At 41.1% G+C, this 60,130-nt stretch overlaps 1 protein-coding gene and 1 long non-coding RNA gene across 3 annotated transcripts; one reads left to right on the forward strand and one right to left on the reverse strand.

The window, feature by feature from the left end:
• Positions 1–28,155: 28,155 nt before the first annotated feature.
• LOC104972426 (uncharacterized) lies at positions 28,156–41,575 on the forward strand. Its single transcript, XR_806692.4, has 4 exons — positions 28,156–28,625; positions 28,713–28,801; positions 39,417–39,543; positions 41,497–41,575. It is a non-coding gene; the product is annotated as an uncharacterized lncRNA (long non-coding RNA).
• Positions 39,761–56,951, reverse strand: SLC35E3 (solute carrier family 35 member E3). 2 transcript variants are annotated; one of them, NM_001083654.1, is given in 5 exon segments: positions 39,761–41,939; positions 46,293–46,375; positions 51,366–51,524; positions 55,401–55,511; positions 56,335–56,915. In NM_001083654.1, coding segments are annotated over 5 exon segments (942 nt in total). In that variant the 5' UTR covers positions 56,737–56,915; the 3' UTR covers positions 39,761–41,752.
• Between the last annotated feature and the right edge of the window lie 3,179 nt (positions 56,952–60,130).

Consider the following 60,130-nt stretch of genomic DNA (forward strand, 5'->3'; position numbering starts at 1 on the left):
CATTGTTTTATTGTTTTGGGGCATGTTTCATTGTATGGTTTTATTGCTAAGCAAGCCTGCTTGATTTTGTGGTTAAGCAAACCTGCTTTCTTGAATAATCATTAACTTACAGGGGTCCTCCATATTTTTTTCCTACTTACAATCCCCTAGTGGGATTAACAGTTTAATCACTTACTTTAGGGTCCCTTTACTCTGTCCCTATCAGTTGGCTCTACACTTAAAACCTGATGAGTTCCTCAAAGGAAAGAGACTAAACTGGGATAAGGTAGCAAGGGAACAAACAGCAGAAAATCAGAGAAATAACCAGAAGGCCAACTAATGCCTGGCCATATGGTAGTGTTTCTGGTTAGAGGAGCCAAGTAATGGTACTGAATACTGCAGAAGTCAAAGAAAATGAAGAAAGAAAACACCCTGGATCCGCTCACTCTAAAAGCAGTTCCTGGAGGGGAAAGGGGTAGCTAGGGAGTTTGGGATGGACATGTACACACAGCTGTATTTAAAATGGATAACCAATGAAGTCCAACTGTATAGCACAGATAACTCGGCTCAATGTTATGTGGCAGCCTAGATGGGAGGAAAGTTTGGAGGAGAATGGACACATTTATATATGGCCGAGTCCTTTTGCTGTTCATCTGAAATGATCACAACATTGTTAATCTGCTATATCCTTATACAAAATAAAAAGTTTTTTAAAAAAACAAACCAGTTACTGCTGTTTGTGACTTTACTATCAAGGAAAAAATGCAGACCAGCTGCTACTGTTTCCCTGCATGCATCCATCCCATCCATGGATGTCCTGTATTACTCTGCCCTTGCTGTGCTGCCTGGAGGCTTCTCTGGAGGCACCTTCTGCTTAATATTTAGCAACATTGTTCTTGATACCCTCCTTTGTTCTAAGAGATGGAGATACCTTGAGTATCTTTGCATTCTTTGGCACCTAAGCTCTGCAAACACAGGTACAATAGACTTTTATCCTGGTCCAAGAGCCACTTCTTACTCGCATTTATTCAGTTCAGTTCAGTCACTCAGTCGTGTCCGACTCTTTGCGACCCCATGAATCGCAGTACGCCAGGCCTCCCTGTCCATCACCAACTCCCAGAGTTCACTCAAACTCACGTCCATCGAGTCAGTGATGCCATCCAGCCATCTCATCCTCTGTCGTCCCCTTCTCCTCCTGCCCCCAATCCCTCCCAGCATCAGAGTCTTTTCCAATGAGTCAACTCTTCACATGAGGTGGCCCAAGTACTGGAGTTTCAGCTTTAGCATCATTCCCTCCAAAGAAATCCCAGGGCTGATCTCCTTCAGAATGGACTGGTTGGATCTCCTTGCAGTCCAAGGGACTCTCAAGAGTCTTCTCCAACACCACAGTTCAAAAGCATCAATTCTTCGGCACTCAGCCTTCTTCACAGTCCAACTCTCACATCCATACATGACCACAGGAAAAACCATAGCCTTGACGAGACAGACCTTTGTTGGCAAAGTAATATCTCTGCTTTTGAATAGGCTATCTAGGTTGGTCATAACTTTCCTTCCAAGGAGTAAGCACCTTTTAATTTCATGGCTGCAGTCACCATCTGCAGTGATTTTGGAGCCCAGAAAAATAAAGTCTGACACTGTTTCCACTGTTTCCCCATCTATTTCCCATGAAGTGGTGGGACCGGATGCCATGATCTTTGTTTTCTGAATGTTGAGCTTTAAGCCAACTTTTTCACTCTCCACTTTCACTTTCATCAAGAGGCTTTTGAGTTCCTCTTCACTTTCTGCCATAAGGGTGGTGTCATCTGCATATCTGAGGTTATTGATATTTCTCCCAGAAATCTTGATTCCAGCTTGTGTTTCTTCCAGTCCAGCGTTTCTCATTGATGTACTCTGCATATAAGTTAAATAAGCAGGGTGATAATATACAGCCTTGACATACTCCTTTTCCTATTTGGAACCAGTCTGTTGTTCCATGTCCAGTTCTAACTGTTGCTTCCCGACCTGCATAGAAATTTTTCAAGAGGCAGGTCAGGTGGTCTGGTATTCCCATCTCTTTCAGAATTTTCCACAGTTTATTGTGATCCACACAGTCAAAGGCTTTGGCATAGTCAATAAAGCAGAAATAGATGTTTTTCTGGAACTCTCTTGCTTTTTCCATGATCCAGCGGATGTTGGCAATTTGATCTCTGGTTCCTCTGCCTTTTCTAAAACCAGCTTGAACATCAGGAAGTTCATGGTTCACGTATTGCTGAAGCCTGGCTTGGAGAATTTTGAGCATTACTTTACTAGCATGTGAGATGAGTGCAATTGTGCGGTAGTTAGCGCATTCTTTGGCATTGCCTTTCTTTGGGATTGGAATGAAAACGGACCTTTTCCAGTCCTGTGGCCACTGCTGAGTTTTCCAAATTTGCTGGCATATTGAGTGCAGCACTTTCACAGCATCATTTTTCAGGATTTGAAATAGCTCAACTGGAATTCCATCACCTCCAGTAGCTTTGTTCGTAGTGATGCTTTCTAAGGCCCACTTGACTTCACATTCCAGGATGTCTGGCTCTAGGTCAGTGATCACACCATCGTGATTATCTGGGTCGTGAAGATCTTTTTTGTACAGGTCTTCTGTGTATTCTTGCCATCTCTTCTTAATATCTTCTGCTTCTGTTAGGTCCATACCATTTCTGTCCTTTATCGAGCCCATCTTTGCGTGAAATGTTCCCTTGGTATCTCTAATTTTCTGGAAGAGATCTCTAGTCTTTCCCATTCTGTTGTTTTCCTCTATTTCTTTGCATTGATCACTGAGGAAGGCTTTCTTATCTCTTCTTGCTATTCTTTGGAACTCTGCATTCAGATGCTTATATCCTTCCTTTTCTCCTCTGCTTTTTGCTTCTCTTCTTTTCACAGCTATTTGTAAGGCCTCCCCAGACAGCCATTTTGCCTTTTTGCATTTCTTTTCCATGGGGATGGTCTTGATCCCTGTCTCCTGTACAATGTCACGAACCTCATTCCATAGTTCATCAGGCACTCTATCTATCAGATCTAGACCCTTAAATCTATTTCTCACTTCCACTGTATAATCATAAGGGATTTGATTTAGGTCATACCTGAATGGTCTAGTGGTTTTCCCTACTTTCTTCAATTTAAGTCTGAATTTGGTAATAAGGAGTTCATGATCTGAGCCACAGTCAGCTCCTGCTCTTGTTTTTGTTGACTGTATAGAGCTTCTCCATCTTTGGCTGCAAATATAATCAATCTGATTTTGGTGTTGACTATCTGGTGATGTCCATGTGTAGAGTCTTCTCTTGTGTTGTTGGAAGAGGGTGTTTGCTATGACCAGTGCATTTTCTTGGCAAAACTCTATTAGTCTTTGCCCTGCTTCATTCTGTATTCCAAGGCAAAATTTGCCTGTTACTCCAGGTGTTTCTTGACTTCCTACTTTTGCATTCCAGTCCCCTATAATGAAAAGGACATCTTTTTTCGGTGTTAGTTCTAAAAGGTCTTAGAGGTCTTCATAGAACTGTTCAACTTCAGCTTCTTCAGCATTACTGGTTGGGGCATAGACTTGGATTACTGTGATATTGAATGGTTTGCCTTGTGACGACTAATCTTTAAAGAATGGTAAAAAAATTAAGATTTATCTCAGAATGTTTAGAATGCTGAAAGTTTTACAGTATTTATGAGACCATCTAAAATTACAGAAGTAGGTCAAATTTCTCATATCTTTGCAAACATCTGAAGATAGTGTTATTTAAAAAGCAAATCCCGGCAAACAGTATCTATAAATACAACATTTTTAGTTCTATTTGGAGAAACAATCAACTTTTTGCTTATTTTCAAAAGATTCAAGTGTGCAGAAATATTCACAAAATAATTATTACCCGATGTCACCACTGCTTATAATACACATTTGTCGTTTCTACTTCAGATATATTTTAAAAGCGGAACATTAAAAAATGAAATTCCCCCATTCTCATTCCTAATCCTATTCCCCTCCTTCTCTTGAGGCAATCATAATTATCAACTTGATATTTATCTGCTGATTCCATGGTTTTAGACATTGACTCTATAAACAGTAAGTACAATAGACCATATGCACAAAACAATAAGAGGAATTGCTGAGCTGTAGGGTAATCATCTATATGGTAAGTTTCAACATCTAATAGGGAAAGCTAGCCTTATCTTTTTAACTATTGTTTTGACTCTTCTTTAATGTCATTTTTAGAATCAGGTTGTCTAATTCATAAAAAAGAATCTCATTGGAATTTTGATTCAATTGTATTGGATTAATAGATTAAACTGACATCTTTTCAGTTTGGATTCTTCCCGGATGAGAACTTAACAGATTGTTCCTTTTTTTCAGGTCTCCCTTTAGCATTCTTTAATAATGCTTTATCATTTTCTCCCCAGGGCTCTAATACCTTTGACTATTTTTTCCTAAGGTAATTTATAATTTTTATTGCTATTGTATAATTGCTAAGTTATATCTTTTTCTGTTTTATTTCTAGTTGGTTATTCTTGGCATATAGGACAATTACTGATTTTTGTATTTTGATTTTAGAGCCAGCAACACTGTTGCATTTTCTTTTATAAATTTAACTAATTCTCCAATAGATGCTTTTGAATATTCTATGTAATAATCTCATCTGTAAAAATCATCAAATTGTCTCTTTGTTTCTTGTGCATACATATATTTGTTGTTGTTTAGTTGCTAAATCATGTCCAACTCTTTTGTGATCCCATGGACTGTAGCCTGCCAGGCTCCTCTGTCCATGGGATTTCCCAGGCAAGAATATTGGAATGGGCTTCCATTCACTTCTCTGGAGAATTCCATGGACAGAGAAGCCTGGCGGGCTATAGTCCATGGGGTCACAAAGAGTCAGACATGACTGAGTGACTAACACTTTCACTTTTTCTTTCTCCAGGGGATCTGCCTGAACCAGGGATCAAACCTGAGTCTCCTGCATTGCAGGCAGATTCTTCACCACTAAGCCACCAGGGAAGCACCACGTGGCTTGTGGGATTTTAGTACCTCGACCAGGAACGAAACCCAGGCCCTCAGCAGCGAAAGCACAGAGCATGGCATCCTAACTGCTGGTTTGCCAGGGAATTTATTTATTTCCTTGTCTTAAAACGATTATAAAAATTATTACTTTAGGAAATAGTCGTAATGATAGTGGGTATCCTTGTCATATACTGAACTTTAATAAAAATGCTTTTGAAGTTTGATTTTTGCTGTCAGTTTTAGGTAGATGCCCTTCATTACACTATAAAAGTTTCTTCTATTCACAGGTTTTTACTTTTTTAACTATATAAGTGTTCATTGCTATATTTAAAATGAATAACCAACAAAAACCTATTGTATAGCACATGGAACTCTGCTTAATGGTATGTGGTAGCCTGGATCAGAAGGGGTTTGGGAGAGAATGGATACACATATATGTATGGCTGAATCCCCTCACTGTTCCCCTGAAACTATCACAACATTGTTAATCGACTATACTCTAATACAAAATGTTTTGGTTGTTAAAATAAAAAATATTAGAAAATATAGATAATAAATTGCTAATAAAAATGACCAGAAATCCATAAATATTTATGAAAGAATATATATTACTTTTTAATAATTATTTATACTTCTCAACATGTCATGAACATTTTGACACGTGTCAAATGTAACAATTTTTAAAAATTTTTATTTTTAATTGGAGGATAATCGCTTTGCAATGTTGTGTTGGTTTCTGCCATACAAGAACATGAATCAGCCATGAGTACATGTGTCCCCTCCTTCTTAAACCTCCCTTCCATCCCTCAACCTCATCCCACCACTCTAGGCTATGTGTCAGTATTAAAAACTGGTCAACTAAAAAAAAAACTGGTCAACTAATAAATAAATATATATATATATATATATATACACATACACACACACATATGTGTGTGTGTGTGTTCAGTTTTATCAAATGCCTCTTTATGCATCTGGAGATGAAGTGTTTTGCTCTTTAATATGTTAATATGGTAAGACTATAGTGATAGATTTGCTAATATTGAACTATCCTTGTATTTATTTGGATAAACTCTACTTAGTTATTATTTACTTAGGGCTTTTTTCTTATAAGGACACTAATGAATTAAATTTATAACAAGAATCATGCAACAGGATACTATATGGAGCATGTTGTGTGTGTGCTTGCTAAGTAAGTTGTTTCAGTCATGTCCAATTCTTTGTGACCCTATGGACTGTAGCCCACCAGGCTCCTCTGTCCTTGGGATTCTCCAGGCAAGAATATTGGAATGGGTTGCCATGCCCTTCGCCAGGGGTTCGTTCCAACCCAGGGATTGAACCTGTCTCCTGCGACTCCTGCTTTGCAGGCAGATTCTATACCACTGAGCCACTGGGGAAGCCCCAATATGGAGCATAACTGGTATCCTATCTGGTCCTCAGAGGTTACCGGTGGCTAGAATCCTCAGGATTTTATTGGGGATGCTGCTCTATGAAGAACAGTTGCTCAGTTCTTCAAGACTAAGTTCAAATTAGGCCCAGTTCTTGACTTGAAACTCTGGTTCCCACAGGGGCAATACAGGTTCAACCAGTTTGATAACTTTTACTACTGAGAGTTTAAAGGGAGGACCAGGAACAAAATAGGTACAGAGAGTTTATAACATCCCATACCCCCAACTAAATCTGAAACTGATCATATCTTGTCTGGAAGTTGATGAACCACTCAACTGGCAAAAGAGACATAGTGAGTTCGAGTGGTATCTCCTGCCTTGGTGTGGAAAGCTTGCTGGAGTTTCTCACAGGCCCTTAAGAAGATGGCAAGGGTGTAAGGAGTTTTACTGTAGCCCCTAAGATGAACACTGCCTTTTAATGGAATCCCAGCAGCAAGAGACTGCAGATGTGTATGGTGCAATATGCTGAGTTGTTGCAAAAGAAATTGAATTTCATTCAGATCCCCCCGTCCAACTTCCCACCAGGACCAAGTCAGAGGATCCCTTTGGAGAGCTAGCTTTTGGACACCAGCCACATGGAGGGAACTGATGTTCAACTAGTATTAAATAGAGAATTTGAAACAACCAACAGAAAGGGGGCAGAAATGTCTTCATCATGTAGCTGGGATTGTTCATATAAAGGAACCGTGATTATGCACAACTCATAAAAGGCAAACAAATTCAGAGGGCAATCATGTAAAGAAGTTAATTTTCCTCACCCTCCACCTTCTCAACCCAATATCAAAAGAATAACGTAATGGTTCTCTATTGAGAACAAATTATCACAGAGTGGCTTAAAGTAAAACAAATGTATTAGCTCACAGTTCTATGTATCAGAAGTCCAAGTGAGGGCTTCCCTGGTGGCTCAGTGGTAAAGAATCCACCTACCAACGCAGAAGACATGAGTTTGATCCCTCGTCTGAGAAGAATCCACGTGCTGCAGAGCAACTAAGCCCATGCACCACAACTACTGAACCTACACTCTGGAGACCTGGAATGGCAAACACTATAGAGCCCACCCACTGCGACTAGCGAGCCCGAGTGCCCTGGAGCCCACGCTCTGCAACAAGAGAAGCCACCACGAGAGGCCTGCGCACCGCAACTTAGAGAGGAGCCCCCACCTCCCACAGCTAGAGAAAAGCCCACGCAGCAGTGAAGATTCAGCACAACCAAAAACAGACAGATAAATAATTTTTTTCTTTTTTAGAAAAAGAGCAGTGTAAGTGAACCCAACTGGGTTTCTCTGCTCCAGGCCTCATGAAGTCAAACCCAAGATTGGCAAGCTTGAACTCCTACCTGGGGGTTCTAGAAAAGAACCCACTTTCTAGCTCCTTCAGATTTGGGCCCACATTCAGTTTGTGTTGGTTACAGAACTGTGACCCCCTTTCCCTGTTGACTGTCAGTGGGGGCTGCTCTCAGCTCCTGAAGGCTGCCTGCGTTCAATACATGGCTCCTTTCACTTTAAAGGCAGCAATAGTGTGGTGAGTCACCTTATGGGGCATACTTCATTTTATTATGCTTTGCTTTATTGTACTGTGGATGCTGCTTTTTTTTTTTTTTTTTTAACAAATTAAAAGTGTATGGCAATCCTGTATTGACCAAGTCTATCAGCACCATTTTTTCAATAGCATCTGCTCACTTCACATCTCGGTGTTGTGTTTTGGTAATTTTGGCACTATTTCAAACTGTTTCATTATTACATATATTATGGTGATCTGTGATCAGTGATTCTGATGCTAATATTATCATTGTTTTGGGGTGCCACAAGCTGCACTCGTATAAGAAGGCAAACTTAACCTGTAAATGTTGTGTGTGTTCTGACTGCTCCACCAACCAGCCAGTCTCCTTCCTCTCTCCCTCTTCTTGAGCTTCCTATTTCCTAGGACACAGCAGTATTGTAATTAGACCAACTAATAACCCTACAATGGCCTCTAAGTTTTCAAATGACGGGAAGAATCCTAAGTCTCTCACTTCGTCGTCTCTCACGATTTTGGTTTATTATGTCTCTCACATCATCAAAAGCTAAACGTGATTAAGCTTAGTGAGGAAGGCACGTTGAAAGCCAAGACAGGACAAGAGCTAGACCTCTTGTGCCAGTTAGCCAAGCTGTGAATGCAAAGTAAAAGTTCTTGAAGGAAATTAAAAGTGCTACTCCAGTGAACACACAAACGGTAAGAAAGCAAAATAGCCCTATTGCTGAGATGGAGAAAGCTATAGTGGTCTAGACAGATGATCAAACCAGGCCATGGCACCTCTGTTTACAACATGGTTTACTGAATATTTTCAGCTCACTGCTGAGACCTGCTGCTCAGAAAAAAAGAGTCCTCTCCAAATATTATTGCTCACTGACAATGCACCTGGTCACCCCAGGGCTCTGATAGAGATGTACAACTATTTAATTAATTGATTTTGTTTTCATGACTGCTAACACAACATCCATTCTGCAGTCCATGGATCAAGAAGTAATTCTGACTTTCAAGTCTTAGTATTTAAGAACTAGATTTCCTAGGGCTTCGACTGCTATAGACAGCGATTCCTCATGATGAGTCTGGACAAAAGCCAACTGAAAATCTTTTGGAAAGAATTCACCATTCTAGATGCCATTAAGAACATTCACAATTCATGAGACAAGGTCAGAACATCAACACTAACAGGAGTTTGAAAGAAGTTGATTCCAACTCTCAAGGATGACCTTGAGGAATAAAAGACTTCAGTGAAAAAAGTAACTGTAGGCTTGAGGGAAAGAACAAGAGAACTAGAATTAGAATTGGAGCCCAAAGATGTGACTGAATTGCAACAATCTCATGATAAAACTTGAACAGATGAGGAGTTGCTTCTTATGGACCAACAGAGAGCTTTCTTGAAATGGAATCTACTCTTGGTGAAGATGCTGTGAAGATGGTTAAAATGAAAACAAAGGATTTAGAGTATTACTTAAATTTAGTTGATAAAGCAGTGGCAGGGTTTGAGAGGACTGGTTCCAATTTTGAAAGAAGTTCTGTTGTAGGTAAAATGCCATGAAACAGCACTGCATGCTACAGAGAAATGTGTCATGGAGAGAGTCACTGATGTGGTAAACTGCCCTGTGGTATTATTTAAGAAACTGCCACAGCCACCCCAACCTTCAGCACCACCACCCTGATCCGTCAGCAGCCATCAACACTGAGGCAAGACTCCACCAGCACAGAGACTCCAACTCTTTGGAGACTCAGATGACAGTTAGCGTTTGTAGAAACAAAGTATTTTTAAATTAAAGTTCATACATTATTTTTTAGGCATAATGCTATTATTACACACTTAATATGCTACAGTGTAAAGGAAATAATTTTTATATGCAGTGGGAAACTAAAACATTTGTACAACTCTCAGGGAAGGAAATGGCAATCTACTCCAGTATTCTTGCCTGGAAAAGTCCACGGACAGAGGAGCCTGGCGGGCTGCAGTCCATGGGGTTACATGACTGAGCATGCGTGCCTGAGGGTGGAGGGAGATGGGTTGGTAGCAATAAACTGGTAGAACTAAAAAAAAAAAAAGTGCAACTCTCTTTATTGCAATATTCACTTTTCTGCAAAGCTAGGGAACTGAACCCACACTGTCTCCAAGGTATGCCTGTATTTTGAATCTCAGATTCCCCCCTATGCCACTAGCCAGAGAAAGCTCTGAGTTTAAAGGCTCCTGTGATTAGAATTAGCCAACCCACACAATCTCCCTTTTGCCATCTGATGTAACACAAGCATGGCTCTACTGACACCTTGATTTCAGACTTCTGATCTCCAGAATCATGAGACAATAAATTTCTATTGTGCTGAGACAATGTCATTTGTCGTACTTTGCCAAGACAGCCATAGCAAACTAATACAGTTAGTTTCTGATACTTACCACTGAGAATCATGACTAATGTTAATTTTGTATTGAGTGAATTATGGTACAACCCAGAACTGGAAAATCTGGCTTAGGAAGGGATAGGTGCCTCTGAATGGCAGGTCCACAAGAACTTCAAATTAAAGTCTCACAAAAGCAGTACTGCCTTGCAGGACTGTGGAGCAGTCTTTGGTGGCTTTAAAATCTTCCTCCCAAGACAAGTTGGAGTGGTTGTTGCCATGCTCAGTGGATGCCTTGAGGGAATCAGAGCACTCCTGCCCTGAAGATCAGCAGTCTCTGCCTGAGCACTCAGTTTAAACTGCTGCTGGTGGCTGAGGTGTTTGGAATTGTCTAGTATCTACCACAGGTTCCAGAGGTTTCCACTGTTGATCTTCAAAGTGTTTACAAAGACACTGTGCCTTCCCCATGAGGAGGAGCTGCCTCATACGCAAACAGATCAAGCTTTTTCTCATGTTGCCAAGTCTAGAAGGGGAAGCCAACTTCTAATTATCTATCTCCTATTTCAGGTCACCCTAACACGTGTGTGGGTTTCTTTTTTTTTAGATGTCATGGTATTTTTTGTTTCTGTATTGTGAGCCAACACTACCACTTACATAGATTATGTCAGCCATTTTAGGTCAAACTGTTCCCTAAAACCCAGAAAACAGCAGAAAATTAAAACCAAAACAACACAAATGAGGCACCTGCATTACACTAAACGGAGGGGAATTCAAGATACTTTCACTGGCTAAGAGTCTTGGCAGCATGGTACACTTCGTCTCATTGGCTGGAGCAAACAAAACAACTGCCTTACCAGCTCTAATTAGTTCTGACCATAGACAATGCTGAAAAGATAAGGGAAATAGATCTGTAAACAAAATTGTAATGGGTTATTATACAAATAATGAGGTTGCACATTTAACACACCACAGCTTAGACAAGAGAATCAAAAATAACACTTTAATTTTGCTATAATTATTCCTAAGGATGTACCTGAAGTTTAATAGGAAAAGTAATTAAATGCCCAATATTATTTATATCTGGTTATTTAAGTCATTTAAACAGTGCCCAATGTCTTTTACTTTATTATTGGTAAATATGTCATAATTTTTTTTTAAATTATTGACATATAGTTGACTTACAATGTTGTGTTCGTTTCCAGTGTACAAAAAAGTGATTCAGTTATACAAACATTTTTATCTTTTTTCATTCTTTTCCATTACAGGTTATTACAAAATACTGAATATGGTTCTCTGTGCTAAACAATGCTAACACATTGATTGTTATCTATTAGTGTGTACATGTTAATCCCGAACTCATTTATCCTCTCTCCTTTCCACTTTGGTAACCTCAAGTGTGTCTTCTATGTCTCTAGGTCTATTTGTTTTGTATATAAGTTCATCTGTGTGTGTGTGCATGTGTATATATATATATTCCACATATAAGTGATTTCATGGTATTTGTCTAACTCACTTCACTTAGTACAATAATCTCTAGATCCACCCATGTTGCTGCAGTGTCCAGTCTCTTTTAAACAGAAATGTTCATAGGTGCTAATGGTATTTAACAGTTTATTCTAAGAATTTCAATGCAATAGTCTGGTTTTTAAAAATAAATAGGTAGGTAGATAGATAAATAGAAATGCTCATCTTTCATTTAGATTTCCTTCACCCCCTGCTTTTCTAAGTTGAAATTCTAGTATTGGGGTGGGAGTGGAGGTGGTCCTGGCATGTGCTGTTCTGTATCAATTCTGCTCACATCTTTTGCTTTCCAGTTAGGTGATTCCCTTTGACCACCTGGTTACTCCACAATCTGTTAGCCTCTGATGCTAAAATCTAGAGGTTATAGCCCCAACCCTACTAATAAAGTCTAACTGATTCTCTTGCTCTGTGAGCCCCTTGGTTTTAGCACTTACTGCTTAGATTTGGGGACTCCCTTTTTATTATTTCTGGGGCTTCCCTGGTGGCTCAGAGGGTAAAGCGTCTGGCTGCAATGCGGGAGACCCAGGTTCGATCCCTGGGTCAGGAAGATCCCATGGAGAAGGAAATGGCAACCCACTCCAGTATTCTTGCCTGGAGAATCCCATGGACAGAGGAGCCTGGTAGGCTACAGTCCATGGGGTCTCAAAGAGTCAGACACAACTGAGCAACTTCACTTTTTATTTCTGGTATAAAAGAAAACATCTTTTTCTTGATTTCAAGTTATGCTATATATGTATATATGTGTATTTAAGTTTATACGTATTTAAATTTTATTTGATGTATTACACATCTCTAAATGTTTAAAGGGAGTGCACATATTTCATCTGCATCAGTTAATAATCAGAAAATGAACTTTTTAAAAATAAAATAAGTAATAAACACATTACTTCTACTGCTAAGTCACTTCAGTCGTGTCCGACTCTGTGTGACCCCATAGACGGCAGCCCACCAGGGTCCCCTGTCCCTGGGATTCTCCAGGCAAGAACACTGGAGTGGGTTGCCATTTCCTTCTCCAATGCAGGAAAGTGAAAAGTGAAAGTGAAGTCGCTCAGTCGTGTCCAACTCCTAGTGACCCCATGGACTGCAGCCTACCAGGCTCCTCCACCCATGGGATTCTCCAGGCAAGAGTACTGGAGTGGGGTGCCATTGCCCTCTCCAAATACCTTTGTTTAAAAAAGGGGCAACATTTGAGATCGTTTTAAGTTCTACCTGCACTCCTGTCCCTCATAGAAATATATCTGTAACTTGCTTTTTTTTTAAGATTTTGTTTCTATTTTTTAAGTCTTTATTGAATTTTTTACAACATTGCTTCTGTTTTATGTTTTGGTTGTTTTGGCCACAAGGCATGTGGGATCCTAGTTCCCTGACCAGAGCCTGAGCCAGTACCCCTGCACTGAAAGGCAAAGTCTTACCCACTGGACCACCAGGGAAGTTCCTGCAACTTGTTTTTTACCCAACCGCACGCGGCTGGGTAGGTTGGCAGAGACCTACCACACCCTTTAAACTGCCTCAAACCACCACATACACAGTTTGAATATACACTTTATTAGCCATTCTTTTATTCAGGGTTCTGCATTTCCTGTTCCAGGGGATCTTTGTGACCAACTCCGCAATGGACATGCTTGTACATGTTTTCTTGTGTACAAGTACCGGTGTTTTTGAAAAGGAGATGCTACATCTATAGTGGCTGGCTCATAGCATATGTGTATTTTTATTTTATTCAATATTGCCAAATTGCCCTGTTCAATGTGGCTGTATCAATTTTATATTCCCATTAGCTGCTGCTGCTGCTAAGTCACTTCAGTCATGTCCGACTCTGTGGGACCCCATAGACAGCAGCCAATGAGGCTCCCCTGTCCCTGGGATTCTCCAGGCAAGAATACTGGAGTGGGTTGCCATTTCCTTCCCATTAGCAGTGTGTATGTATACTCTACCACATTTTACATTTTATTAATGAGTTTAATTTTTATAATGGTTGAAAATTATCTCAGTATTCTATCAAATTTTCTTGATAATTGGTGACATTCAGCTTCTATTTATATGTTCACTGGCCAATTACATTTATTTTTCTACAATTAATTTATCCTATGATTTTTTTCCAGGTTCTCATTGCTTTATTTGAGTTTTCCATTTTTGTAGGAATATCTTATGGATCTAAATACTAATCTTTTCTGTGTTCTATGTTTGGCAAATATTATCTCCTACCTTGTCACTTGTCTCTGAACTTTGCTTCCATATGCTAGACATGTTATTGAAGGCTTATGATGCCTTTTGTAATAGAGAACTTATACACACTGTTCAAATTTATCAATCTTGATGCAGTAAAACATATCAACTCATTCCCTAAAACTGACTTCTAATTTTCCAGTCATAAACATTTTCCTACATTTTCTCCTGATACATTTAGGATTTTGCCTCTTAACATTTGAGTCTTTAATCCCTCTAAAATTTATTTTCATGAATGGTGTTAGGTAGAGAATCTAATTTTATCAAAACAAATGATCCACTTTCCCAAAGCCTTATGGAATTGTTAGGGCCTCCTCACTGAAACTGATTCCATCTCTATCGTACATAACACTCTAACTTCGATGAACTAGCCATTTGCAGGTATAACCCACAATAAGAAAAGCCTTAAACATCATCTGCTGGAACTAGGCAACTATCCCCTGACTTATCTAAGTGAGCAGGATGTGTCCTTAAAATGAGATTGCTACATATTTTAGAGCCTGTCTGGAATAATATGCTTGTCCCATCATATCCATGGGGGATTGGTGTATTTGCGTAATAATCTATATGTATCCTCCATATCTCTTGACTTCCTATTTTTGCATTCTGGTCCCCTATAATGAAAAGGACAGATTATAGGGGACTGGAATGCAAAAGTAGGAAGTCAAGAGATACCTGGGTTTGATGCCCAGGTCACAAAGATCCCCTGGAAAAGGAAATGGCAACCAACTCCAGTACTCTTGCCTGGAAAATGCTATGGATGGAGAGCCTGGTAGGCCACAGTTCATGGGATCACAGAGTCGTACACGACTGAGCAACTTCACTTAAGAGACACCTGGAGCAAAAGGCAAATTTGGCCTTGGAGTACAAAATGAAGCAGAGCAACGACTAATAGAGTTTTGCCAAGAGAACGCACTGGTCACAGCAAACACCCTCTTCCAACAACACAAGAGAAGACTACACATGGACATCACCAGATGGTCAACAACAAAATCAGACTGATTATATTCTTTGCAGCCAAAGATGGAGAAGCTCTATACAGTCAACAAAAACAAGACTGGGAGCTGACTATGGCTCAGATCATGAACTCCTTATTACCAAATTCAGACTTAAATTGAAGAAAGTAGGGAAAACCACTGGACTATTCATGTATGACCTAAATCAAATCCCTTATGATTATACAGTGGAAGTGACAAACAGATTCAAGGGATTAGATCTGATAGAGTATCTGAAGAACTATGGACAGAGGTTCATGACATTGTACAGGAGGCAATGTTCAAGACTATCCCCAAGAAAAAGAAATGCAAAAAGGCAAAATGGTTGTCTGAGGAGGCCTTACAAATAGCTGAGAAAAGAAGAGAAGCGAAAGGCAAAGGAGAAAAGGAAAGATATATCCATTTGAATGCAGAGTTCCAAAGAATAGCAATAAGAGGTAAGAAAGCCTTCCTCAGTGAGCAATGCAAAGAAACAGAGGAAAACAATTGAATGGGAAAGACTAGAGATCTCCTCAAGAAAATTAGAGATACCAAGGGAACATTCCATATAAAGATGGGCACAATAAAGGACAGAAATGGTATGGACATAAAAGAAGCAGAAGATCTTAAGAAGACGTAGCAAGAATACACAGAAGAACTGTACAAAAAAGATCTGCATGACCCAGATAAGCACAATGGTGTGATCACTCACCTAGAGCCAGACATCCTGGAATGCGAAGTCAAGAGGACCTTAGGAAGCCTCACTACAAACAAAGCTAGTGGAGGTGATGGAATTCCAGTTGAGCTATTTCAAATCCTAAAAGATGATGCTGTGAAAGTGCTGCACTCAATATGCCAGCAAATTTGAAAAATTCAGCAGTGGCCACAGGACTGGAAAAGGTCAGTTTTCATTCCAATCCCAAGGAAAGGCAATGCCAAAGAATGCTCAAACTACTGCACAATTGCACTCATCTCACACACTAGTAAAGTAATGCTCAAAATTCTCCAAGCCAGGCTTCAACAATATGTGAATCGTGAACTTCCAGATGTTCAAGCTGGTTTTAGAAAAGGCAGAGGAACCAGAGATCAAGTTGCCAACATCTGCTGGATCGTCGAAAAAGCAAGAGAGTTCCAGAAAAACATCTATTTCTGCTTTCTTGACTATGCCAAAACCTTTGACTGGTGAATCACAGCAAACTGTGAAAAATTCTTAAAGAGATGGAACTACCAGACCTTATCTGCCTCCAGAAAAATCTGTATGGAGGTCAAGAAGCAACAATTAGAACTGGACACGGAACAACAGACTGTTTCCAAACTGGGAAAGGAGTACGGCAAGGTTGTATATTGTCACCCTGCTTATTTAACTGACATGCAGAGTATATCATGTGAAATGCCAGGCTGGATGAAGTACAAGCTGGAATCAAGATTGCCAGGAGAAATATCAATAACCTCAGATATGCAGATAACACCACCTTTATGGTGGAAAGTGAATAAGAACTGAAGAGCCTCTTGATGAAAGTGAAAGAGGAGAGTGAAAAAAGTTGGTTTAAAAGTCAACATTCAAACTAAGATCATGGCATCTGGTCCCATCACTTCATAGCAAATAGATGGGGAAACAATGGAAACAGTGACAACTTTTATTTTCTTGGGCTCTAAAATCACTGCAGATGGTGACTGCAGCCAAGAAACTGAAAGACATTTGCTCCTTGGAAGAAAAGCTATGACAAAGCTAGACAGCATATTAAAAAAGCAGAGACATTACTTTGCCAACAAAGGTCCATCTAGTCAAGGCTATGGTTTTTCCAGTAGTCATGTATGGATGTGAGAGTTGGACTATAAAGAAAACTGAGAGCCAAAGAACAGATGCTTTTGAACTGTGGTGTTGGAGAAGACTCTTGAGAGTTTTTTGGACTGCAAGGGGATCCAACCACTCAATCCTCAAGGAAATCAGTCCTGAATATTCACTGGAAGGACTGATGCTGAAGCTGAAACTCCAATCCTTTGGCCATCTGATGCAAAGAACTGACTCACTGGAAAAGATCCTGATGCTGGGAAAGATTGAAGGTGGGAGAAGGGGACCACAGAGGATGAGATGGTTGGATGGCATCACCAACTCGATGGACATGAGTTTGAGCAAGCTCTGGGAGTTGGTGATGGACAGGGAAGCCTGGTGTGCTGCAGTTCATGGGGTAGCAAAGAGTCAGACCCAACTGAGCAACTGAACTGAACTGCACTGTATCCTCCCGTATAACTTTAAGTCATCTCTATTTTACTTATAATTCTTAATATAAGATAGACTATGTGTAAATAGTTGCAAATAAAATCCGAATGCTATATGAAAAGTTGCCAGTGCATGGCAAATTCAAGTTTTGCCTTTTGGAACTTTCTGAAATTTTTTTCCTCAATTTCTTCCATCTGATATTGGTTGAATCCCCAGATGCAGAACCTGTGAATACAGAGGGACAACTGTATATAATAACGGAATGTTACATTTATATACAGGAAGTATATAAAAAGGAGAAATAAATAGTAAGAATTTGATCTTAGAGAAATAGAAAAATAAATAAAAATTTCCAGACCTTCCATGTTTTAAAAGAAATAGCCTTCTACTTAGTCTACTCCCTTCTCTCTGATTATATGCCCATTACAAAACTTTTGACTTTATTCAGTTTCATAGGTACTATGATGCCAAAGGAGCAGATGTCCATAGGGAAGAAATGAGTAAATCAATCTTTCTGAATTGAAAAACATCCTCTGTCATAGAAATAAGTCCTTTAAGAGACTTTAATTCTGTAGTTTAAACAGTTCAAGCCATACAGTTTTCTGGAATTCAATTCTACAGTCTTAGCTCTAGTGCTTGCACCAGTCAGTTCAGTTCAGTCGCTCAGTCGTGTCCGACTCTTCGCGACCCCATGAATTGCAGCACGCCAGGCCTCCCTGTCCATCACCAACTCCCAGAGTTTACTCAAACTCATGTCCGTTGAGTCGGTGATGCCATCCAGCCATCTCATCCTCTGTCAGCCCCTTCTCCTGCCCCCAATCCCTCCCAGCATCAGGGTCTTTTCCACTGAGTCAAATCTTTACATGCGGTGGCCAAAGTATTGGAATTTCAGCTTTAGCATCAGTCCTTCCAATGAACACCCAGGACTGATCTCCTTTAGGATGGACTGGTTGGATCTCCTTGCAGTCCAAGGGACTCTCAAGAGTCTTCTCCAACCACAGTTGGAACCACAGTTCAAAAGCATCAATTCTTCGGCACTCAGCTTTCTTCACAGTCCAACTGTCACATCCATACATGACTACTGGAAAAACCATAGCCTTGACTGACAGACCTTTGTTGGCAAAATAATGTCTCTGCTTTTGAATATGCTGTGTAGGTTGGTCATAACTTTCCTTCCAAGGAGTAAGTGTCATTTAATTTCATGGCTGCAGTCACCATCCATGGTGATTTTGGAGCCCCAAAAAATAAAGTCTGACACTGTTTCCACTGTTTCCCCATCTATTTGCCATGAAGTGATGGGACCAGATGCCATGATCTTCGTTTTCTGAATGTTGAGCTTTAAGCCAACTTTTTCACTCTCCTCTTTCACTTTCATCAAGAGGCTTTTTGGATCCTCTTCACTTTCTGGTGTCATCTGCATATCTGAGGTTATTGATATTTCTCCCAGAAATCTTGATTCCAGCTTTTGCGTCCTCCAGCCCAGCGTTCCTCATGAGGTACTCTGCATATAAGTTAAATAAGCAGGGTGACAATATACAGCCTTGACGTACTCCTTTTCCTATTTGGAACCAGTCTGTTGTTCCATGTCCAGTTCTAACTGTTGCTTCCTGACCTGCATACAGGTTTCTCAAGAGGCAGGTCAGGTGCTCTGGTATGCCCATCTCTTTCAGAATTTTCCACAGTTTATTGTGATCCACACAGTCAAAGGCTTTGGCATAGTCAATAAAGCAGAAATAGATGTTTTTCTGGAACTCTCTTGCTTTTTCCATGATCCAGCGGATGTTGGCAATTTGATCTCTGGTTCCTCTGCCTTTTCTAAAACCAGCTTGAACATCTGGAAGTTCACGGTTCACGTATTGCTGAAGCCTGGCTTCGAGAATTTTGAGCAGTACTTTACTAGTGTGTGAGATGAGTACAATTGTGCGGTAGTTTGAGCATTCTTTGGCATTGCCTTTCTTTGGGATTGGAATGAAATCTGACCTTTTCCAGTCCTGTGGCCACTGCTGAGTTTTCCAAATTTGCTGGCATATTGAGTGCAGCACTTTCACAGCATCATTTTTCAGGATTTGAAATAGCTCAACTGGAATTCCATCACCTCCACTAGCTTTGTTCGTAGTGATGCTTTCTAAGACCCACTTGACTTCACATTCCAGGATGTGCTTGCACAGTGCCTGGTATATAGAAAGTACTCAGTACATTTCTTGAATTAATGGATGGCTAAAACCACCACTGTTGTTTGGTTAGGTGAACATTTGAAATGCTATGAATCACAGTAATTTTCCCCCTGAAGTATTACCATGTAAATGATATATTTCCGCAAAACAGTACAGGGCCTACATCTTGAAGTAGAGCTACTTCTTGAAGTAGAACTCATCACATTCAAGGCAGATCACAAATACCACATTCATTTACTCACTCATTCAGTAAAAATTAACTAAGTACCTAAGCTAAGCTCTGGGGAATACAATTATTAAAAAAAAAAAAAAAAAACATGACCAGGGTTCTAACTAGAATGGAAGGCAGAGGGAGTTGCAGTTGCAAATACTTGGAAGTTTTAAGCAGCAGACTGAAAACACTGGGGAAACCAAAGTATCTGTACTCAGAAATGGGAGAAGACTAGTAGTCATTAACTGGAGAGGCCCCTGGACCTCTAGGGTCCCACTCATCCAAATGAGGGTCATGTATATCAAGTACAAAGTTAAAAACTCCAGGTCTTTCCAGAGGACTGGGGAATCACATAGATCAGCGGACCAAGAACTGTTGGACATTTAGGTGCTTTCCAATTTTTTGCTATTATCAATAGTGCTATGATAAACTTCCCTGGACAAAATCCTTTTGCACATCTGAACTTCCCACAAGTGGGTTCTTTGGGTCAAAGATTATGTCAATTTACTGTTTTATGAGCAATATAAGAGGGTACTTGTTTTCCCATAGCCTTGACTATACTAGATTTGGAAAGATATGGAGTTCTAGGTCTCTACAAAAATGAAAACAAAATTTTTTCCAACTTTAAAGGTTAAAAGTTTCTGTTTAACTATTCATTTCAGAACTATTTTCATCAGTTAGGAAAACTTCTGTTATATTTATAGAGAAAGGAATTCACTTTACATTATATTGCAATGATTGCTAGAGTCTTGTTTATTTGTATTAATATTCCCGAGTTGATGGGACTTCCCTGGCGGTCAAGTGGTTAGGACTCCCCTCTTCCATTGGAGGGGATGTGGGTTCAATCCCTGATTGGGGAACTAAAATCCCACGTGCCTCATGGCCCAGCCAAGGGAAAACAAAAATTTCTTGAGTCAAAGAAGACTGAGTCAAAACAGTTAAAGAGCACTGGTGGGCTTAAGGAAGAGGTCTCTTAGAAGGAAAAAAGGTGGGAAAGGTTAAGAAGAAAATGGAAGAAGATAGGAAACTGAGACAAAACGAGCAAAAGCAAGAAAGAAAATGATGTAGCCGTGAGACGGTCTGACTCCTGCCACCACACGCCCTGCCTGCGCTTGCCTGCTTTCTTGTGTAGTTTCCCTGTCTGATGTTTTCAGTTGAAACATTGAGCAACAGCAGCTTCCTTTACTATCAGAGGAGGAAATGAAACAGCAAGCATAATAACACTCTGAGAAGTAACTACTGGGGCCAAAATGAGAAATCAGGACATAATGTTTTGTCAAAGGGAAAATCGCATGTTGCGCCTCGGTAAGTCACAAGGATTTTAGGGTTCTAACCCTCCAACATTAGTCATTCCTTCCTTTTCAGCAGTTCCCTCTCTAGTCTTCTAACTGGTCACTGTGCTGTTAATGAACACAGCAGGGCCCTTCAAATCTCTCTGAAAAGTCTGGAAATGAATGCAAATTTTAATAAGCAGCATTTCTGAATGCTGAAATATAAGTCAATTGACTACAACTTTCTTTCTGCTTCTTAGCATTTTCCCCATTTAAGGGAATTCACTGAACTAAAATTGAAAACTTTTAAGAGGGTTTCATTTTAAGATAACAGAAGAGAAAGTTTACAATGAAAGCCAAGGGTAGCAACGGCTCCCTCTAAGGCCCAGAAAAATGTTACAAACTAACTTTCAAGCCTAGAGGCCAGCTGTCATTTCTTTTAAAAATGTTGGTCAGGCTGTTTTCTATCTCTCATCACCTTATTTAAAGTGTCCTCATCATTTTAAGTTGTTTGGAGACATAAAGCTAAATATATCACATGAAAAACAGAAACAAAAAATAAAGTAATTTTAAAGTAAATTACTATTTTTAAAAGTAGACCTGGGGTAGTGGGGCTGAGGGAGATGTTGGTCAAAGGATTAAAAACTTGGAAGATGGGAATATTCTACACCTGCCAAATAGGGTCCTGATTGCAGGAGAAGGGCTCGGGCTTTTATGGGAAGAAGAGAGGAAGATGAGGCAAGTAGTTTTTTAAGAGGGGTCTGTTGGTAAAAGATGAGGTGATCAATCGGGAGAAGTGTTCATTGGTAAAAGATGAGGTGATCAATCGGGAGAAGTGTTCACCGGTAAAAGATGAGGTAATCAATCGGGAGAAGTCTTCACCGGTAAAAGATGAGGTGATCAATCGGGAGAAGTGTTCACCGGTAAAAGATGAGGTGATCAATCGGGAGAAGTGTTCACCGGTAAAAGATGAGGAAAGCTAGAGGCCACTAGGGTTAAGTTCACTGATCGGTCCTCGTCCTTCAACAGAATAGGTCCTTTCTCATTTCTCTTCTGACTTCTCAGACAATTGGCAGTTTGGTCCAGTTCAGAAGTCAAAAACAGGATATGCATGGCAGTTCCTCCAGAAGCCTGTTCCAGCTCTTTTTAAAGAGCTCCAGTTAGATCATCTTCCACAGTATCAATTCACTCAATTTGTCATATGTTTCTGCATCAGTGGATGTTTAAAAACATTTCTTTCTAAAATGTCAGTAAAGCTGATATCACTTATACTGTGAAAGTATATCCCTTAAAATTTAAATACAAATTTTAAGAAAAGTAGAGTCCTTATCACAATTAAAAATAAATAAAGTCTTTAAAAAAGGAAACCAGATCAGAACTTTGCCCAGCACAGCCATTTAGCAATAACATGGATAAAGATGAAGCCAATGTGACCAGCTGTGTCAGAAGTTTCTGGTATTACCACTACAACCCTCTGAGCCAGGTTTCAAAACATTTTAAGGAGGAATTTGGCTGTGGTCTTTATTTTTTTTAAACAAATATTTATTGGCACAGTGCACAACATTTGAAAGACAGCCTGATCAAAACATACAAAGTCCCTGCCTTTCTGGAGCTTGCAGTGCAGTGAAGGAGAAAGGCTAGAAACAAAGAAAAGTATAATTGCAAATTGGGATGAAGCATTAGGAGGAAAAGAACTGGGTTCTTAAAAGAGAGACTAACAGGGGCATCTGGACATAGATGTAGACATAGCCTCCTGAGATTTATATTAGGGAGAGTCAACCAAGCAGAGGGTGGGGACAGCTTTGTGGGACGGAAACACTGACAAAGGCACCGTGAGTAATGATCACTCAATTACTCAGAGAGCTGCAGTGTTTTGGGACATGTTAATATTTTCTTGTTCACATATGTGTCACTGCACAACAGTTTAGTATTTTGCATAGGGCTGGGTTCTCTGGCCTTTAGATTGAGAGTTCTCAATCTAAAGGATGAAAGGAAATGTTTTCCTTTTCTTTCTACTTTCCTTGATTTAGCAGTGTGGTGCACGCACAGGTCTCTTGATTCATGCTACTCACTGAATAAAGGACCATTTCTTGGAGTCCACCTAATTGGGAAAGTCCCCTTGGTTAGACTGCTTCGCCCATGGATTTTGTATTCCTAGCATCAGAGTGTCTCCCATAATCAGTGCTCAATAAATATTTTTGGAATAGTGAATAAAAGACCGAGTGGATGACTAACTCTTCCACTCTATTCATATACTGTTTCCATGTGTCCAGGGAAACCACTCAGCTAGTCTTTAAATGAATGAATAGGATGTGTCAGGCATTGTGCCAGGGATGGGGGTATAAAAGTGAGCAGAAACAGACAAGACCCTGCCCTCGTGGAACTTCTAGTCTACATGTTACAAAAGTCAGAAAACAAGCACATACTGTATTTTCTTTGTTGTCAAGAGAGACCAGGTACAGAATCACACCTTGACTGAACCATATAAGTTTTAAAAGCCCAGAGCAGGGCTCCCCAGTGAGCAGATGCCAGAGTCTACTATTTGGGCTAAGGTACAGATGGCGAAGCCATGGAAAGGGGTTGGCCTCATAAGAAACACAGTTCTGTTGCAAACCAGAGGACAGAGGGCTCACAACCAGAGAGTAAGTCTGACTTCAAGTGACAGTGACTCTTGGAGCTAGGTTCCATCCCTCACCCAGTGCTGCAGATGGGATGCGGCTGAGAAGCAAAGCAGAGAAGTTTCCACATAGACAGGATTAAAGACATGCTGCAGATCTGCACAAACATCTCAAGAACATGACATGGGTGATCTCAATATCCTTATTTCCAAAAGGTTGCCCTTTCCTGGTCAAAGCTGACAGGTCCCCTCACTGAGAGTTGGGGTGGTGATGAGGGAGTGGATGGGTGTCTCAGGCCAGGTTTGCTCGTAGACAGGGAATTACAACCTTCCTGAATCTCTGCACAGATTTGGCAATAGGACAATACACTTTTGTAACATTACTATCAGACCACCATGGAAGTTAGACTAGTCACTCAACCAGCAATCTGCACAGAGGAACTTGTCAGAGGAGACTGCTCAGCTTCACAGCTCACTGCTCTCCGTCTACATAGCATTTAGAATAAAACAAAAGCTTCATAAAGAATCAATGCCTCTTGGATTACTGACATTGAGAGAAACTTTTCAGAATTATTCAGAGAAACTTCATTCACCAAGCTGAATGAAGCTACTGAATGAAAGCTACTGTTCCTTTCTCAAGAGATAGATACCTGTCTGTGACTTTAGCTTCTAGTTCTCTAGAAGAGATTAAGAAGAGGTGATAAGAACACTCAGAAGAACTATACAAAAAAGATCTTTACAACTCGGATAATCGTGACGGGTGTGTTCACTCAATTAGAGCCGGACATCCTAAAGTGTGAAGTCAAGGTGGGCCTTAGGAAGCATTACTAAGAACAAAGCTAGCGGAGGTGATGGAATTCCAGCTGAGCTATTTCAAATCCTAAAAGATGATGCTGTGTAAGTGCTACACTCAATATGCCAGCAAATTTGGAAAACTCAGCAGTGGCCACAGGACTGGAAAAGGTCAGTGTTCATTCCAATCCCAAAGAAAGGCAATGCCAAAGAATGTTCAAACAGCTAAACAATTGTGCTCATTTCACATGCTAGCAAGGTAATGCTTAAAATCCTTCAAGCTAGGCTTCAGCAACATATGAATTGAGAAATTCTAGATGTATACACTGGGTTTAGAAAAGGCAGAGGAACCAGAGATCAAATTGCCAACATTTGTTGGATCATAGAAAAAGCAAGGGAATTTCAAAAAAAAAATCTACATCTGCTTCACTGACTATGCTAGAGCCTTTGACTGTATGGATCACAACAAATAGAAATTCGTAAAGAGGTGGGAATACCAGACCACTTTACTTGTCTCCTGAGAAACCTGTATGCAGGACAAGAAGCAACAGTTAGAATTGGACATAAATAATGACCTGGTTCAAAATCAGGGAAGGAATACAACCAGACTCTATACTGATGTGGAATAAGTGTCAGACTTTATTTTTTGGGGCTCCAAAATCACTGCAGATGGTGATTGCAGCCATGAAATTAAAATACGCTTACTCCTTCGAAGGAAAGTTAAGACCAACCTAGAGAGCCTATTCAAAAGCAGAGATATTACTTTGCCAACAAAGGTCCGTCTAGTCAAGGCTCCGGTTTTTCCAGTAGTCATGTATGGATGTGACAGTTGGACTGTGAAGAAAGCTGAGCACCAAAGAATTGATGCTTTTGAACTGTGGTGTTGGAGAAGACTCTTGAGGGTCTTCTTGGACTCTTGAGAAGACTCTTGGACTGCAAGGAGATCCAACCAGTCCATCCTAAAGGAGATCAGTCCTGGGTGTTCATTGGAGGGACTGATGCTGAAGCTGAAACTCTTATATTTTGGCCACCTCATGTGAAGAGTTGACTCACTGGAAAAGACCCTGATGCTGGGAGGGATTGGGGGCAGGAGGAGAAGGAGACAACAGAGGATGAGATGGCTGGATGGCATCACTGACTCGATGGACATGAGTTTGAGTGAACTCCAGGAGTTGGTGATGGACAGGGAGGCCTGGTGTGCTGTGATCCATGGGGTCGCAAAGAGTCGGACACAACTGAGCAGCTGGACTGAACTGAACATCATGCTAAATGCCAGGCTGGATGAATCACAAACTGGAATCAAGACTGCTAGGAAAAATATCAATAACTTCAGATATGCAGATGATACCACTCTAACGGCAGAAAGTGAAGAAGAAGTAAAGAGCCTCTTGATGAGAGTAATAGAGAGTGAAAAAAGCTGGCTTGAAACTCAACATCCAAAAAACTAAAATCATGGCCTCCGGTCCCATCACTTCATAGCAAATAGAAGTGGAAAAACTGGAAGCAGTGACAGATTTTATTTTCTTGGGCTCCTGCAGACAGTAACTGCAGCCATGAAATTAAAAGACGCTTGCTCCTGGGAAGAAAAACTATGACAAACCTAGACAGTGTGTTAAAAAGCAGGGACAGCACTTTGCTGACAAAAGTCCCTATAGTTAAAGCAATGTTTTTTCCAGTAGTCGTGTACAGATGTGAAAATTTGAGCATAAGGACTGAGCGCCAGAGAATTAATGCTTTTGAACTGTGGTGCTGGAGAAGACTCTTGAGAGTCCCTTGGACAGCAAGGAAATCAAACCAGTCAATCCTAAAGGAAATCAACTCTGAATATTCACTGACAGGGCTGAAGCTGAAGCTCCAAAACTTTGGTCATCTGATGCGAAGAGATGACTCATTGGAAAAAATCCTGACGCTGGGAAAGACTGAGGGCAAAAGGAGAATGGGGTGGCAAAGGATGAGATGGCTAGACAGCATTATAGACTCAGTGGACATGAATCTGAGCAAACTCCAGGGGATAGTGAAGGACAGAGGAGCTTGGTATGCTGTGATCCATGGGGTTGCAGAGTTGGACCTAACTTTGTGACTGAACACCACCAAAAGTTCTCCAGACTCCAAGAAAAGAGGGATACATCTGCCAACTTAAAAATATGCACAATGTGAGAGTTGGGAGTTAATTTTTATTTGGGACAAAATGAGGACTGTGGCCTGGGAGACAGCAACTCAGATAGCTCTGAGAAACTGTCCCAGAGAGGCAGGAGGAGAGGGGGAAGGTGAGTATAAATGTGGTTTTGGTGAAGGGGGAATACATGCAATCAAGCACATATTTTTTCAAAAGGTTTCTACCAGTCTCGTGAAGAGGAACAGTCATCACCATTAAGGATTTTAGTGCTTTTCTAGATATGAGGAGATACAAGAATTGGGCTCATGAAATAGGCTCCTGAAAATACCTAACTATCTGAAGACCTGTCCTGCCTGTTGTTCCCTGAGCACAGAGTGCCTCATTTTCTGCCCTTCACCCCAAACTCTTTTCAGGGGGTGTTGAAGGTCAGTAGTTGTAGCAGTAAATGCACTTAATCCTTGCAGAGGTAGATAGGTAGATGGCAAGTGCCCATGGCAAGTGCCAATTTGTAGTTGACACGTTAGATATATTATACACACACACACCCTCAAGGGTTTATGTGCACTAACAAAAAAAGTTTTACCTATTAAGTAATTGTTTTCTCAAAACAGGCTCTAAATTATGAGTATAGGTTCCATGGCCATACAGCCTGGTGTACTAGCTCTGACACAAACTTTCCTATTCTCTGCAGGCCTCAGTTTCTTCATCTGTAGAATGGAGATAACAAGATTATTGCAAAGATTCAATAGATTAATACATAAACTATTATTGTTAATGATAATAACATGGAAATTTCCTACAGGAATTTTAAGGGCCATAAATAATCCTGCTGTTACCGCATCCTCACTACCTTCTTTCTTGTCTCTTTCAAATGTCAGGCTCTTTCCTGTCTCAGGATGTTGGCCTTTGCTATATATAATCTTCCTAGGATCCTCTTCCCCAGTTTTGCACATGGCAGATCTCCTTTCATCCTTGAGCTCTAGGCTGATGTCACCTCCTCAGAGGGGCCTTCTCAAAAACAGCCCCTCCCCCATCCCTCATGACTGTCTATCACATTCTTTTTTTTCCCTTTTTTGGCTGCACCGCTCAACATGTGGGATCTTAGTTCTCCGACCAGGGATCAAACCTGTGTCCTCTGCAATGGAAGGGCAGAGTCCTAACCACTGGACCACCAGGGAAGTCCTCTACATTCTTGTTTACGCTCTTCACAGAGTCGATCACCCTATGAAGTCACCCTGTTTACCTCACCACTTGTCGACTGTCTTCCATCATTAGAATGTAAGCTCCACAGGGGCAGCGACATTGTCGTCTTGTTTACCATGACATCCTGAAGGCACAGGGCAGTGGTTTACCATGACATCCTGACATCCTGAAGGCAGTGGTTTACCATGATATCCTGAAGGCACAAAGTATGGTCCATGCAACCCCTGGAAAGGTCTTATAAGGTCAAAACTCTTTTCATAATAACACTAAGACTTCTTTTGCTTTTTTCACCATGTTGACTTTTGCCCTGATGGTGCAAAGGCAACAGTGGGTGAAACTGTCGGCACCTTGGCACGAAGTCATGGAACCAGCTATACTAGCAGTCATTATACTATTCTTCAGCTCCATGCACTCACAGGAAAAGAAAAAGCCAGTTTCACTTAAAAGTCAGTTAAGAATATCCTTGAAGAAGCAATGAAAATTATTTTCCTTTACTTTACCCTTGAGTACATGGCTTTTCAGTATTCTGTATGATGAAATGGGAAGTACACAAAACGCTCCAGCTCTGCAGAGTATATATGCTGGTTATTTTTAGGAAGAGCTCTCTCCTGAGTAAACTGCTTTTTTTTTTAATGAACATAATTTTCAGTGGAAAGCACAACAATGAACCACGGATAAGAGCATGGAACTAAAGATGTGGTTTTGAGAATTACCAACTTAGAGCTGACAGTGAAAGATAATGTCTAGTAAGTACCTGACACTGTTTCTGCCCAATGGCTGACAGACAAGTTTTCTGCTCTCAAGGATCTTCTAAGAAAGTAAAAGAGTAAAGGTCAGGATGGAGGTTTGCTGTATATTTGAAGCTAGAGAACAGGAAGGAAAAAGAGGCCAACAGGAAACCACTTAGGAAATGCATCAGTTAAAGAAACATCTCTGCAAAGCAATTTGCTTATTATTAGCAAAACAGAGTGGTTATGGGCTACACGCCAAGATGTCGAGACAATCCTCTTGTAACGGTAACTGTTACGGTTTTATTCAGCAAGATGAGATTCTACTTATATGAATACTACTTTAATGGATGTTGCTTTTTTTCCCTTTAACAGAGAATCCTTGCTCATCCAGAGAACTTTCAACATGAATTAATGGGCATGCGGCAACATCACAGGCATCAAGTCCAGAAGTTTGTCAAAGGGTAAGTCCTTATCCTTTGCCTGTCACCTCTGGGTTCTGGCCCATCCAGAATAACAGAATAAAAGACAGGAGGAATGAAAGACAGGGAGATGGGAAGGGTGATGCAGAGCACAAGAATTCCTGCAGTTCTTAGTGGATAATTTAACCTGTGCATCTTCACAGCAGGACAGAGGAGACCAAGACTGGGTTAGAAAGGAGATAAACAGGATAGCGTTTGCACCCATGGGCACTCGTCAAGTCTCCATGATCAGAGGCCATGCTTCTCTGGAGCCACACGGTGCTCCGTCAGGGGAGGAGTACACGGAAGTTTCAGCTTGTTTCCGTGGCAAAATCCCTGAGTTTCAGAAAAGCATTGAGTTTGAGGGATAAGAGGTTCACAGGCTTGACATCCCTATGAGAAATGTGGTTTGAGTACAAGCACTGGATGTTCTCAAGATGTTCCTTGATTTCAGAAGAACAGTCCCCTGTTTGGCTGAATTCTCCATGGCAATCATTTCATTATAACAAGGCATTTCCTCTCAGCACACAGGTTCTGGCCAATGTCCATACAACTGTGTGTGTGGGCACTGGGAAGCCCTCTAGTGATGCTCCATCTTCCTATGGTTTTACAGAGGTCCCGGACCATTATAAGAGTGAGTTTTTCCTATGTCCTTTATAGAGTATCTGTAGAACCTTCATACAGATGCCCAGCTCCAAGACCCAGGCATGACCTTGCAGTCACTGGTGATACTGTTTCCTTCATCTATCACCTCAAACTGAAGAATTGCAAAAAGTAGTGGAGATGAGGTAGTGACTGAATAGGTGGAAGGCTGCTGGGACAAGGGAAGCTTGGGGTAATTAGGGATGACCAAAGTTAAGACAGAAATGGTATGGACCTAACAGAAGCAGAAGATATTAAGGAGAGATGGCAAGAATACACAGAAGAACTGTACAAAAAAGATCTTCATGACCCAGATAATCACGATGGTGTGATCACTAACCTAGAGCCAGACATCCTGGAATGTGAAGTCAAGTGGGCCTTAGAAAGCATCACTACGAACAAAGCTAGTGGAGATGACGGAATTCCAGTTGAGCTATTTCAAATCCTGAAAAATGATGCTGTGAAAGTGCTGCACTCCATATGCCAGCAAATTTGGAAAACTCAGCAGTGGCCACAGGACTGGAAAAGGTCAGTTTTCATTCCAATCCTAAAGAAAGGCAATGCCAAAGAATGCGCTAACTACCGCACAATTGTCCTCATCTCACACGCTAGTAAAGTAATGCTCAAAATTCTCCAAGCCAGGCTTCAGCAATATGTGAACCGTGAACTTCCTGATGTTCAAGCTGGTTTTAGAAAAGGCAGAGGAACCAGAGATCAAATTGCCAACATCCGCTGGATCATGGAAAAAGCAAGAGAGTTCCAGAAAAACATCTATTTTGCTTTCTTGACTATGCCAAAGCCTTTGACTGTGTGGATCACAATCAACTGTGGAAAATTCTGAAAGAGATGGGAATACCAGACCACCTGACCTGCCTCTTGAAAAATTTGTATGCAGGTCAGGAAGCAACAGTTAGAACTGGACATGGAACAACAGACTGGTTCCAAATAGGAAAAGGAGTACGTCAAGGCTGTATATTATCACCCTGTTTATTTAACTTATATGCAGAGTACATCATGAGAAACGCTGGGCTGGAAGAAACACAAGCTGGAATCAAGATTGCTGGGAGAAATATCAATAACCTCAGATATGCAGATGACACCACCCTTATGGTAGAAAGCGAAGAGGAACTGAAAAGCCTCTTGATGAAAGTGAAAGTGGAGAGTGAAAAAGTTGGCTTAAAGCTCAACATTCAGAAAACGAAGATCATGGCATCCGGTCCCATCACTTCATGGGAAATAGATGGGGAAACAGTGGAAACAGTGTCAGACTTTATTTTTTTGGGCTCCAAAATCACTGCAGATGGTGACTGCAGCCATGAAATTAAAAGACGCTTACTCCTTGGAAGGAAAGCTATGACCAACCTAGATAGCATATTCAAAAGCAGAGACATTACTTTGCCAACAAAGGTCCGTCTCATCAAGGCTATGGTTTTTCCTGTGGTCATCTATGGATGTGAGAATTGGACTGTGAAGAAGGCTGAGCGCCGAAGAACTGATGCTTTTGAACTGTGGTGTTGGAGAAGACTCTTCAGAGTCCCTTGGACTGCAAGGACATCCAACCAGTCCATTCTGAAGGAGATCAGCCCTGGGTGTTCTTTGGAAGGACTGATGCTAAAGCTGAAACTCTAGTACTTTGGCCACCTCATGTGAAGAGTTGACTCATTGGAAAAGACTCTGAGGCTGGGAGGGATTGAAGGCAGGAGAAGGGGACGACAGAGGATGAGATGGCTGGATGGCATCACTGACTCAATGGATATGAGTTTGGGTAAACTCCAGGAGTTGGTGATGGACAGGGAGGCCTGGTGTGCTGCAATTCATGGGGTTGCAAAGAGTCGGACACGACTGAGCAACTGAACTGAACTGAACTGAAGGACAAAATGAAAACAGGAAAAAAAAAATGAATACATATGGTTGATTCAGATCATTTCATTTTAAAAGGAAAAATAATCTCATATGAGTAGTGAAAAAAATCAAAATTTAGAGTGAATATGAATCTAAAATGGCTCTAAAGACTAAAGTCCTCTTTAAAAAAGACATAGTACTGTCTGGTTAAATAAATATGCAGGCTTGCTCATGTGGCATGCCTAGTGTTCATGAGATTTTAGTTAAATAGAAAAATGTGAATTACTATGGTTTGGGTGATGAGCTGTTTTCCAAATTAAAAACAGTATAGCAAAAATAACCTCCAGATATCTATAAATAATTAAATTGGCAATAATTCACCTCCCAATGTGAATTGGGATTTCATGTTAAGTGTAAAGCAGCTTTGATAAATCAAATTAAATCATGTCTTCTAGTATTTTATAAAAATAAATCCATTTAACATTTTGCATACTTTCTAAAAACAGAATATATGAGTAACAAAGTGCACATGAACAAGAAACCAGCTCTCACAAGGACCAAAAAAATCTTTCTCATTAATTTCATCTAATATACTCTCAATATAAGCAAATGAGAAATTATAATTTTAATCTGAAAAAGCACACTCAGGGGATTTCAGAGATGGAGGGTTCCTTGGAAATCATTTGGATCCAAGCCCTCATTTTACAAGTGAAGAAACTGAGAACAAGAGGCAAGGGGCTTCCCCACAGCCAAAGGCCACCCTGGTCAAAGGCAGAGTTTGGACTGGGAGCCATGATTCTGAGGTCCAAGCCAGCCCTGCTCCACAGGGACTCACCTGCCCCAAGACTGGTCCTTTTCGTGGTAGGTTTATTTCCCCTTTTTTAACTTTAGTGGTAACAGAGATAAGAAAATGCATAACTGATCACCCTTTAGTGGGCTTGAAAGATTGTTTGCAAGTAAGCCAGCAGTTGGCAAAACTAACTGTTGATTTTATTAACAGTAACCCACATCTCAAGAATATATTCAATAACCAAAAATAAAACTCCTTTTCAGAGTAAAAGATCATCTCTGTTACAGAAGTATCTTCCAGAGGTACACAGGAATGTTTTGTGCTTTGCAATTTTAATCCTGTAATAAAAAAAAGCAAAACCCATTCATGTCAAACAGCATTCAATATTGCCTGCAATAGCAATAGAACTGTCTGTACTCTTGGATCCATATCCTTCTCTCATGCACCGACCATTCAGCCTACTCCAACCTGCTTTTTGCCTCTATCACACCACAGAAACAGCCTCATTAAGGTCCACAATAAACTGTCAATAAACACAATGCTTGTTTTTCTGTGCAGGTCTACCTTGACCTCCCAGCAATACCAAAGGTTGGTCACCTTTGGCCACCCTCTCTCCCATTATAACATCCCTGTTTTCCTCCTACTTCTTTGAACTCTTCCTTTTCATCTTCCTCTGTAGAAATACCTACCACTACCAGTATATGGTGGAGTTCCTCAAGGCTCAGCTGTAGACTTCTTGCATCATACTGTCTTCCAAGGTAAACTCATTCTGGTCTGTGTTTTCATCCTCATCAGGTGTATCCCAGAAACTCCCTGTTTATCTCCACTCCACCACAAAATCTCCTGTCCCAAAGACATACAGATAGCTAACAGGCACATGGAAAGATGCTCAATATTGCTAATTATTCAGTTCAGTTGGTCAGTCGTGTCTGACTCTTTGCGACCCCATGAATCGCAGCGCGCCAGGCCTCCCTGTCCATCACCATCTCCCGGAGTTCACTCAAACTCACGTCCATAGAGAAACGCAAATCAAAATGATGAGATATCATCTCACACCTATCAGAATGACTATCATCAAAAAGTCTACAAACAACAAGTATTGATGAGGATATGAAGAAAAGGGAACTCTCCTGCACTGCTGATAGGAATGAAAACTGGTGTAGCCACTAAGGAAAACAGGATGGAGGCTCCTCAAAAAACTAAAGAGAACTCCCATCAGTTCAGTTCAGTTCAGTCGCTCAGTTGTGTCTGACTCTTTGTGACCCCATGAACCACAGCACGCCAGGCCTCCCTGTCCATCACCAACTCCCAGAGTCCACCCAAACCCATGTCCATCAAGTCAATGATGCCATCCAACCATCTCATCCTGTCGTCCCCTTCTCCTCCTGCCCCCAATCTTTCCCAGATTCAGGGTCTTTTCCAATGAGTCAGCTCTTCGCATCAGGTGGCCAAAGTACTGGAGTTTCAGCTTCAACATCAGTCCTGGATATTCATTGGAAGGACTGATCTCCCAGGACTGATCTCCTTTAGGATGGACTGGTTGGATTTCCTTGCAGTCCAAGGGACTCTCAAGAGTCTTATCCAACACCACAGTTCAAAAGCATCAATTCTTCGGTGCTCAGCTGTCTTCACAGTCCAACTCTCACATCCATACATGACTACTGGAAAAACCATAGATTTGACTAGATGGACCTTTGCTGGCAAAGTAATGTCTCTGCTTTTTTAATATGCTATCTAGGTTGGTCATAACTTTCCTTCCAAGGAGTAAGTGTCTTTTAATTTCATTGCTGCAATTGCCATCTGCAGTGATTCTGAAGCCCAGAAAAATAGGTCAGGGGCAGCAGCCGAGAGAGCCTATCCCATGCCCGAGGTTAGGGGCAGTGGCCGAGAGGAGCTACCCTGCATCTGAGGTAAGGAGCAGCAGCTATGCTTTGCTGGAGCACCCATGAAGAGAGACCCTATGTCCAAGGTAAGAGAAACCCAGGTAAGACGGTAGGAACTGCGAGAGGGGATCAGGGGGCAGACAGACTGAAACTACAGTCACGGACAACTAGCCAATCTGATCACACGGACCACAGCCTTGTCTAACTCAGTGAAACTAAGCCATGTCGTATGGGGCCACCCAAAACAGATGGGTCATGGTGGAGATGTCTGACAGAATGTGGTCCACTGGAAAAGGGAATGGCAAACCACTTCAGTATTCTTGCCTTGAGAATCGCATGAACAGTATGAAAAGATAGGACACTGAAAGAGGAACTCCCCAGGTCGGTAGGTGCCCAATATGATACCAGACATCAGTGGAAAAATAACTCCAGAAAGAATGAAGAGACACAACCCAAACAAAAACAATACCCAGTCGTGGATGTGACTGGTGATGGAAGTACAGTCTGATGCTATAAAGAGCAATACTGCATAGGAACCTGGAACGTCAGGTCTATGAATCAAGGGAAATTGGAAGTGGTCAAACAGGAGACGGCAAAAGTGAACATTGACATTTTAGGAATCAGAGAACTAAAATGGACTGGAATGGGTGAATTTAACTCAGATGACCATTATATCTACTACTGTGGGCAAAAATCACCTAGAAGAAATGAAGCAGCCATTATAGTCAACAAAAGAGTCCAAAATGCAGTACTTGGATGCAATCTCAAAAACGACAGAATGATCTCTGTTCGTTTCCAAGGCAAACCATTCAATATCATGGTAATCCAAGTCTATGCCCTGACCAATAATGCTGAAGAAGCTGAAGTTGAACGGTTCTATGAAGACCTCCAAGACCTTTTAGAACTAACACCCAAAAAGATACCTTTTCGTTACTGGGGACTGGAATGCCAAAGTAGGAAGTCAAGAAACACCTGGAGTAACAGGCAAATTTGGCCTTAGAGTATAGCATGAAACAGGGCAAAGTCTCTAATAGAGTTTTGCCAAGAGAATGCACTGGTCATAGCAAACACCCTCTTCCAACAACACAAGAGAAGACTCTACACATGGACATCACCAGATGGTCAACAATGAAATCAGATTGATTCTATTCTTTGCAGCCAAAGATGGAAAAGCTCTATACAGTCAGCACAAACAAGACCTGGAGCTGACTGTAGTTCAGATCATGAACTCCTTATTGCAAAATTCAGACTTAAATTGTAGAAAGTAGGAAAACCACTAGACCATTCAGGTATGACCTAAATCAAATCCTTTATGATTATAAACTGGAAGTGACAAATAGATAAAGGGATTAGATCTGATAGAGTGCCTGAAGAACTATGGACAGAGGTTCATGACATCCTACAGGAGGCAATGATCAAGACCATCCCCAAGAAAAAAAGAAATGAAAAAAGGCAAAATGGTTATCTGAGGAGGCCTTACAAATAGCTGTGAAGAGAAGAGAAGTGAAAGGCAAAGGAGAAAAAGAAAGATATATCCATTTGAATGCAGAGTTCCAAAAAATAGCAAGGAGAGATAAGAAAGTCTTCCTCAGTGATCAGTGTAGAATGGGAAAGACTAGAGATCTCTTCAAGAATACTAGATATACCAAGGGAACATTTCATGCAAAAATGGGCTCAATAAAGGACAGAAATGGTATGGACCTAACAGAAGCAGAAGATAGTAAGAGGAGGTAGCGAGAATACACAGAACTATGCAAAAGAGATCTTCATGACCCAGATAATCACGATGGTATGATCACTCACATAGAGCCACACATCCTGGAATGCAAAGTCAAGTGGGCCTTAGGAAAAACAAAGTTAGTGGAGGTATTGGAATTCCAGTTGAGCTATTTCAAATCCTAAAAGATGATGCTGTGAAAGTGCTGCACTCAATATGCCAGCAAATTTGGAAAACTCAGCAGTGGCCACAGGACTGGAAAAGGTCAGTTTTCATTCCAATCCTAAAGAAAGGCAATGCCAAAGAATGCTCAAACTACCGCACAACTGCACTCATCTCACACGCTAGCAAAGTAATGCTCAAAATTCTCCTAGCCAGGCTTCAACAGTACATGAACCATGAACTTCCAGATGTTCAAGCTGGTTTTAGAAAAGGCAGAGGAACCAGAGATCAAATTGCCAACATCCGCTGGATCATGGAAAAAGCAAGAGAGTTTCAGAAAAGCATCTACTTCTGCTTTATTGACTAAGCCAAAGCCTTTGACTGTGTGGATCACAGCAAACTGTGAAAAATTCTTAAAGACACGGGAATACCAGACCACCTGTCCTGCTTCCTGAGAAATCTGTATGCAGGTCAGGAAGCAACAGGGAGAACTGGACATAGAACAACAGGCTGGTTCCAAATTGGGAAAGGAGTACGTCAAGGCTGTATATATATTGTCACTCTGCTTATTTAACTTATATGCAGAGTACATGATGCGAAACGCTGGGCTGATGAACCACAAGCTGGAATCAAGATTGCCAGGAGAAATATCAAAAACCTCAGATATGCAGATGACACCACACTTATGGCAGAAAGTGAAAAAGAACTAAGGAGTCTCGTGATGAAAATGAAAGAGGAGACTGAAAAAGTTGGCTTAAAGCTCAACATTCAAAAAACTAAGATCATGGCATCTGGTCCCATCACTTCATAGCAAATAGATGGGAAACAGTGGAAACAGTGACAGACTTTATTTTGGGGGGCTTTTGAACTGTGGTGTTGAAGAAGACTCTTGAGAGTCCCTTGGACTGCAAGGAGATCCAACCAGTCCATCTTAAAGGAAATCAGTCCTGAATATTCATTGGAAGGATTGATGTGGAAGCTGAAATTCCAATATTTTGGCTACCTGATGCAAAGAACTGACTCATTTGAAAAGACCCTGATGCTGGGAAAGATTGAAGGTGAGAGGAGAAGGGGACGACAGAGGATGACATGGTTGGATGGCATCACCGACTCAACGGACATGAGTTTGAGTAAACTTCGGGAGTTGGTGATGGACAGGGAGGCCTGGCGTGCCGCAGTCCATGGGGTCGCAAAGAGCTGGACACTACTGATAGACTGAAGTGAACACCTGAAATTAATATTGTAAATCAATTACACATCAATTAAAAAAAAAAAGACTCCTGATTTCTAGACCTATATATGTGGTTACTTAATAACTTTAACTGGATTTCTCAAAGACACTTCAAAGTCGAGATAGCTATGTGTGAATTCAGTCTCCACACTCCCCAACCCAACCTCTTCTCGTGTTTCCTATCTCGAGTGGTACCTTTCTCTTTTAAGCTGCCCAAATCATACACATGTGATTCCTGACTTCATCCCTTCTCATGCTCTCCATTTCCAATCTATCTCAAGCCCACTTGATCCCATCTATAAAATCCTCTTGCTCTACCCATTTCTGTCATCTCACCACCACCTCGCCAAGCGATCACATCTCACTACAGCTGTCTCCTCTCTCCTAACCTCTCTGGTTCGCTTTCATGTATTTCAAAACAAAGGTGCTGACTGGGACGATGCTCAGAACACTCCGTCTTGCTCTTACTAGATTCCTAACACCGCCTATAAGCTGTTCTGTGGTCCAAGGGCTGGCCTTCCTTTCCAATGTCTGGCCTTCCTTTCCAATTTTGTGTCATACCATATCTCCCCTAAATGTAGTTCCTACACTCCATGCTTTTTGCAGTTTAAAACTCATCACAAATTCCTCCAAAGGGCCTTTGTATGCACTATTCCCTTTTACCAGAATGCAATCCCCCCTCTCTTTACTCAGCTCCTTCTTTGCTCAGCTAACTTCTACACGGCCATCAAATTTCAGCTCAGTTGTCCTCTCCTCATGGACACCTTTGCTAACAGCCAATCCTGGGACAGTGGAAACAGTGTCAGACTTTGTTTTTTGGGGCTCCAAAATCACTGCAGATGGTGATTGCAGCCATGAAATTAAAAGACGCTTACTCCTTGGAAGGAAAGCTATGACCAACCTAGATAGCATATTCAAAAGCAGAGATATTACTTTGCCAACAAAGGTCCATCTAGTCAAGGCTCCGGTTTTTCCAGTAGTCATGTATGGATGTGAGAGTTGGACTGTGAAGAAAGCTGAGTGCGAAGAATTGATGCTTTTGAACTGTGGTGTTGGAGAAGACTCTTGAGAGTCCCTTGGACTGCAAGGACATCCAACCAGTCCATTCTGAAGGAGATCAGTCCTGGGTGTTGTTTGTAAGGACTGATGCTAAAGCTGAAACTCCAGTACTTTGGCCACCTCATGCGAAGAGCTGACTCATTGGAAAAGACTCTGATGCTGGGAGGGATTGGGGGCAGGAGGAGAAGGGGACAACAGACGATGAGATGGCTGGATGGCATCACTGACTTGATGGACGTGGGTCTGAGTCAACTCCGGGAGTTGGTGATGGACAGGGAGGCCTGGTGTGCTGCGGTTCATGAGGTCACAGAGTCGACACAACTGAGCGACTGAACTGAACTGAACTGAATCCTGGACCAGACTGTTTTGTTACATGCTCCAGAGAACCATGTGCCTTCTACTATTTGAGTCTGAAATAATACACTTTAATTAATTTCTACCTTTTCTGCTGGAGTAATGTTTAATATCACAGGGAACACAGGACTGTCTTTGCACAGTGTGTGGCACAGTACCTGGTCTTTGTTCAATGAATGAAATGATCATCCTAGTCCTGATGTTAGCAGCTATAATCTAGTTCAAGTTTGCAAACAGAAAGGCAAAACAGAATATATCTAATAAATATGGTCTTCATTCTTTTCTTCAGACTTTCTCCTTTGACCATTCTGCATATTCATTCACCGAACAACTCATCACCAATGGGGTCAACGTGGAGTGCTCCATTAGTTGCTTATAAATAGATTTTTTAGAAAAGATGACTAGTGATTTGAAACTAGAAAGGTTTAAAAAGTATTTTTAAGAATGAACAGGAGAACATTGGCTTCATTTCACAGAGAAGAGGATTTCTTCTTTTATGTGATTTTATTTATAAAAATATTTATTTTTTGACTTATTTGGTTATGTCGGATCTCCCTTGTGGCACACAGACTCTAGTTGCGGTATGCGGGATTAGTAGTGTGTCACAGGCTTAGAGGCCTCAAGTCATGTGGGATCTTAGGTGCCTGGCCAGGGATCGAACCCACACTACTTGCACTGAAAGGTAGGTGATTAACCACTGGACCACCAGGGATGTCCCTCCTTTATGGTTATTTTAAAAAAGAAATAAGGACTTTCTTTGTTGTTGCTGTTTAGTCCCTAAATCATGTCCGACTCTTTGCAACCCCATGAACTGCAGCGAGCCAGACCTCCCTGTCCTTCACCAACTCCCTGAGTTTGCTCAGACTCATGTCCATTGAGTCAGTGATGCCAGCCAAGCATCTCATCCTCTGTCATCTCCTCCTCTTCTGTTTCCTTAGGTGATGCAAATTCGGGAGCTGGACAGGCCAGCATCACTCCTGCATACACATAGATGCCATCCTTCCTCTACTGGTTCTAACATGCAACTTGAAAATAAAAACATCAAGTTCTCTTTATTTATAACAGGTAAAAACTGCAGTACAGTCATCTAATATACAACAAAAAAACCAAGTGTAATTATATCCTTAACAAAAGGACAGCCAGCATGTTTTCTTCCATAGCACAGAATTACTACTGGTTTGTCTCCACGGTTGGTCCTCATCATCTGGTACATTTTCCCCCCAGGAATTTCCTTTTCAAAGGAAGACGGTCTTCAGGGCAAAAAATGTTTATCAGACTCTAGTTCCAATAGTATATACTTTATTCACTTATAGATCCATAACCACCCCACCCCACGCTATCCTGCTCCAGCCTTCCTTGAATTCCTATCGACATCAGTCATTTATTACAACTCTCCCCCAACATTTATTATAACCCGCCAAGTTGTATTTACAGTTAAGAAGAATCTGTAAATGGCACAAATCGACTCAGCTGTTAGTGCACAGAAGTCAAATGATCCTCTGAAATACTGAAGTACTTTTCTCCAGCTTTTGGTAAACAATTATATGTTCGTTTAAAACACAGAGAATATTCCTTAGACAGACATAACTCCTGAAGCTCATCCAGCAAGACAAATCACTTTGTATTTCTTAGCACAATAAAATGTATCTTTGGAAACTGAGAAGAACCAAAATTATTTAAAACAATAACAGAACACCACACATAAAAATCACACAACAGATTGACTGATCCATTGAAATTGTCAAAATCGATTTTCAGTGGGGCTTCGCATTTCAAATAGGCCAGGGAAAAAAAATGGTCCTAAAAGGTGTATTTTATACATGTGACATTTCATCCTCCAAAGAGCTCTTTTTCTCACTTGAAGTTTCTAAATAACATTTAGAAAAAGAAATATTATAAGAGGGATTATCTGGCTCAGTCAATTTATTGTGAGAGGTTATCAACAACTGCTTTGAATTCTCAAATGTCAAGAGTGGGAAGCCAGTAATAGATTTGGCAGTTTAATATGTGACACTATTATATTCTTAAGTAAAATCATGTATTTCCCCTAGAATTTATTTAATTATCCCTTTTAAAAAATTCATGGAACTTGTTAAATATTGACTATTTCTCTACTTCTCTTTCAAATCTTTCCTCATATCTTCACCAAGTTTCTGCTTAATCTCTGATAACATCTACCTTGACTTGCTGCTCAAGAATTTTCCTTAGCCCACTTAGAAAGGCTGACACAATTCACTCCAAACCCTTCAGTGTCAAAGAGCGCTCCACAGATACCTCACATGTGGGCGTAGGGGAGTGATGGCTGGGAGGTAGTCTTAAGCAATTATCAACATGAATTGCTCAAAGAAGCCAGGAGAACAGTCACCAGGATAAGAAGAAACCTGCTCAGCTTCTCCTGTAGTCTTTTCTTTATTTAAACATGGAGCTCTTTTATTTTTGAACTTAATGTATAGTTTTGAGAGCTCACCAAGAGAACACCCATAGAAACTGTAGTTTTTTTGATAACATTAACTTCTTACATCCACTTTCTACTAGAGGAGTAATACTTTTAGAACTGGTTTTTGCTTTATGATCTCCTTTACTGCACTTTGCTTTCTAACAATCATATGTCATTTCTGTAAATGAAAAAAGCAAGAAGTTATACTAAAACAACTAAAATAGAAACGCTAGCCTTAAATTCTGACTTGAATACTTTGGCTTCAATTATAACAGAACTCACATTGGGGACCACCTATGAGCAAGTCGAGGAATCCTATGTGTCTTTCCTTAAAAGCCATTACACATTTGTGGTACAGTGATCTGAATTTCTTTGTCACCATTATAAAACTTTAATTTCATGTACTTCATTTGATATAACCAAACCATTCTATATACTTCATAGAATAACCTTTGAAAGGAAGCATGAGCCATGCTTTAGAGGATAAAGTTTTTCTTAAAAGGTACTCTAAAAGAGAAAGTTATATTTATTTTACTTTTTAATTAATTTTATTATTATTGTTTTTTGGTCATGCCACACAGCTTGCGGGATCTTAGCTCCCTGACCAGGGATTGAGCCTGCACCCTTGGCAGCAGAAGTATGGCATCTCAACCACCGGACCACCAGAAAATTCCCAAGTAAGTCATATTTATGAATAAAATTTCCTTTGCATGACTTTTTGTAAACGATCATTTAATGAATTTTGCAACATAATTTTCATTTCTTCTTTGAAAGTAACTTGTCCACCTAATACTTTTTCTGTTGTCTTCAGGTGACTTTTTCTCTACAAAAACCTAATTAAGGCCGTTGCACCAATTTACTCTTACTTCCTTCTTGTTCACTGAGTTTAAAATGGGTATAGGCAAGAATGCCAAATAATGTACATAACATGCCAAGACCCTGATTAATTGACAATGGATCCTTGAATAAAACATATCCTCCAAATAAAGTAATGCAGAACTTGAAGTGTCCAAACATGTTATAGCTGAGGTTTATAGATAAGGATAAAAAAGAATAACAAGCTAGATGTTTTGTATTCTCTCTCCTCACACACACACACACACACACACACACACACTAAGCAAAGGCTTCCAATGGCTGGAGAGAAGTACATGAAACACAGACTGAAGAGCAGCTCCCAAGTCTAAAGAACAGGAACTTCAGTGAAGTCCTGGGTGAATCCTAGTTTCTTCGGGTAGCTTTTAGTAATTAATCAGTGACAGGAGACTCCTTCAACTCTCCCTGCTGACCTCCCCAAAGAAGAGAGAAGGGGCTGCAATACAAAGTTGGGAAAGGGATTCAGAACAAGGTACAGAGAAGCTCTTTTGTAGAGCAATTTGTGATGCTGTTTTATGGAGCCATTTCTAAACTTCCCTTGGCAAGTGAGATGAAACGTGTAAGGCGCCAGAGGGCTGACTCAAGGGCAACGCAGCCAGTGTGCTTAAGCTTAGGAGGGAATCGGGGACAGGGGAGGGACTAGCATGAGCACCAGTGACATGCCAGGCACTGTGCCAGGCGCATATCTAACACCGTTTTATAATATTTAAGCATCGTATTTCCCTTCACTGCAATCACTCTTCTCGTTTACAACAGTGGAGGCTCGAGGATTTTAAGTAACTTAGATCACAGAATTAGTAAGTGGCAGGGCCAGAGGTCAAACATAGATGGGTCTATTTAACTCTAAAGTCCATGTTTGAGTTGAATTTAGTGCCTGTAACTTGCTGCTGGATTAAGGCAGTTCCAAATCACTGTTTATTTAAAAGGCTAACTAAAGACACAACTGGTACCTTTACAAATTATTCTTACTGAATTTTAAATCGTTTTTTCTATATGAATTAGTACTTTATTATATTTCAGATGTCTGATACGTACCCATGTACTCTTCCTAATAATACTAGAAAGAGCTACCACTCTGTCCCGGTGTCATTGTGAGGATTAACTAAGCTAATATACGCAAGGCTTCGAGCACCCAGTAAGGTCCCTGTATGTGAGCTATTTAGAGCAGTGTTGTGCTGCGCTTAGTCGCTCAGTCGTGTCTGATTCTTTGTCACCCTATGGACTATAGCCTGCCAGGCTCCTCCATCCATGGGGATTCTCCAGGCAAAAATGGGTTGCCATGCCCTCCTCCAAGGGATCTTCCAAACCCAGGGACTGAACTCTGGTCTCCCACATTGTGGGCAGATTCTTTACTGTCTGAGTCACCAGGGATGCCCAAGAATACTGGAGTGGGTAGCCTATCCCTTCTCCAGGGGAACTTCCCAATCCAGGAATTGAACCGGGGTCTCCTGCATTGCAGGTGGATTCTACACCAGCTGAGCTACCAGAGAAGCCCATTAACAGTGGTACTTACACCTAATAAACACTGGCCAGGTGCTGGACACATATTCTCTCAGACACTTACAGCAACCTAATCATGTAGGTACCATGACCCCCATTTCATAAATGATGAGAGTGTGACCAGAGATCTCCCACAACTCGCTGAGGCAGCAGCAGAGCTGCAGCTACATGCCTGGACCTGTCCAACCTCAAAGTCCTGGTTCCCTCCTCTGTTCGGAGCCCAACTAGGCAACCAGGAAGTTCTGCCTGGGCAGGAGAGCACAGGTCAGGTCACCAGGGTACCTGTGCTTGCCTGCCTCAACAGCAGTACTTTTCCTGTGGGACAGAGGACCTTCTCAAGAATGTTAATTATAACCATAATAAAATAGGCTTCATTTTCAATTATGAGCCATCTTCAAGTGCACTGGCTCCCACATGTCAGCATTTCCTTACTCCTCAGCCTTTAAGTGGTCAAGGTCTGTTAAAGATAATTATATGAGAGGAAAGGCAAATTTAAAGAAATTCTTCAGTGAATCCTTTTGTAAATTAGGGGAAAAAACAAACAAACAAACAGGAGCAAGCTATATTCAACATCTCCAACTCCTCTAATTCTGCACTTTCTTCCAGTCGGCTTCTACATGGACACTCTGAAGTTCTTGTCAAAATCATCAGTGCCTCCACCTCACCAAGCCCCTTCCTCAATTACCTGAACCTGACCTGGCAGCAGCCTTGGACACAGCTGACTCCCCTCCTCCTCACTTGGTTTCTACACCCTCTCCTCCTTCCTCCCACCTCGACTGCTCCTTCACTGCCCCTTCCGCCTGGCTCCTGTCATCTCTGCAAACTCTAAACACTGAAGTGACCCAGGACTTGGTCTTTAGACACCATTTTTTCCTCTTCCTGTGTGCTTAGTAATGTCAGCCAGACTCACTGCTTCAAACCACGTCTATACACCACCAACTCTCTCCAGAATACCTCCAGCCAAGACCTCGATCTGGAACTCTCAGACTTGTTTCACCCCAAACTGAGCACCTGGTCTTCCTCCCCACTTCCACACCTCCTTCGGGCTGTCCTATTTCAGTCCACAGCAACTGTACTCCACCAGGGGCTCAGGCTCAAAGCTGGGTGAGTCAACCTTCTTTCCTCTCTCATTCTCCACATCCAATCTGCCTGCAAAACCCGCTGGCTCTATTTGGAAATATATCCAGAGTCCAATCACTTCTCACTGCGTCCACTGTGACTCTCCTGGTACCAAACCAGTGTAGTTTCTAAATTAGCATACTGCAGCAGCAGCAGATGGCTTCCCTTCGTCTCTTGCCCCTTTCAATGCAGTAGTTCTCAACTGGGAGTGATTCTGTCACCTGGGCAAGGATGTTTTTGGTTTTCATAATTGGGGAAAAGGGTCCTACTGGTATCTGGTGAGTGGAGGCCAGAAATGCTGCTAAACATCCTCCAATGGACAGGACAGGCCTCTGCAACAAAGAACTGTCTGGATCAAAAGGTCAGTAGCACTGAGGTTGAAAATCCTTGCCTTGCCTGTTCTCAACACAATAGCCCAGAGGGATCCTACTAAAACAGACATAAAATCGTGTCCTGTCCCTGCTCAACGGCTTCACATCTCATGTAAAAGCTCTGCTCAGTTTGACCCCCTATTACTCTGGGTTCTCCTAAAGCTACCCTGTGTTCCCCCTGCTCCAGCCACACAGGTTTCTTGTTCCTTCCAGTCTCTCACCTGCTGTTCCCTCTGCCTGGCAATGCTATCCATCCCACTCTGCGTGGAGCAACCTCACTTCCTTCAGGTCTTTACTCAAAAGTATCTGTTTTGCTGAGGCCTTCCTGTCTACCTTCCATAAAACTTCACCCTGTCCCCAATATTTCACAACCCCTTCCCTGCTTCATCTTTTTCTCCTTATCACTTTACACTATCTAACACTGCATATGCACATTTCGTTTCTTATTTATAGCCTTTCTCCCCAGAACTTAAGCCTGTGAGAGCAGAGATTTTTGTCTCTTCGGTTCACCACTGTATCTTCAGTGCCTGACATACAGTAGATACTCAGTATGTGAATATTTACTAAGTCAAGAAATGGTTTACAGTGGGCGTTTAGTTAATATTTGTTGAATGAATGAATGGATGTTCTTAGGGCACATACTTGGATGCCTTGATCTGGCAGCACAAGTCCTGGCTAGACCACCCAAGTTCAAACCTGGACACCACACTTCTCGGCGGGTGACTCCAAGTGAGTTATTCAACCCCTCTGCACCTCCACTTCCTCTTCTGCAGAACAAAGACATAATTTACTTCATTGAGCTGCTATAAAAACTAAATGTTAATACACAGAAGGTGTTTCAAACAGTGCCTGGCACAGAAGAAACATTTAGTTAAGTGTTGCTTTTGTTTTTTTTCTTTAATTATTACTATTAGCACTGTTGTTATTTATTGATAGCCGTCAAATATGCTGCTTTTATACTTTGTGGACAGCTCAGTGTTCACTCATTACAGATGAAATGCTAAAAATGGGCAGCTGAGTTTGATTAAGATCTTCAAGTCATGACTTTACTTCTTGATATGAAGTAATATTGAGAAAAGCAGGCACACCCAGCCAGACAAGTACAAAAATAAACTCACAAGTCAGAGTGACTAGTCTGAAATTACTGTTACTTAGATTAACCACTCCTTTGTATTATTATCAAACTATCAATAACTGAAAAGTGATGGGAAACCTAAGTATTACCTCAGTATTCACTCAACAAATGTTTATGTACAAGGAGTGGTGCTCTGCATTAATTCTGATATGGGAAAAGCTCACTTAAGAAAATTCAAAAGCGTTTATGATACAGAAAGCTAACCCATCTCCCCAGTTCACAGTTTGTTAAATCTCCATAAAGACTAAAAATAACCCAATCTACTCAATTTAGGCCATGCAATAGTAAGTGTGAGACTCAAATAAAGAAATCAATGTGACAGAGTTTTGGAGAATATAAAAGACTATACATTTGTGAATTGTTAGGAAAAGGATACGTGACTGGTGAAGTGTTCCCAATGATCCAATAAATCGACAAGTTCACCATGAAAGCTATTACTCCAGAGAGCAGGACCATCAGCTACAAATAAACCAAAAGAATCATTAATGAAAAGCAGCTGCAATCATTACAATCATCAAGTGAAAATATACTTCATCAGGAACTTCTATCAATCATTAAAAACAAGACTTTTTTTCGGCCGCACCGCAGTGCCTTGTGGGATCCTAGTTCCCCGATCAGGGTACCAAAACTGGAACCCCCTGCAGTGGAAGCGTGGAGTCCAAACCACTGGACTGCCAGGGAGTTTCCCAAAATAAGATTTTTTAAAAGAGATAATCAAGTTTGGAGAAAGCAAGAACTGAGGGTAAAAAAGCAGAATGAGTAGTATTTGAAACTGTAATTTTGTCTACAGAATCCAATGGAAAATTCTTCAACAATATGCTGACTCTGAATATAAATTTCCAGGTTAGTTTTTCTTATCTATCCAGTGAAAAATTATTTTGTAATAATTTCTTATTATAAAAGTAATATTATTCATTATGGAAAAATTAGAAAATAAAGATGAACAAAAAGAACATAAGGAATTTTTTTCCTTTTACTTTTACCAAGATGCAATTGACACACAACACTGTGTAAGTTTCAGGTGTACAGCATCATGATTTGACCTACACACATTACAAAATAGGATTCCCTTGTAGCTCAGTCAGTAAAGAATCTGCCTGCCATGCAAGAGACCCATGTTCGATTCCTGGGTGGGAAAGATACCCTGGAGAAGAAAATGGCAACCCACTCCAGTATTCTTGCCTGGAGAATCCATGGACAGAGAAGCCTGGCTGGTTACAGTCCATGGGGTTGCAACTGTTGGACATGACTGAGCAACTAAACCATAAACCAACCAACCATTATGGAATGGTTACCACAGCAAGAATAGAGAACATCTACCATCCACACATACACAAAATTAAACATATAGGAAAAAGTACTTTTCCCTGTGAAGAGAACTCATAAGGAATTCTTATAATCCCAACCACTCAGCGCAGTTAATACATTGGCATATATCCTTTCACACCTTTTTTCCTTTGAATTGCTCATTTTACTCTTATTTAAATTGAATCAGTAGGCATTCATTCGATATCCACAAAACTAGGCCAGGCCTCATAAGGAACACAATGGGTTCTTGCCCTCAAAGATTTCAGAAACCACTCAAGGACATCATAAAAATCTTTATAACATAATCACAGCTTATATTTACATAGTGCTGACTAAGCAACAAGAATTGTTCTAAATATATTACATGTACTAATTCATTTAATTGTTGCAAACAGCCATGAGAGAATAAAATATTTTCCCTTTTTACAGACAAGAAAACAGCACAAAGAGGTCAAGTAACTTGCCTAAGACACACAGTTAGTAAGTGGAAGGGCCAAGATCTAAACTCAGGGCAGTCTGCTTCTGGAGTCTCTGCTCCTAACTGGCTCTGCTCTGCTACCTCTTAACCAAATGAAGCTTCCCCAGTGGCTCAGCAGTAAAGAATCTGCCTGCAATGCAGGAGGCTTGCACGAGATGTGGGTTCGATCCCTGGATCAGGAAGAGTCCCGGAGAAGGAAATGACAACACGCTCCAGTATTCTTGCCTGAAAATTCCCACGGACAGTCCATGGTGTCAGAAAGAGTCAGACACAACTGAGCAACTAAACAACAGTGCGATACAAGACGCACAGCTCAGGCAAGAAGAGAAAATTAGTCTTGAGCTCTAACCTCATTAATAGGCAAACAGGCAATAGGTTATATAGGCTTCTCTAGACAGGAAATGTCCTTTTGGGCTGGAATAGCAAGAAAAATCTTTGGATTTCAATGCATGTTTAGATTAGAAAAAGAAATAACAGGGGCAGGAAACAGTATGGGTCAAAGCAGAGGAATGAAAGCCGAGGTGTGTGCATGGGACATGAGTAAACCTGCTTGGCTGAGGATGGGAGACAGTGGGCTGTCCCACTGTAGACACGCAGGACATGCTGTCCACACATATCCCGCAATTTCATTTTAAAAGTCAGAAAACAAGTCAGAGAAAGAGAAATATCATATGATATCGCTGATATGTGGAATCTTAAAAAAAAAAAAAAGATACAAATGAACTTTTGTATAAAACAGAAACAGACTCACAGACTTAGAGAACAAACTCATGGTTACTGGGGTGAAGGGTGGGGAGGAGGGACAGCGAGGGAGTTTGGGATGGACATGTACCCACTGCTTTACTGAAGATGGACAGCCAACAGGGATTTACTGTAGAGCGCAGAGAATTCTGCTTAATATTCTATAACAACTAATTGGGAAAAGAATTTGAAAAACAACAGATACATGTATATTGAATCACTCTGTTATATACCTGAAAACAACATAACACTGTTAATCAACTATACGCCAATATAAAATAAAAAATTTAAAAAAGGTTATAAAGCCATTATCTACTGCTGAAATAGAATTCAGAGAAAATATTAGTTACAATTTGAATTATTACGGAGTTTAAATTCCAAAGAAAACATGTCATATTTGAAGACTCTTTCTGTCCCATATGGGTTTTCTCAGTTTTTAAATCAGTACAGTTGTAACTAGACCAGGGGAGTTGGATTTGCAATCTTTTAATTAGAAACAGTAATACCTTACTTTCGTATTTTAAACAACAGTGAGGATCACTAAATTTTTAACTAAAAGAAATTTGCCCCTTAAAGATTTTAAAAATTGTTTCTAGGAATGTATCACTGTTAATTTTACAGAGTTTACAGTATGTCACAAGCCTATTTCTTGATGACCTTCACATCATTAAAAACACAATTACACTTTGAGACAATGATGCCCTCTAGAGACAAGAAGAAATGAAGGTGATTCTCCCTTATTCAGTGGTCTCAGACTGCTGTGCTCTTGTTTCTTTGACCTTTATTTATGGTCTTTCTGCTGAGGTCCTCATTTTTAAATGTCAGAGGACCAGTCACATAAAGCCTCTCCCCTCCTAGTATAAGGTGCCCAAACTACAGTGGTTTGATAAATTACCACCACCAACAAAACAGACATGCCCATGCCCTGCATTAAATGTATGGGAAGCAGAAGTTCCTTTCCTAAGTAGGGGGACTATACTTTCTAACTTTATTAAAACAATGTCCCCAAAGTACAGACCCCTTTGATCTGGCAATTCCATTCTAAGACTCTATTTCACAGAATAAAAAGTCCCAGTTCATAAAGCCACATGTACAAGGCTGTTTATGCAATATTGTTTATGGTAGTTAAGAACTGCAACTATTATACAGCCATCAAGAGAATGATGTGAAGATATTTTTATGAGACATTGTTAAGTGCGAAAAGCAAGATATAGAAAATCATAAGTCCCTGCTAACACAGCAGGATCCCAAAAAATCCTTGCTTGAATTTCTAAAAAAAAGAAAATCTGTGTAATATGATCCCACTTTTGTAAAAGAAACAAGTGTATAATTTACGTATACATATGTGTATGTATGCTTGGGCATGTTTATGTGTTTATATGAGGGTATATACAGCACAGAGAAAAATATGCAAGAACAAACACTAGAGTGTTAACATGACTTACTTCAAGGAGAAGGAGTGGGGTAATGGGATGATGAAGTGTGTCTGGGTAGCGGGGCTGGGGAAAAGGAACCCAGAATAAAAACAGCATAAGTAATATGGTTATATATATATGAAATTAAATATACACACACATGCATGTATCTGTGGATTCAAAAAGATCCATGAAATGATCATTACCAAAGCGGTAAAGGTGATTATCCTAGTGTGGCAGGATTCACGGGGACTTTCACTTTATAATTTTATGTATGTTCAACAATATATACAATATAAACTACTTTTTATTGTGATATTATCACAATAAAATCAACAAAGCTATATTTTAATTATAAAACAATAAATGCCCAAAATATTTGTGGGCTATATAGCCTGGCATCACTGTGGAAGGTGACTGCAGCCATAGTGGAAAAGCCAATATGGTTTTTCCAACAGTCATGAACGGATATGAGAGCTGGACCATAAAGAAGGCTGAGCACTGAAGAACTGGTGCTTTCAAACTGTGGTGCTGGAGAAGACTCTTGAGAGTCCCTTGGCCAAAAAGGAAATCAAACCAGTCAATCCTAAAGGTCATCGACCCTGAATATTCATTGGAAGGATTGATGCTGAAGCTAAAGCTTCAATACTTTGGCCACCAGATGATGTGAAGGGCCGACATGATGCTGGGAAAGATTGAAGGCAGGAGGAGAAAGGGGCGACAGGATGAAATGGTTGGATGGCATCACTGACAAGGATATGAGTTTGAGCAAGCTCCAGGAGATAGTGAAGGACAGGGAAGCCTGGTGTGCTGCAGTCCATGGGGTCGCAAAGAGTCAGACACAACTAAGCGACTGGACGACAAATAGGCATGCTCAGCATAGTGACCAGGCATCAGAAGACCTGAATTCTAGTCCTGGTTTTTACCACTGACTAGCTGTTGCACCCTAAGCAAGTCCCTTAACCTTTCTCTGCCTCAGTGTCTTCATCTAAAGAATCATCTTTGGGCTTCCCTGGTGGCTCAGTAGTAAAGAATCCGCCTGCCAATGTGCAAGAACAGGTTCAATCCTTGGTCTGGGAAGATCCCACATGACTCGGAGCAACCAAGCCCATGCACAGCTACTGAGCCTGTGTTCTAGAGACCAGGAGCCCCAGCTACTGAGCCCACAGGCCGCAACTACTGAAGCCGCCCGCCCCAGAGCCCACCTCCACAAGAAGAGAAGCCACCGCAATGAGAAGCCCGCGCACCGCAGCTAGAGATTAGCCCCTGCCTATCACAGCTAGAGAAAAGCCTGCGCATCAACAAAGACCCTGAACAGCCCCAGAATCACTACTAAATACATAATAAAATTAAATTAAAAAAAAAATAATCTTACCTTGCCTCCCTTAAAGTGTGATTATAAAGATTAAATGTGAGAATGGATCTGAGCTAGCACTCTGAAAACTAAAAATTGCATTAATAATTATTACTGTCTTGTTTCTTAGACACCCACCCAATTAGAACTTACCAAAGCAGAGACTGACCAGGGACCAAATATTCCTCCTTCTGCGAACACTGGCTCAAAGAAGGGCACAGCGACCAGCAACATGGCAGATGACATTGGGGCCTGGTAGTACAGCAGCTGCATCGAGTTTACTTGCAATTCATGCTGTTTGGCTCCTACCCACTGAAATTCAGGAGAGAGAACAAGTTAGGCAAAAAAAAAAAATGGTACTCAACAAAGAAAAGATGCAACTTTGGCCACAAACACAGGAATGAGGAGCAGGGCTCAGGGAAGAGGAAATGCCTAAGATATCAAAGATCAATAATATATATGTATATCTTGTAAGTTCCTTGCATAAAAGGAGTTTTCTATATTCCATGTCTGATCATTGATTTTCTTACTATTAAAGGAGGAAAAGAAATTCTCTCTTCCCTCCAGATCCTAGTAAATATGGAAAATCAACGCATAGGTATCAGAGATCTTGGGAAAATTAGGCATGAATGGATATTTATAAGCAGGAATAAGCAGGCTAATCTTCATAAGCAGGATAAGCAGGAATACAGATGCACTGTCAGACTTCATTTCTTTCTAAAAATGGCCCCCAAAATGAAGACTGGGAGGCAGGGCGGACTCTTAACTGGAGACGAACAGAAACCTCATTTATCCCAGGAGCCACCAACGTGTGTGGTCAGAAAGGTATGTGAGGGCTTTTCGTTAACTTCAGAAAACTCAATCAGTGGCAGAGTAGAAGGAACCTCCCTCTCTATGGCTGACTTTTCTGTGAAAAATCCCCCCTAATAAACTATAGATAATCACAACCCCTAAAAAGGCTATCCTTAGAACAGACACTCCACAGCCTCAAACCCTTTCAGTTCTCAAAATGCTTCAGAAATATAACTGAAAAAGAGGTTTAAAGAAAGTTTGATAGGACTGTCTGAATATAAGACCTGGCAAGAACAGCCAGGCTTTTTTGAATAACTGCTCCTACATAATTCTTTTTCCTGTAGGTCCGGGTATCCTGTTACATAAATGCTAAGTCTATAGACATTCACCAAGACAAAAATAGAAGAGCCGGAAATGTGAAGCATTATCCTGCCAGCCTTAATAAGAGTCTGCTGTGAACATGAAGGACAAAGAGTTGATTCTTTTGCTTGGGACACCACAGTGAGCGAAAATGAATGCAGAGGGTGTACGCACAGCCCTGCGTGGCCTAGCAGCCTCTATGGGCAGTTGCGTGTCTGACACGAGGTAGCAGGCCCAGCTGGAATGGCGGTGACTCTCAGGCCTCTGCTTGCCCTCACTGCAGCGCAGCCTGGCTTCTGCTTGTCACCCTTCTCATGAAACTGCCCCCCAACAGGGCACCTTCACCTCCAGCGGCCACACTGATGGACTGCCCTCATCCCCCTTCCAGCTGGAGCCCTCTGCAGAACCTGCAACTGCTCTTGGAAGAACTTGACCTCTGGTTTGTGCTGCTTTCTCACTTACCTCTTCCTTCCCTACTATCTGTAAGGGAGAGGTCTGGCTTTCCTCTTACCTCCCCAACTTACCTTTTCCTATCCACTGACACCTAGAGCTCTGACCTTCTTCCTTGAGCATCCTTTAAGTCACTCCTTTAACAGCTTACTGATCATTTCACTTAGATCATCTGCAGGAGCTTATTTAAGATTAAGCTGATTACTTTTTTCCCCAAATGAGCTCCTCCTGTGTTGCTCCAATAATTAATGATACAATCTCCTCCAAGGATCAGACTCATTTTCAGTAGGGTCTGCACTCTCACATTCAGTTGGATCTTACTACTTCTTTCTCCAAAAGGTGTCTGGAGTTTGTTTTTCCTTTTCATGTCCAGTACCACTGTCCTTGTTCATGTCCTTCCTGTCTTCCCCTTAAACCACGGAGCACTTTCTGACTGCTCTGCCTGTCAACCTGTCTTCCCTTTTATTCATCCTTCACTGCCCCCAGAAGTTTCTAGAACACAGGAAATGATCAAGTTACTGCCCTCTCTGAACTCCAGTCCTGGTGTCTGCAAGATAAAGGGTATACTTTCTCCACATGATACTCAAGACTGTGCCATCTGGTCTCACCCACCCCTCAGCCTTGTCTTTCCACCATGCAACTACAGTCCAGTCTCACCAAAAAGAACCAACTTCTCCAAAAATGCTCTGTATTTTCACACATCATTGCAAAGAAAGACCTCTGCTATATTACTCTGCTAAGCAAATTCCTATGCGCTCTTCAATTTGAACTTTCCCATAAAGCCTTACCTCACCACCACCTCCTTGCAGAACTGTCTCTCTTTCCGTGGTGTTCCTCAGAACTTTCCTCATACCCTGAGCTACACTACCTGTGATCAGCCTTCTCCATGCATTTCTTCGATACTGGATTATAGCTGCTTTTCATCTCTGTATCAAGGCTGAGTATAAAGCAGAAGAAATGTCTGCTGAATGGAGGAAAGACTCAATCATCTTTCTACAACTAAATCTAACAGCTCTTAATTCATCTTAACTCTTTCAGCTCTTAACTCATCTCTTAATTCCTTTCAATGCCCTAGTTGTATGAGAAGAAATAACTTGGAAATTATACAAGGATACAATAGGAAAATACAACTTTGCTTAAAATGAATTTTTTGGGGAATATATCTATTCTGTAACCATAACTTTACCATTTACCAATAATCAAAAACTTTGCCCATAACTTAGTCTAGTCTACAATCATTCCTTAGTCAATCTCATTTCAAATATCTACCTGAGAGATACAGAATTCTTTGATTCCAATCTATAGCAATTTTGAAACCTGTCTGAACAAAAATGGTCATACTGGCATGGCCAGTGAGTACTATGAGTACTCTGAATTGAAGTTATATGTAAAGGATACAAGAAACTCTAACGTTCAACAAATAAAATTTCTTGCTCTAACAAATAATTCATACTGAATCCAAAAAGTCCATTTAACAAAAAAGATAAATAGTATCTAATTAAAAATTTAAACTCATTGAAGTATGCCCAAATGCAGTTTTCTTAAAGCACAAACCTGAGCTTCCTCTGATTTCTCTCTGGAGTAAAAGAATATCTTGGGGCCAAGTGACAAGACTGAGTGGGTGCTCCATCCTCTCATGTCACTGCTCTCTTTTATTTAAACTGCTTCTCTGCCACTAAGAAACTTATTCAACCCCAGAATTTTCATATAACAATGTTTCTGAACTAACCAGTACTAGAAAATGCTAAGGCTGCATTATTAAATTCCTAACATTCATAATAAAAATGCCTTAGTTTACAACTAGTGGATGCTTGTGAACAAAGTAAAATTGATCACACATTTGGCTCCGATTCCCCATGCAGGCATACCCAGAATTTTCAGTCCAAGGTTTTCAGTATAGAGAAAATACTGTTTCACTGTACCCTTCGTCATTCATTATTCTTTTCCCCACTATATAAGAAACAAACAAAAAAAACTTGTTGAGATTTTATGGTAATGAAGGAAATAAATCCATGAACAACTTTTCAGTAAATGCCTCCCACAGGCAAGGCATCAGGCTAGTGCAACAAGTGAGATACTCATTGCTATAAAATACTGACAGAGACAAATCATTAGAATATATAAGCTGTAACAGCAGCATATCTTTTGAGGCAAAGATTTACAAAATCTGAAATTTTCCTTTCCTGTTCAATTTTTTGGATCTGTACTTACTCCTTCATAGTAACATCATAATTAAAGAGTAAATGATAAATACCATAAAACCCATGAACACAATCCTCAAGTAAAAAAGTCTTATTACTCATTTTGTAAGGATTTCCCAAAAACATTATACCATCACCCAAAACTCAGACTGTGAAGTGTGGGTATTATACACTTACAGACAGGTAGGGAGACACTTGGTGAACACCATACACCCACATTTCTGTCTCCTTTCTTCTCTTCAACTTGAGTCAGACAATTTATGCAATTATGCTTTCTTCCCAACAGTCTATTGTCTCTATACTGTATTGCCTAAACCTTGGGGCACAGCTTCAAAATTTATGAAACCTGCTAAAAGGCACATAAAGAAAAAAAAAAATTACCAACCACTTGATAAAGGGATGTAACTAAAACACCAAGAGCAGCAAACACCGTTCCAAGGAAATTAAACTTCACATCGTAATAAGAATTTAGGATTACACCTAAAGTTATAGGAATCTGTAAAGAAAAAGAAGTAGATGCTGTTCAGATTAAATTTATGAGACATAAAATTTGTATTCCTTTCACAGTGTCTTACAAGGTTAACCATAAAAATGCCACTAGGAAACAATGAACCTCTACAAATATTCTTCCATGTGAAAAAAAAAAAGAACTGTTAATCCTACTTCCTCAAAGTTGAATAAAATAATTCTATATTTTTGTTCACATTTAATTTTATTTAAAATTCTGGGTAAAATAATGAGTCGATGCATTGCACTTTGCATGAAAATACCACATGCGAGCACATCGGAGTAAGTGGACTACAAAACTAGTGTCTAAACAACATATAAACACAAGGGTATAACAAAAAAAGCATTAAGATTTTAAGTTCTGTAAGTTATGAAGTACTAAAATTATTTTAGCCCATCTTTTTTTATGTAAAGACTATGAAACCTCTGCAGCATGTCAACACAAACATATCCTGAGAGACACTTAACGTTTATCATAAAGTCAGTTTGAGATTTTCCACTTAATCCGATACGAATTTGCATCACTCAATACAGCTTTCTTTCTTACTCAGAAATCACAGCATAAGGATTTCCATCAAACAGTAGTTACTAAAACTCACACAAGTACAGTCTACTGTGCTGAAAGCCCAACAGAGCGCCAAGATGGCTTTTTTTCACCTTTCCCAAATAAGCGTGAAGTTCACAAATGACTCAAGTGTGGATTTTACGATCATGGGAAAGAGGATGGCGCAAGGTTACGCAAACTTCCCGGGGGAGAAAGATGGTCCAGGTGAGTTGTTAGAGGCGCACCTCACCCGCCTGAAGCTACTTACCAGCGTGAGCCGTATTTTGGTGGAGAAGGTTTTCTTGTAGCAGAGGGTCTGGATGACTATGATTACTGGCGTGGTCATGGCCTTGGCCAGCTGATAGGTGCCTATGGTGTTATTCTGCAAAGATAAGTTGGTGAAGACCACAAAGCCACAGAAGCTGAGGGCCAGGAGGAGGAGCTTGGAAGGCGGCAGACTTTTAGGGGCAAAGATATCCAGCTTCTGGCAGACGTACAAGCCCAGCCAAGTGACCACGAAGTGAACCAGGGTCAGGCTCATGTTGGGGAAGCCGTAGTGGACATAGATCCATTTGTTAAGGAACACAATGCAGATGGACACCAGTAGGTTGAGTAGGAGCCCGGCCGCGATGCGCCCGTTGCCCCGTACTCGATCTGCCAGCGATGCCATGACTCTTGCGTAGCCGGAGGCCGTCAGCCTCGGAAAGGGGCGCCCGGCCTGTCTCCGGCTGCCCTCTCCCTCCTCCGCCGCCGCCGCGTTCTCGCAGCCGCCGGCTTCACGATCCGGCTACGCAGAGACATTCAACCTTCGGGTCCCAGCAGACTAGCAACCTCAGTGAAGCACACATGCTCTGCCGCCGCCCATTCAGTCTGCGACTACGCGGCAGCGCGTCCCGCGCGCCCCGCCCCCTTTCACCCGTGGTCACGTGGCTCAGGGCACCCGCGCTTCCGCCCTCGAACAGTTAGCTGAGCAGCCTCACCTGCGCAGGCGCGTGGCACTCTGGATGAGGCGAGCCGAATCCTTCTTGCCCTACCACCTGAGTTAGCTAAACCCGGCTATACCAATCAGGGACCCCTTTCTTGTTGGACATTTCCTGTGTGTTGGTTGGATCGACTTGTTAGCTACTGTTAGTGTTGAGCACGGAGAAGGCAATGGGACCCCATTCCAGTATTCTTGCCTGGAAAATCCCATGGGCGGAGGAGCCTGGTAGGCTGCAGTCCATGGGGTCGCTAAGAGTCGGACACGACTGAGCGACTTCACCTTCACTTTTCACTTTCATGCATTGGAGAAGGAAATGGCAACCCACTCCAATGTTCTTGCCTGGAGAATCCCAGGGACCGGGGAGCCTGGTGGGCTGCCATCTATGGGGTCGCACAGAGTCGGACACGACTGAAGCGACTTAGCAGTAGCAGTGTTGAGCAAATTTAGTCCTTATCAGACAGGGGAAAGCATTACTTCTTGAAAGCATATTTTTAAACATTTTATTTATAAAATCTAAACATACAGAAGAGTAGACTGTATGATGAACCTACGTATATACTCATCATAGTTACTGTTCAGATTTTTTTTTGTTTGGCTTTTCATTGTTCTAGAAACGTGTCCATTTTACTTAAACGTTCTAATGTATTTCGTCAGAACTGTGCATAGTGTTTTACCATATTTTCAATTTATTTCGTCTGTTGTTATATCACTTTGTTTATTCTAAACATGCATTTGAGTTTTCATTGTCCTTTGATTAGCCTTGTGGGTAACTATTTTACTGGCCTTTTCAAAAATTCTGATTTTGTTACATTACTTTTTTCATTCTTTGTCTCCTGATTTATTCAATAGAAAGTTTAATTCATTTATTTTTATTTAAAAATCAGATCAGATCAGATCAGTCGCTCAGTCGTGTCCGACTCTTTGCGACCCCATGAATCGCAGCACACCAGGCCTCCCTGTCCATCACCAACTCCCGGAGTTCACTCACACTCACGTCCATGGAGTCAGTGATGCCATCCAGCCATCTCATCCTCTGTCGTCCCCTTCTCCTCCTGCCCCCAATCCCTCCCAGCATCAGAGTCTTTTCCAATGAGTCAACTCTTCGCATGAGGTGGCCAAAGTACTGGAGTTTCAGCTTTAGCATCATTCCTTCCAAAGAAATCCCAGGGCTGATCTCCTTCAGAATGGACTGGTTGGATCTCCTCGCAGTCCAAGGGACTCTCAAGAGTCTTCTCCAACACCACAGTTCAAAAGCATCAATTCTTCAGCACACAGCCTTCTTCACAGTCCAACTCTCACATCCATACATGACCACAGGAAAAAATCATAGCCTTGACTAGACGAACCTTTGTTGGCAAAGTAATGTCTCTGCTTTTGAATATGCTATCTAGGTTGGTCATAACTTTCCTTCCAAGGAGTAAGCATCTTTTAATTTCATGGCTGCAGTCACCATCTGTAGTGATTTTGGAGCCCAGAAAAATAAAGTCTGACACTGTTTCCACTGTTTCCCCATTTATTTCCCATGAAGTGGTGGGACCGGATGCCATGATCTTCATTTTCTGAATGTTGAGCTTTAAGCCAACTTTTTCACTCTCCACTTTCACTTTCATCAAGAGGCTTTTCAGTTCCTCTTCACTTTCTGCCATAAGGGTGGTATCATCTGCATATCTGAGGTTATTGATATTTCTCCTGGCAATCTTGATTCCAGCTTGTGTTTCTTCCAGTCCAGCGTTTCTCATGATGTACTCTGCATATAAGTTAAATAAACAGGGTGACAATATACAGCCTTGACGAACTCCTTTTCCTATTTGGAACCAGTCTGTTGTTCCATGTCCAGTTCTAACTGTTGCTTCCTGACCTGCATACAGATATCTCAAGAGGCAGATCAGGTGGTCTGGTATTCCCAACTCTTTCAGAATTTTCCACAGTTTATTGTGATCCACACAGTCAAAGGCTTTGGCATAGTCAATAAAGCAGAAATAGATGTTTTTCTGGAACTCTCTTGCTTTTTCGATGATCCAGCAGATGTTGGCTATTTGATCTCTGGTTCCTCTGTCTTTTCTAAAACCAGGAAGTTCACGGTTCACATATTGCTGAAGCCTGGCTTGGAGAATTTTGAGCATTACTTTACTAGCGTGTGAGATGAGTGCAATTGTGCAGTAGTTTGAGCACTTTTTGGCATTGCCTTTCTTTGGGGTTGGAATGAAAACTGACCTTTTCCAGTCCTGTGGCCACTGCTGAGTTTTCCAAATTTGCTGGCATATTGAGTACAGCACTTTCACGGCATCATCTTTTAGAATTTGGAATAGCTCAACTGGAATTCTATCACCTCCACTAGCTTTGTTCATAGTGATGCTTTCTAAGGCCCACTTGACTTCACATTCCAGGATGTCTGGCTCTAGGCCAGTGATCACACCATCGTGATTATCTGCATCATGAAGATCTTTTTTGTACAGTTCTTCTGTGTATTCTTGCCATCTCTTCTTAATATCTTCTGCCTCTGTTAGGTCCATACCATTTCTGTCCTTTATCGAGCACATCTTTGCATGACATGTTCCTTTGGTATCTCTGATTTTCTTGAAGAGATCCCTAGTCTTTCTAATTCTGTTGTTTTCCTCTATTTCTTTGCATTGATCGCTGAAGAAGGCTTTCTTATCTCTTCTTGCTATTCTTTGGAACTCTGCATTCAGATGTTTATATCTTTCCTTTTCTCCTTTGCTTTTCACTTCTCTTCTTTTCACAGCTATTTGTAAGGCCTCCCCAGACAGCCATTTTGCTTTTTTGCATTTCTTTTCTATGGGGATGGTCTTGATCCCTGTCTCCTGTACAATGTCATGAACCTCATTCCATAGTTCATCAGGCACTCTATCAGATCTCGGCCCTCAAATCTATTTCTCACTTCCACTGTATAATCATAAGGGATTTGATTTAGGTCATACCTGAATGGTCTAGTGGTTTTCCCTACTTTCTTCAATTTAAGTCTGAAATAGAAAGATGTAAAGCTGTGAGTTTCCTCTTTTAGACTAGCTTTGCACACAGTCTTCAGTTCAGTCACTCAGTCATGTCCGACTCTTTGCGACCC

Source organism: Bos taurus, chromosome 5 (assembly GCF_002263795.3).
Source record: "Bos taurus isolate L1 Dominette 01449 registration number 42190680 breed Hereford chromosome 5, ARS-UCD2.0, whole genome shotgun sequence".
Taxonomy (NCBI): domain Eukaryota; kingdom Metazoa; phylum Chordata; class Mammalia; order Artiodactyla; family Bovidae; genus Bos; species Bos taurus.

Bases quoted from the DNA above. Each gene is read 5' to 3' on its own strand.
- SLC35E3 (XM_015471040.3), bottom strand. From the start codon at position 56,736: ATGGCATCGCTGGCAGATCGAGTACGGGGCAACGGGCGCATCGCGGCC. The intron at 46,376-51,365 runs GTAAGTTCTAAT...GTTTATTTGTAG, and splicing joins CCTGGTCAGTCTCTGCTTTG to CTGATGGTCCTGCTCTCTGG. The intron at 41,940-46,292 runs GTATCCTTTTCC...TATAAACCTCAG, and splicing joins GGGAACACTTCACCAGTCAC to CTATAACATGTTTGGACACT.